Raw genomic sequence first — 72,089 nt, 5'->3', positions numbered from 1 at the left:
TTTATTTTTCATATGGCTTAATTTTTTTAAAATAGAAGTCAGGCAAAATTTCATATTTTATTTTCTTGTATGCTTTCTCAACCTTGGAAATCCAGTTCATTATTCTAAACCAGTTCAAATGGCACATTTTGATGGATGCTTATTCTAGCTTTTTCACTCAAAATAGTCAATTTCTCTCTGTCTCAGAAACATTTCATTTATATCTCTTTTCAAGAATTCACTGTCATATGTTTCCTTTTTAAAAAATATTATGTGTTTATCCCTTTCTCTAGGTTGTAAACCCAGTATCAAATAAATAATATCTTTTCTATTGATCCAATTTTTATTTAAGAAGATACTTTTTATTGTTATTATTGCATATGTCTTCTTAATTATTACTTCTTATTATTATTTTTAAACTTTGCTGAGTTATTATCAAGGAATGTGACTTTACAATTAAAGCCTTTTAATAGATGAAAACTTTTCATCTAATCTTTATGACATACATATTGAATATATATATTTACATAAAATTCAACTCTGTATTTTAAATATATATAAGTTATCCTTTCTCATTTTAGGATTATGGTATTAAATTGACACAACTCTTTTCCTGCCAATTGTACAGTCACAAGAAGAAAAATTTATTATTATTATTATTATCATTTTTTTTTTTTAAGGAAGACATCCTACCCCACATCTGAACAGGCCACAGTGCTGAGCAATGGTCATCAGAAGCTGAGGTCCACTTCCTCCACTGTCCCTTTCCCCAAAATGGCTGAAAATATTTTTAAGTAAATAATTTTTTTAATGAAACTCCAAGTGATTTAAAATTCCAAATGTCATATTTAAAAGGAAACAAAGAATGAAAAAATTAAGAACAAAAAAAGGAGTAGAAACCCAAAGAACTATATGTGAGGTGAAACTTATAAGATGTCAGAGCTTGTCCTCAGAGAGATCCGAAAACACACTCCTTGATGGTCAGGAGCACAGCCTGAGATACAAAACCTAAATGCCTTATTTAGAGCAACAAGAATTGGAACACGCATTAATAACAGATGCTCCCTGTTCTCCTTGTTTATGAACACCAAGGGGGCAGACACAGGCAAGTCATTATTCCAAGAGTCTGCCTGCCTTGGAGCCATGGAGCCAATGTAAGACCAAACGGTAAATACTCTCCAGTTGAATATTTCTCTTAGGTGGAGAAAAGTGATGTCCAATTAAACTTACACACAATTCCATCTGTGTGAAACTCATGTTTCAAATATGAATAATGGAGATGGAAATAGATCATGAATATATAAAGATGCCACAAAAATAAATAACGTATGAAATATGAAAAACCAATTGCAAGGAAATAACATTCTTCAGAAAAAATATGAGATAATATGTGTGCAAATGTATGTATACATATATATTTATATACATCTCTATCTCTATATATATCTACCTATTCATAATGAAGATACAATTTTGAAACAAAATATCCATGAGCTAAAATGACAACAATGAGATGGATCAACTGCATATTTATAATTTTAGACAGAAACAACCTGTAACAATGTGGAATCAGGTCCTTGTTGCCATAAATTATCTACCCTCCAGTAAACAGACTTCACTTTAATGTTACCTATAATTCTGACCTTATTATTTAAAGATGCTCATTCACTCTGACATATGATTTGAGAGAATAATTCTATTTTTATTGTATTTCTGCTTTGAATTAAATGAGCTACATAAATTTCTCTAATAAAAGCAAAAAGACATTTTTGAAATGCTTGATATCAAATTTATAGAAAACTGCTTAACCTTGTTTACATTCTTTCATTATTGATTTTCTTAACATCTTGACATAATGAGGGAATTCAGAAATACAACTGATAAAACTATAAATCTGAGATAGTCTAACACTGCTGTGAAGTATTTTGACAACCTTGCCCCCTGCTACCCCTGAAAAAAGCATAAAAGTGTATTAAACTAAAATAACTATAGCTAATACCCATTAGTTTCAACCTAGTTTCACATAGTATTTAGAAGTTGTCCCAGTTAAATCCATCAAAACACAAACCCTGCTAAGACAGGGAAGTTTTGTCCCTAAGGGCCCTTTCTCATAACTGCAGACCCATCAGATTTTTAAGTCATATGGAAAGTCAATATGGAATCTCCAGGGAAGCTAGTTCTTTCCCAACTTTTCTATATCTCTATTACTATATTCACCTCATTTCAACTCTCATTCAAATTTTAACAACTGCAAGAGTAGGCTTATTTCAGAGCCTCTTGACATACATTTTTACCTGGTAGAAGATTCCAATACCCTTAGGGACCATATCAAAAATGCCCCACTTAAAAAGAATTTGCTAAATTGCATTTATGAACTCAGTCTCTATGCATTCAGCAGCACAGGTCTATAATTTTTCTCGAATGAAGCTTGGCCTTTGAGCATAGTTATACTTTGTATCAAAGTCATATGCAATTATAAAAATGGATGAAAAAAAATCAGGACCCTTTAGGCAGCTGTTCTGATCATAGAGGTCAAAGAAATGTCAGCACACTATTTCTTCTATGCTCTGCCTCCAGTCTGAACTGTATTACAACCACCCAGAAAGATTATTTTCTCTTTTAAAAGCTCTCCAATTATTCTCTATAGAAAGATATGCAAACACTTAATATCTTAATATAATTCTCATGATGTTAAGCAAAAATAGGAGTTTTGGGTAAGAAAATATATGGTTGCTGATTGTACATTTGGATCAGGAAAGCTTTTTACAATGAATAGCAAGAGACCATAATTACTAAAGATGGGGCAAATTAGTTTTACTATCCTGTAAAAGCAGGTAACTAGTATGTGGCAAATTATAATCCATGAATATTTAATTCACCTTAGGTATTCCTCTCCTGTAACATGGCAGAGGGTATATCAAGAAATGACTTTTCTAAAAATGCAAATTCCTCCCTTGAATGCTTAACTCCTTTGTTAATCTTATGAGCAGTTCTTTATTCAGTCTTCAGCTATTATTTAAAAAAAAAAGAAGGAAGAAAAAAGAATAAGAAAAAGAAAATCCTGCTAAGAGAAACCAAGCAAATTTCAGTCATAATAGTTTAGAAATCAAAACTTGTGTAGATATTTCCTGATATTTTTAAATAAAACTGAAAAATAATTACTTCAGTTAAAAAACTCTATTAAAACTTAATATTGACCATAGAAATATAAATTATGAGATTTTGTAAAATGTCAAAATGTTATTTATATGGTAAATTTATAGAAGTTAAATATTTTTGTCCTATCTTAAAATTAGTCATGGTAAACATAATTATATTTTATTATTTTATATTTTATTACTTTTTGTGATAAAATTTTACTGTATATAGATCTAGTCCCTGAATTAGGGTCATATGTAAAGATTCATGGGAAATTTCTTTATGTAAATGATAAAAACAAGAGAAGAAATAAACAAAACAAGACTGATCATAAAGACACTATTTTACTCTTTTTAAAAGATATCCTCTACATAGAAAAACAAAAACAAAAAACAGTTCCCTGAAATAAAGTGCCAAGGGGCATGAACTAAACAACTGAAATATATATAGTAGCTTTAACCACATTTCCTCCTAGTGAATTCAGAACAAAGTGCTATATTTTGTATTCATATCTAAACCACTTAGTGCATTCAAATTAACATTTTTTTTTTTTTTTTTTTTGTGCTACGTGGGCCTCTCACTGTTGTGGCCTCTGCCGTTGCGGAGCACAGGCTCCAGACGCGCAGGCTCAGTGGCCATGGCTCATGGGCCCAGCCTCTCCGTGACATGTGGGATCTTCCCAGACTGGGGCACGAACCCATGTCCCCAGCATCGGCAGGCGGACTCTCAACCACTGCGCCACCAGGGAAGTCCCAAATTAACTAATACATGTCTTCAGTGTGTAACAAATATTGATAGGGTTCATGATGATCATTGTGAGAATGAAAACTACAGTCCATGTGCCTAATAAAATACATGAAACACAATGGGTGTAAAATAAAAATATGAAAAATCTAAATGGATATTCCTATTAATGTTTTTCTATCTGGACTAAAATATCAATTTACCATGTCTTTGTTTTTACTTCAAAAGTAAGTCAAATAGTCATTTCACCACTACAAGGTCTTCTTTTTTTTTTAACATTTTAACTTTATCAGAGTATAGTTGATTCACAATGTTGTGTGAGTTTCAGGCGTACAGCAAAGTGATTTAGTTATACATATACATATATTCATTCTTTTTTTGATCCTTTTTCATACAGGTTATCACATAATATTGAGCAGATTTCCCTGTGCTCTATAGTAGGTACTTGATGGATATTTATCCTTTTAAAATTTTTATATTTATTATTTATTTAAAAAATTTAATTTTATATTGAGGCAGAGTTTTTTTTTTTTAATTGGGGTATAGCTGTTTTACAATGTTGTTTTAGTTTCTACTGTACAGCAAATTGAAGTAGAGCTCTTTGTGCTACCTTTTTTCTGTGGCTGTGTTGGGTCTTCATTGCTGTGCATGAGCTTTCTCTAGTTGCAGCGAGAGGGGGTTACTCTTCATTGCAGTGTGTGGGTTTCTCATTGCAGTGGTTTCTCTTGTTGCATAGCATGGGCTCTAGGCACTTGGGCTTCAGTAATTGTGGCACGCATGCTCAGTAGTTGTGGCTCATGAGCTCTAGAGAGCAGGCTTAGCAGTTGTGGCTCATGGGCTTAGTTGCTCCGTGGCATATGAGATCATCCTGGACCAGGGCTCGAACCCGTGTACCCTGCATTGGCAGGCAGATTCTTAACCACCGCACCATCAGGGAAGCCCACAGCAGGTTCTTATTAGTTATTGATTTTATACATATTAGTGTATATATGTCAATCCCAATCTCCCAATTCATCCCACTCCCAACCCCCACTTTCCCCCCTTGGTGTCCATACATTTGTTTTCTACATCTGTGTCTCAATTCTGCCTTGCAAACCAGAGATAAACCCATGCACTTATGGTCAACTAAACAAAGGGGGCAAGAATATACAATGGAGAAAAGACAGTCTCTTCAATAAGTGGTGCTGGGAAAACCAGACAGCTACATGTAAAAGAATGAAAGTAGAACACTCCCTAACACCATACACAAAAATAAACTCAAAATGGATTAAAAACCTAAATATAAGGCCAAACACTATCAAACTCTTAGAGGAAAACATAGGAAGAACATTCTTTGACATAAATCACAGCAAGATCCTTTTTGACCCACCTCCTAGAGTAATGGGAATAAAATCAAAATAAACAAATGAGACCTAATGAAACTTAAAAGTTTTGCACAGCAAAGGAAACTATAAACAAGATGAAAAGACAACCCTCAGAATGGGAGAAAATGTTTGCAAATGAATCAATGGAAAAAGGATTAATCTCCAAAATTTACAAGCAGCTCATGTAGCTCAATATCAAAAAAACAAACAATCCAAAAATGTGCAGAAGACCTAAACAGACATTTCTCCAATGAAGACATACAGATGGCCAAGAGGCACATGAAAAGATGCTCAACATCACTAATTATTAGAGAAATGCAAATCAAAACTACAATGAGGTATCACCTCACACCGGTTATAATGGCCATCATCAAAAAATCTAGAAACAATAAATGCTGGAGAAGGTGCAGAGAAAAGGGAACCCTCTTGCACTGTTGGTAGGAATGTAAATTGATACAGCCACTATGGAGAACAGTATGGAGGTTCCTTAAAAAAACTAAAAATAGGACTACCATATGACCCAGCAATACCACTGCTTGGCATATACCCAGAGAAAAACATAATTCAAAAAGACACATGCACCCCAACCTTCACTGCAGCTCTATTTACAATAGCCAGGTCATGGGAGCAATATAAATCTCCTTTGACAGATGAATGGATAAAAAATGTGGTACATATATACAATGGACTATTACTTAGCCATAAAAAGGAATAAAATTGGGTCATTTGTTAGAGACGTGGATGTACCTAGAGACTGTTATACAGAGTGAAGTAAGTCAGAAAGAGAAAATAAAATCATATATTAACACGTATATGTGGAATGTAGAAAAATGGTACAGATGAACAAGTCCCAGTTCTTTATGGACCATTACCACAGTTTATTCTGTTTTGTTTAAATTTCTTTTAAACTTTTGTATCTATCTTTAACAAATATTGATTCTTCTATCATTTGTTTATGCCTGTTAAAAACTGAATTTCTCCATGTTTCCTCTGGGTACAAACTGCCTCAAAATACCTTCTTTTGTGTAGAAATATATATGTATTTATATTTATAACTGAAGACATATTTCAGAAGTATTTTAAACATTCAAAATTTCAAATCCATCATTAGTGTATGCCTTTGTAAAATCATTTTCAAAAAAATATTTGGAAGGCTGAAGATGCCTATGATTTCCTTACTTCCTAATAATATAAAGCCTGCACTCATCTTCTGCAAATATTTCATCTGTCCCTCATTCTTTCTTAATTTAATTATGGATATATTCATTGATGTCCAGCATATGAAAGTAAAGATATAATCTTTCAAGTGGAGAGTAGTGGTATAAGAGAAGTATTAGTACATTACTTTCCTCCAGAGTTAGGATAGAATATGTCTTCCTGGGTTGTGGGATTTTTGTCATGATATGAAAATTTCAGTAGAACAAAAGAGAACAAATAAAAATAAAACAAACTTTTTTTTTCTTAAGGATTCTTGAGGAGAATGGTGTTGGTTTAATTCAAAATTTTCCAAGTCATCTTTAGAGAAAGTTAAAAATGAAGAGAAAGTAAAACTAAACATATATCATTACTATAACTGTAAGGCAAAAAATGTCAAAAGCATAAAATTTGCACTGTGACAAGAAGAGAGAGAGAAGAAAAAATGAGTCTTTCCAAAAAAAGAAAATTAAAAATGACATAAGAAATCAAAAGACATTCAATATCTTCCCCATCATTCCACCACCCCAAAAAAGAATTTAGTAAAGAAATTTGATTTATCAAACTGACAGAAGGTGTTGCACATCTAAATTATACTCACAAAAGAATATGTTGATATGATAAAACATTAATATTTAAAACAGGCACTAAACACAGAACTCAAAAAGGAAGAAGCAAAATTAGAATTGATTGAAGTTATTAAATATCAATAAATAGATGACAAAAAGAAAATCATAAAAAAAATGAAGGCTTGGTTTAAAAGTGCCTTAGGAAGAATAGAGTAGAATAAAAACTTTAAAAGGAATATTATAGAAAAGCAGAAAAAACAGCCAAAAGATTGAACCTGAAAAAATAAAATTAAAAACATTTTTTAAACCTCTTAGGTAAAAGATAACTGAAATTATCATCTTTCAGAATAACCAAAACCGCATATTTTAGTATATAATTAAATTATTTGAAAAAGTGTTCAGATATGAATTATTTACTAACATTTTTATAAAAATTTAAAAATAAAAATATTTGAACTAAATTCCCATCTCAATAAACAAAGAAAATAACAAAAACAACAGCAAACCAGAAAGAAAAAGAAGGGAAATATAAAGATAAAATAAAAATCAATGCCATAGAGAATAGAAACCTCCTAAGAAATAATTAATAATTCAATATCCTGAATTTTTTAAAAAAGTAATTAAATAAAGTAGATAAAGACTTTGTTAATTCCATCAAAATGAAGAAAGGAAAAGTACAATTAACAAAATAACATATAATTAAGGGAAATAAGTGTTGAATTAGGATTTTTTTAATTAAAAAGCATTTTTCATATATCATAAAATGGATAATATATTAGAGAAATTGAGTTTACCTGATTAGAAATATAAAGTTCCAAGAAGCAAATATCTCTAGTGGAGATGGAGAACTTTTTAATAAACTATAGCACAAAAACACCAAGCCAAATGATTTAAAATTGGAATTTAAAAAGTCTTCAAATATTTTTTCAGAGTTGTGGTGGGTATATATGTCAAATTGACTAGGCTATGGAGTTCCAGAAATTTGGTCAAAGATTGTTCTGGTTGTTTCTGTGAGGATGTTTTTGGATGAGATTAATATTTAAATGGGGAGATGGAGTAAAGCAGGTTGTCTTCCTTAATGTAGGAGGGCCTTGAAGGCTTAAATAGAACAAAAGGGCTGACCCTCCATAAGTAAGATAATTTTTCTTTCCTGACTGCTCTTGAACCCTGGCAATTTTCCTGCTGAAACATCAGATTTTACTTTATCTGGAACCTGCCAGCTTTTGGACTGGAACTATACCATCAGCTCTCCTGTGTCCCTAGTTTGCTGACTCATCCTGCTGATCTTGGGACTCATCAGCATTCATAATCAGTCGAGCCAATTCTTTATAACAAATCTCTTTCTCTATATTTACACACCCTCTCAGTTCTGTTGCTCTAGAGAACCCTAACTAATATAAGAATACAGAATATTGAAGGATTCAAAGATTATTTTCATGAAGCAAGCATATCTTGGCATGTAACTCTGATAAAAAAGTATACAAAAGGTAAATGACCTCATAATATCATTTATGAATTGAAGGTAAAAACATTAATAAAATGTTAACAAGCAATATTAAAAAAAATCAACATTGCCTAACAAGGACTAGAGCATGAAAATGAATATTGTAACAGGTTATAACATATAGAATATCATAATCCATATGTCCATACTGACAAAAACAAATAAATAAATCACACTTAGAGTAGAATGCTAAGAAATTTACTATAAATGATAGGTTGAGAAAAATTGGCATTTGACAACCATTACAATAATAATAAATTCAGGCAAGGTTCATCAGTTAACACTAAAACTACTAAGTGACAATTTGAAGAATAATATGATATTTACATAGTGTCAAAATCTCTCCCTTCAAGGTGCTTACTAATTACAAAAAGTAAATCAATAACTTTACTGTGAAATCACTTGTCAGATACTACTTAAACTGATCACAGAAGTTAGTATTGCCTGGAAGGGGTGTATGGAGCAGCATATTATTCCTGCTATGGATGATACACTGAAAAAATTAGCATAACTTTTATGGTATTATTGCTAAAATTTCATAATATGATTCTCTTCAGAAGCAAATATACTTTTCCAGTTGAAAGGCATTCTTCAAAACAAATGTCCTGCACTCTTCACAAATGTCAACGTCACGAAAGACAGACTGTGGAAATATTCCAAATTAAATATAACTAAAGTAATGTGACAACTACATGTAACCTGTAACTTTGAATTGGATGTAAAACCAGAAACATTTTTTTTCTTCTGTAAAGAACAGACATTATTGGGCCAATAAGAAAAATGTTAATAAGATTTATAGATTAGAAAATAGTACTAATTTTTGATACTTTCCTGGTTTTGATCATTGGCTTCTGGTTACAGAAGAGGATTTCCCTTGTGTTTAAGAGACATATATTGAAGTACTTAGATGTAAAGTAACATCATATATGTAACTTACTCTCAAGTGATTCAAAGATAATATCTACAAGAAACAGTAAAGCAAACAGAAAACAATGGTAGCATATGGGGAATCTGTATAAAGGGTATACTGAGGATATAAATATTTTCTAAAAATCTGAAGTTATTTCAAAATAAAATGTTTAAAAGTAGAGGTCTCCTTTTAATGGAACTAGATTTTCTATATCTATTTGAAAAATAGTTTAAAATCTTATGATTTATGTCTTCCTGGTGTGATTTTACTATTAGAGAGCTCATTTTTCAGACAATATGGAGTGATTAACATTGAAACAATGGATTTATATGGAATAAATAGAATTGCTATGTTTATATTGAAATTTCATGACATCCATGATGGTTGAAAATAGTGACAACAACCAAACTGTGATTAACTTTTCTTGCAAAACTGAAAGCTATGCAAACCCCCACAATTAAAATTTAGCAGAGTCAGCTTGAAGTGTAATATTAAAATAGAGATATCAAAGATGTGATCTATCCTAGGATTATTTCACTGCTTGGCATTTGTTTCTTCTCAGTTACAAGCATAGCGTGCAAAATGCAGAAAGACAACACAAACCAACACTCTAGACTTTGTTATAATCTCACTGGGACAGGGAAATCAAAATTGTATACATGGTCACCAAGTAAGATAAGACTTCAAAGGAAACATCTTAGATAAAAATGAACTTCAGAAAACCACACCTGATATGGTATTCTGTACTTAACTTCTGTTTGAATGAATTGATGTTTCCAATGTGTACATTTCCAGGGTAAGATGTTGTCAAGAAAAAAAAAAGAAAACGAAAAAGGAAAAAGAAAAGAAAGAGAAAGAAAGAAAGAAAGAAAGAAACTGCTGCTAAGGGGCTAAAAACAATGACAACAATCATTATTTATAAAAGTTAAAAAAATTGAGAACACCTCAAATATTCATCAATAACAGAAGGAATAAATAAAACAGTGTGTATGTATATAGCAGAATATTATACAGCAATGAAATAGAATAAACTACCTGAATTAATAGTGGTGAGTATCATAGAAGAATGAGTGACATAGTGGGAAAATGTGGAATTACCCTCTATAGAATGTTCATAAATAAACAAAATGAACCAATGGTGATAGAAATCAGAATAGTCTGCACCTTTGCAGTGTGCATAATAACTGGGATGGACCACAAGGTGGGGCTTCCAGAGTGTTAGTATGTGTTAGTGCTAGTTTTACATATTAATCTGGATGTTTGTTCTATGGGCATGTTTGCATTGTAAAGCTTAATTGAGTTGTTATTGTATAATAAGATTTTTCATTTTTATATGTTATTATTTTTCAAAGAAAATGTTAAAAACAAATGAAACGAACTACTCTTTCCTTTACAGAATACCGGGGAAAGCAAACATTAATGTTAATTCAATTAATGAGGATTCTGATTAAAATACACTTTTTGTAATATTACCTATTAAGTAAATGGTATTTGATTAGTAATAAAGATATAATATCCAAAAGTGGCCATTCCACTGACAGAGAATAAGAAAAAAGACAAATGATTGAGAAAGAGATTCCCAAGTCAATTTATTTAGATAGATCTGTCAAGTTATATTTTATTCTAAGTGGGAAGGAATGGGATAAACACCAAAATCAAAATGTAGCCTGTGGATATAATATGCTTCCACAGACCAAATGTACTCAGCCTTAACTTGGATTTTGACATATCTACAATTTTTCAAACTTTCATTGAGCTTATATGAGCATTCAGTCTCTCCCTAACATTGTTTGGTGTAGTGGTGATTTCAGATATTGAACAATGTCATCTAGGCATCAACAAATCAGAATGGATTCCAGCCATCCTCAGCTGATACAGCCCCACAGAAGCATTCTGGCTAAATATCAACCTGGCCAGATGTCCTGCTAGTATGTTTGCAAAAATAAATATTTGTCATGTAATCTGAATCTAAAGATCAATAATATTACTATAGAAACCTGAAGAATTATGAATTATTTGTGCAAAATAATCATTAATCCTTGCCTATATGTGTCATATTTGAGTAACATTCAAAGATTATAATCTAAGCATATGTTATCTTTAATTAACATTGCCATAACAAATGACTAAATTAAGGCTTTCTATTTATATTTAATGTCAGATGAGTTTCCCTCTGTAGATTTTTACTTTAAATGTTTCTGTTTCCCAAAAACAGTTCCAATGTCCTTCAATAGAGTGTATTCAAGTGTTGAAAAATCACAGAAAAGTAATATTTCTTGGAGGATATAAACTGGGCCTGTCAGATCATAATCTGTTCATCCAGGTAAATCAACTCACCTAATTATTGACTAATCATCACTTCAGCAATCCTTTTAGCAGTTTCTCAGGACAATTTTTGCTTCTCTCCCATCTGATTATCAGAAGCCCCCCAAAGCTCCCTTTTACTTGTCATGTGAATTCAACCAATTGGACTTGAATGAAATAGCTCACTCAAGTACTTTCCTCTTCTGTCTTTGAGTGAACTCTGCCTTGTCTTAGTGTGCAGATTGGCTCAAACACAGCACTCTTCAAAGAGACATTTATTTTGAATTATATGCAGTACACATTCACTCTATTACCCTTTCTATTGCATCTGTCCTTCTACACTTGTTAGAGCCTAACTGCTCTCCACAAAATTTGAAATCCAGGTTGAGGATTTCTGTAGGAGTAAATCTTTTATAAAATTATGTACAAGGCTTATAACAAAATAGTACTAAAATAAAGTTAGAGCTATAAATTCTCAAATTTTATAAAATAATAAAATTAAACTCAAGTTCCTAAAAGTGTGGTACAAATGTACAGTACATGATGACTTTAAAGCACTATAAAGTGTAAAAGTAGCAATAAATATAATTCTACATTTTAGTGATTCTGACAACAATCTAATATGCTAGTTATTGTAAATATTCAGCCACTAACTGACAACAATCTGGTTTTCACCACCTTATAATTTTGAAGAACCTTGTGAAATTCTTTACATTGCCTGAGTCTCACTAGAAAATCATTACAAGGAAGTCTGAGTTGGTTTACCTTTTTTGTTTTTTTTGATACATTTCTATGAAGCAAGGATATACAATCAGAAGCATTTCCTAAACTATATACCAGAGTAGTGCTGATAGAACTATAGAGTTAATAAAAGATCCTGATATCGAAATATGTCCAACTAGTCATTCTTTCTTTTTTTACATGTATTTATTAGCAGCAACTAAGTTCAAAGAAGTAAGTGTGCTGTTAGGATATACCAGTTTGCAAAGAATGAACTCCTGATTTTAACTATTCTGCAAAATAATTGAAGATGAAAGTATTCAATGTAAGATAAAATAAAGGTAACTAGGAAACAACTTCTTTTTTTAAATATTTTTGAGGGCTTCCCTGGTGGCACAATGGTTGAGAGTCCACCTGCCTATGCAGGGGACACGGGTTCGTGCCCCGGTCCAGGAAGATCCCACATGCCACAGAGTGGCTGGGCCCATGGCCGCTGGGCCTGTGTGTCCGGAGCCTGTGCTCTGCAACGGGAGAGGCCGCAACAGTCAGAGGCCCATGTACCACAAAAAAAGAAAAAAAAATTATATATTTTTTTGAGTCTTTGTTGACTATATATATTCCACATTAATCAATTTATATAAATCAAATTTATTGAGAACTTATCAAGTACTATACAGCAAATGAAGAGGTGAATACTTTTGACTTTAAGGAGATTATTGAAAAACCAAGAAAACATCTGGCAATTACCAAAGCTTTTGAAAACAACTTTAAAACAATTTGCACTATATTGCTAAAAGTAATCATACAATGGCAAGACAGTATCTTATGAGGGTATATATTATTGTCTTATTTTACCAAAGTACAAATGTACAAAAGTGAGTTAAGAGGGTAGAATGTTTTTTTAAAGTTGTTAGATAGCTGGATAACTAGTCATTCATTCAAGCATTTAACTAGTATGTACTTATCACTTCCTATTAGCCTGGTATGGTGTTTGGTACGGCAGATTGACCAATTGAACAGACAGTGCAGCTTTTCCTTTCAAGAACTTGCATTATAAAGTGAAAGACAGACATGAATTAGGTTGTACTGGGCAATAAGCCCAGGGATGGAGATTTCAGCTAATGTGGGATAACCTTTGTGGTGTGGTAAGGTGTATGTGTAAGGAGATGTCAGGTTCCTCCCAAGAAGGTCCAGCTTGCTTTCCTTTATTGTTTTTCTTTTTTTTTCCTTTTTTTTTCCTTTTTTTTCCTTTCACTGTTCTCTACTATGTGGGATGTTCAGATGTACACATATCCGGGAGAGTTCCCTCCACCACTATCTGTCATCATCACCTCTCTTTTCCACTCTGAAAGCCTAAGATGACTGTTTAAAGAAATGTGACAAATGCTCATTCTCTATCTCAGGTTGGGTAGCTATGGATTAACATTAATTATTGAAGAGTAATGAGATACAAGATTCATATGTTTATTTAATGTAAAGAATAGAAAATTAGAAAATTTACCTGGCTTTGTTTCTAAATCTTAAGATTCCTTTAGACCATGAGAGAAATTTGCTTAGTGCTTAAGCCTAGATCAAAATGTATTACATTAAGATTTGGAGCTGACTTTCACCCATTGTAGTATGACTTACATTTATTTAGACTCTGTCTACAGTATGACTGCTGTAACTAATTTAACTAACATTTTATGCTAGTGCTAATTAACCTAATAAGTTTACAACTTCAAGGTATATTGCAACCTGCTATATTCTCTTTGCCTAATGACAAAACAAAAGTTTAAATGGGATAAATAGATAGATGATGGATAGATAGATAGATATAATAATTAAATCATAAGTATATTGTTCATAAGACTTAAGGCATTTTTGGAAAGATCAAGTAAGAGAAAAAAACATACTTTTTGCTTCAATTCCTGACTTTTGAAAGTAAAACTTTTTTTAATGCCAGAACTGTGATTAGAAAATAACAAGAGTGTAGATAAAGTAAGAAAATTAAGTCTCTGAGGAACAGAATGGCAAAGATCTTTGATAATTAGAACCAAAGCCTTTCCTAGTGGCCAGTTCAAATCCAGCTGATTTTAGCAGAGGCCAAAAGTGCTTGATCTGATGGATGTTCAATATAATTCATGAAACAAAGACAAAGGAGTAGCTCTCCCTTGGGTGATCAGCAATAACAATTTCAAATCTACAATAGAAATTGGCAAACTCATTACCCACTTTGAAAAAAGTTGGCAAATATTAAAATAGAAAATGAGAGTGACCCATTGGATATAGCACAAGTTGAGATTCTTAGGAAAGTATTAGCTATTCTGTTCTCTTTTTTTTCCTCCAAGCTAAATTTGGCCTACTAATTATGAAACTAAACTGTATTTTGAGGACCATAAGATAACAAAGAAAATGCAATCTACCTCACCTCTCCAAGTAAAAGACCTCTATTAATTAAAATGCTTTATTCTCAACTTACGGTAAAAAATATCATTAATATTATTTCAGTCAAGATGGTGTTGAATTTCATGCTTTAAAGCCTTTCCTTGGTTCTGAACACATAGCAATGATAGATAAAATAAAACAATGAGATATTACAATAAAAAATATTGAAAAGTCATAGCTTTAAGAACAAATGAAGAAGAAGGAAAAACAAAAAGCAAAAACACAAAGTGGTGAGCCTGGGTGAAAATATATATCCTATTGACTCAGAATTAGCCAAGAAAATTGGGAGTTTGGCTCATATAGGTAATGAGATTAAAGGTGTTCCATTTTTTTTACTTATTATGGTTTTGATTTGACATCCTCCTGCTTTTATATGGAGGTTAACAAAAAAGCTACTACAGAATATTGGTCTTGCATCTTATATGAGAGGAAGTAGAGAACACAGTTGTATATCAGGGGCAAGATATGAACCAAGATTTGGTTACTATATCTCTGATTGCCCTAATAAAATTGTTTGATATTCTGAGATGCCATTGTCTGACATAATACTAGACAGGGACCCAAAGGTGACAGGAAAAAAAATAAAGTCAGAAAATCTAAGATCCCAGAAATAAAGAGAGAGAGAGAAATTCCAAACTCAGTGAAGAAAATTGGTCCTAAGATGGTATCCAATAAATTCAAAACCTAGGAATTTAATTTACTGTTCTCAAAATTAAAATAATTTAAAAAATCTAGAGAGTTAAGTATAAATGTGATAAGATAGTAAAAAGTCAAATAATGTAATATATCCATAAAATAAAATGTCAAAAACGAATGAAATAAATAAAAGATATTTAAGTAGGAAGGATCATTAACCCAAACTCTGAATCAAAAAGATATAGATGGGGGTGACCTTCAAGATAGCAGAGGAGTAAGACGTGGAGATCACCTTCTTCCCCACAAACACATCAAAAATACATCTACGTGTGGAACAACCCTTACGGAACACCTACTGAATGCTGGCAGAAGACCTCAGACTTCCCAAAGAGCAAGAAAATCCCCATGTACCTGGGTAGGGCAAAAGAAAACAGATAGACAAAAGAATAGGGACAGGACCTGCACCTCTGGGAGGGAGCTGTGAAAGAGGAAAAGTTCCCATGCACTAGGAAGCACCTTCACTGGCAGAGACGGGGGGGGGGGGGGGGGGGAATGTATGTAGCCATGGAGGAGAGCGCAGCAACAGGGGTTCAGAGAGCAAAGCAGAGAGATTCCCACATAGAGGATCGGTGCCCACCAGCACTCACCAGCCTGAGAGGCTTGTCTGTTCACCCACAGGGGTAGGTGGGGCCTGGGAGCTGAGGCTCCGGCTTCGGAGATCAGATCCCAGGGAGAGGACTGAGGTTGGCTCCGTGAACACAGGCTGAAAGGGCTATTGTGCCACAGCTAACCAGGAGGGAGTCCAGGAAAAAGTGAATAAGAGGCAAGAGACCATTGTTTCTGGGTGCATGAGGAGAGGGGATTCCTTCCCTATCTGCCCACAGAAGGCAGAGCATCACCTAAACAAGCTCCAGACACAGGCGCAAGCTGCAGCTATCAGCTCGGACAACAGAGACAACATGAACCGTTAATGCTGCTGCTGCAGCAACCAAGAATCCTATGTGCAAGCACAGGTCACTACTCACACTCCACCTTGGGAGCCTCTGCAGCCTGCCACTGCCAGGTTCCCGTGATCCGAGGACAACTTCCCCAGGAGAACACAAGGTGCGCCTCAGACTGTTGCAAAGTCATGCTGGGCTCTGCTGCCGCAGGCTCACACTGCATTCCAATTATAACAACCGTACCCCTCTCTTTGCCCCTGCAAGAGTGAGCCAGAGCCCCCTAATCAGCCACTGCTTTAACCATGTTCTGTCTGAGTGGGGACAGAAGCCTGAGGGCAACCTACATGAAGAGGTGGCCGAAACCAAAGGTGAAGCACAGGAGCTGTGTAAACAAATAAGAGAAAAGAAAATTTCTCAGTGCAGCCTCCAGAGCAGGAGATTAAATCCCCACAATCACCTTGAGGAACACTGCATCTGTGGAATACCTGAATAGACAATGAATCAACCCAAAATTGAAGTGGTGGACTTTGGGAGCAACTGTAGACACGGGGTTTGCTGTCTGCAACTGACTTGTTTCTGATTTTTATGTTTATGTTAGTATAGTTTTTAGCACTTGTTATCATTGGTGGCATTTTTTATCATTGGTGGATTTGTTTATTGGTTTGGTCGCCCTCTCTTTTTATATTATTACATTTTATTTTAATAACTTTTAATCATTTTTCTTTTAATTATTTTATTTTACTTTATTTTAATTTTTTTTCTTTCTTTTTTTCTCCTTTTTCTTCTGAGCCATGTGGCTGATGGGGTCTTGGTCCTCTGGCCTGGGGTCAAGCCTGAGCCTCTGAGGTGGGAAAGCCAAGTTCAGGACATTGGACCACCAGAGACCTCCCAGCCCCATGTAATATCAATTGGTGAGAGCTCGCCCAGAGATCTCTATCTCAAGGCTAAGGCTCGGCTCTGCCCAACTGTCAGCAAGCTCCAGTGCTGGACTCTCCATGCCAAACAACTAGCAAGACAGGAATACAACCCCATCCATTAGCAGAGAGGCTTCCTAATTCATACTAAGTTCACAGACACCACAAAACACACCAGCAGACGCAGCCTTGCCCACCAGAAAGACAGGATCCAGCCCAACCAAACAGCACAGTTACCAGTTCCCTCCTCCAGGAAGCCTACACCCACTGAAACAACCTTACCCACTGTGGGGAGACACCAAAAACCATGGGAACTACAAACCTGCAGCCTATGAAGAGGAGACCCCAAACACAGTTAAGCAAAATGAGAAGACAGAGAAGTATGCAGCAGATGAAAGAGCAAGGTAAAAACCCACCAGACCAAACAAATGAAAAGGAAATAGGCAGTCTACCTGAAAAAGAATTCAGAGTAATGACAGTAAAGATGATCTAAAATCTTGGAAATAGAATGCAAAAATACAAAAAATGCTTAACAATGACCTGGAAGAACTAAAGAGCTAACAAACAATGATGAACAAAACAATAAATGAAATTAAAAACACTCTAGGAGGAATCAATAGCAGAATAACTGAGGCCGAAGAACGGATAAATGACCTGAAAGATAAAATAGTGGAAATAACTGCTGCAGAGCAGAATAAAGGAAAAAAGAAAGAAAAGAATTGAAGACAGTCTCAGAGACTTCTGGGACAACATTAAAAATACCAACATTTGAATTGTAGGTGTCCCAGAAGCAGAGGAGAAAAAGAAATGTTCGGAGAAAATATTTGAAGAGATTATAGTTGAAAACTTCCTTAACATGGGAAAGGAAATAGTCAATCAAGTCCAGGAAGTGCAGAAAGCCCCATACAGGATAAATCCAAGGAGAAACACATCAAGACACATATTAATCAAACTATCAAAAATTAAATACAAAGAAAAAATATTAAAAGCAGTAAGGGAAAAACAACAAATAACACACAAGTGAATCCCTATAAAGTTAACAGCTGATTTTTCAGCAGAAACTCTTCAAGCCAGAAGGGAGTGACAGGACATATTTAAAGTGATGAAAGGGAAAAACCTACAATTAAGATTACTCTAGCCAGCAAGGATCTCATTCAGATTCAACAGAGAAATTAAAATATTTACAGACAAACGAAAGCTAAGAGAATTCAGCACCACCAAACCAGCTTTACAACAAATGCTAAAGGAACTTCTCTAGACAGGAAACACAAAGAAGGAAAAGACCTACAAAAACAAACCCAAAACAATTAAGAAAATGGTAATAAGAATATACATATTGATAACTACCTTAAATGTAAATGGATTAAATGCTCCAACCAAAAGACACAGACTGTCTGACTGCATACATAAACAAGACCTGTATACATGCTGTCTACAAGAGATCCACTTCAGACCTAGGGACACATACACACTGAAAGTGAGGGGATGGAAAAAAGATATTCCATGCAAATGGAAATTAAAAGAAAGCTGGAGTAGGAATTCTCATATCAGATAAAATAATCTTTAAAATAAAGGGTATTGCAAGAGACAAAGAAGGACACCACATAATGATCAAGGGAGCAATCCAAGAAGATATCACAATAGTAAATATCTATGTACCCAACATAGGAGCACCTCAATACATAAGGCAAATGCTAACAGCCATAAAAGGGGAAATCGACAGTAACACAATAATAGAAGGGGACTTTAACACCCCACTTTCACCAATGGACAGATCATCCAAAATGAAAATAAATAAGGAAACGCAAGCTTTAAATGACACATTAAACAAGATGGACTTAATAGATATTTATAGGACATTCCATCCAAAAACAACAGAATACACTTTCTTCTCAAGTGCTCATGGAACATTCTCCAGGATAAACCATATCTTGGCTCACAAATCAAGCCTTGGTAAATTTTTTAAAAATTGATATCGTATCAAGTATCTTTTCCAACCACAACGCTATGAGGCTAGGTATCATTTACAGGAAAAAAAACTGTAAAAAATACAAACACATGGAGGCTAAACAATACACTACTAAATAACCAAGGGATCATTGAAGAAATCAAAGAGGAAATCAAAACACAACTGGAAACAAATGACAATGAAAACATGATGACCCAAAACCTATGGGATGCAGCAAAAGCTGTTGGAATGGAATATTATTCAGCCTTGAAAAGAAACGAAATGAGTTTTTTGTAGTGAGGTAAATGTACATAGATACTGTCATACAGAGTGAAGTAAGTCAGAAAGAGAAATACAAATACTATATGCTAACACATATATATGGAATCTAAAAAAAAAAAAAATGGTTCTGATGAACCTAGGGGCAGGACAGGAATAAAGATGCTGATGTAGAGAATGAACTTGAGGACACGGGGAGGTGGAAGAGTAAGCCGGGATAAAGTGAGAGAGTAGCACTGACATATATACACTAGCAAATATAAAATAGATAGCTAGTGGGAAGCAGCTGCATAGAACAGGGAGATCAGCTCAGTGCTTTGTGACCACCTAGAGGTGTGGGATAGGGAGGGTGTTAGGGAGATGCAAGAAGAGGAGGGGGATAAGAGGGTATATGTATACATATAGCTGATTCACTTTGTTATACAACAGAAACTAACACACCATTGTAAAGCAATTATACTCTAATAAAGATGTTAAAAAATAGATATATACAAAAAAATAACTAATTAAAAATACACACACACACATGCACACACACACACACCTATATGACTGGCTAGGAACAAGCACTACCACAACATGTATTGAATAGTTAGCTTGGCAGTAGTTGAGGAGGAAGTCTTTGGGGTTATAGTGGAGGCAGTGACATTCCAACAAGAAATTAAAGTAAGAAGTTAGTAAATAATTTACCTTTAAGTGTTCTTTTTTTCCTCTAATATTTAATAAATCTGTTAACATAACATTCATTCACTATTGAAAAGGTTTTAAGAAAGTGTAGTCAGGAAAAAGCAATCTAACAGAGTAATTTTAGATATAAAAAATATAAATGTTTAGCATAATAGTAAAATCAGTGTATCCCCAAATTACTATGACAAATACCATTTAAAAGAAAACACACTGTTGGGCTCTTTGGTCTCTTTGATAAGATGAAGATTTTATAAAGATTTCAAAACACCAGAAGTGTGTGTCTTATATGAAAGATTTATTTCCATTATACATTCTAATTGAAAAACAAATGGAGAAAAGAAAGGCATTTTGAAAACAATGAGGTGGATATATTTATAAATGATACACAGTGAAGATCCCAAATGAGCAAAAGATAAAATATGAAAAGAGAAAGATAGAAAGGGAAATGGAAAGTGTAGGGAATAATGAAAACATTCTGTCTCCAAATATTGTTTAGTGTAGTAACAATTAGTTTAGCAATAAAATATTTTGTAAATGTGCTAGTTTGCACTTAGGAATAGGGAAACATATCATTTAAGATTAATTTATTTTCTTGTCATTTAACAGAAAGAAAATAGTGTCCCTTTTAACTAGGAGCTCATTCATTTCAGTGATGGCTTTAATGACAGTTAATCATGACAATGGCAGTGGCTGATTTAACCACTCATGATTAGTTCAGGCTTGTTTTTGTGTATATTTAAAGCAAACGACAGCTTTTTTCCAGAGACTTCAATTCTTTCTGCTCTATTTCCTCTCCTAAGTTAAAACTTAAAATTTAGCTCACACACGTATTCCTCTTACATATCTACATATCAAAGGATGTAGCTATGTAAGGTATTAAGTACATATTTCTGAGTCAAAAAGACATGGTTATTAGTGAATTCTAATATTTTACAAAATAATCTACTTCTACCAACTTATTCCCAGATGTTTCTAACCTCCAACCATATACAGACAAAGAAGAGAGAGTGAGAGGGAGGGATACAGAGAGAAAGAGAAGAGGGAGGGAGAAGTTTAAGTTATATGAAAAATATTGTCTCTAATTAGATATATGATATATGGTGATTGCCTTTCTTAACATGTTTTTTAACATTTAAGAAAATAACAGTGTATCATCAATTAGTCAGTTTAAATAGAAAGCTATAAAACTCTAGAATGATCACAATATTAAAAAGGCAAACAAACCAATAACCAGTGGTAGGAACCTAATGATTCATTAAAGCAATTTCCATATGTACTAATGGAGGAAATATTGACTTTTTAAAATTTGACTTTATTTATGGTTTCTGTAGAAGGATTTTTGAATCTGCAAATTATTTCCATAGTTATTTTCCCAAATTTTGTCCTCATGAAAGTCATCAGAAACCTGATATATCCTATAATTAATAAAATTAACCTTAAATGTTTTAGTTATTATTACTTGAAATATGAAGGAAGAACCTAAGCTCATTCTTCTTTTCAGGGAGACCTATTCTGGAAATATTTTATTTCTGTGGACTTAATTCTTGCTAAGGGAAAAAATTAACTTCTGTATTTAATTTTTATTCTACAAGTTCCTTTCTCTCCCCACCTCCACTCCCAGTGAGAAACTTATATGAACAAGGTTTGGCTTAGGGAAGTCATCTTCTAACTAAAGTGAGAGTGACTGGATGTAGAGTAGCCAAAAGTTTCATTTTACCTTTATAATAAGTATTAGAAATGTACCACATGAAGATGTAATGTTTGGTAAGTGAAAATACAAATATGCAAGTTATGTGTACCCAGACATGAATGGCTAATTGATAAAGGCATTTCTTGATATTTGTCATATTTTCTGAGATCATTCTTTTCAAAATGACTTCTCTGTTTTCATACTCATTCTATCTTTAAAACCTCTGGGAGTGCTAGAAGGATAGAATAACTAGAGTGGCCTTCTCGTATATTTTACATGTGTTGAAAGAATTTTAAGATCTTTGAGAGAAAAATGTGGTTGAACACTCGGATGTCACTTTTAGTTCTTATATACATGTGTAAACAGATCCCTAGAGACTTTCTCTTTATTTTCATTCTCTTCACTGCCAGTTATTCAGCAAATATTTTACTTTGGTTTTCAACCATGCGATTAGCTATCTAAGTAACACACACCTGGAAAACAAAGTACTCTCCTCATTAAATAAAATGTTAGACAGAGTGTTTCTGCATTGTGAGCTCCAAAGGATAAAATGTAATATATTGTCATTACATAAATTTCCTCATGATTTTGACAGTAATAACAATACTCAACATATTAACTGGAGGCAATCAAAAGATAATTTCTAGATACACTAAAAACACTTAAAATGTTTTCTCTTATTTCATAATTTCCAATGCATTTAAAATTTTTGTATCAACTCACAAACTATAATTTAAAACTATTATATTTATATTCTGTATTTCTTATTTTGTTATAAATACTATGTTTTTGATGTCTGTGACATTGTGCTCTGATGGCAAATATTCTTTAATATCTGATATATATATATATATATATATATATATATATATATATATGACAGATATTACATCTAAAGCTAGGAAGCTTAAAACAGGGGTAGCAAAAAAGCATGAAAATATGCAATAAGCATTCACATATACAATCAGTTCAAGAGTGAATAAAAATGTAGAAAAAGAATGGGTATTGAATTGACCATATCTAGCAATAATGTGGATAATCAGAAACAACTGCTATTCACCAGGTAACAGAAAGAAAAGTTGTCTAATTTGACACTGAGTATCAAAGTGGTTTCATAAACATTGAGAGTGAAGATACAACTCAGACATGAAGAGGAAAGAGTTAGAACAAGCAATGAGATTTAGAACACAAAACGGTAAGCTTGAAGATATAGGTCATGTTTGAGTGGGGCTGAGAGGCTGCATACAACTTTGTGCACCATAGTTAGATGCTGGTTTTTGATCCAGAGGGCATTGGGAGAGCACTGAAAAGCCTGAGTAAAGGAACACATGGTTAGACCTGCCAGAATTGAAAGGGGTTTAGATATAGAAGAGAGAACACTGTGGGTTGGTCCTGCTTGAATTGATCAGGAGGAGGAGTCAGGATTTAGCAGCAGAAATAAAATGGGTGAATTAGAGCAAAAATGAGAATACAAAGAAAAAATAAGGTTAAGAGAAATTCTGAATAACATATCCTAGGAGGTAGAGAAAATGAAGGGATATCAGAATTTAAGACACATTCCTTTCAATACATGCATTTGTGTTACCACCTGTATGAGCTGTCCAAGGCAGGATGCTATAGGGCAGAAGCACATAAGATTTTCCATGTCATGCCTAATTTTGATCCCAGTTTTTTTTCTGTTATTTCTTTCTTCATCCAGCAAATTAATTTCTTTCAATCAGAGTTTCCTTATCTGTTAAATGTGAGTGGTTATAATAGTTGACACTACATATCTCAATATGTTTTATAAGATACAACTGCGTTCAATTTTATATATTTTTGCCAATTTAAAAATGATACTACAAATGTTAACAATGGTTACAAAAGACTTTAAATTATTCTAGATCAGAAAAAGTCAGGAGTTTGCTTGTACACATATCTATTTGAGTTTTGATTAATTTATACACATTGTATAGTTTTATATAGTTAATAAAATTGCCACTACTCCATTGAGGCATGGTCATGGAGACTGCTATAAGGAACAAAAATCACAAATCCAAATTCAACCCATAAGAGGTACCATGATTAAAAACTATAGGACCAAGTTTAGAGTGGTTTATGAGCTTATTATTATTATTAATTTGTGTTTATTTTCTTTTAAAAATTCCTTAAAGAAAACCTCAGCACACAGAGGAGGTCTCTGGGTAAAGAGAAAGTGAGAGTTTAGACCCCTTTGTATTTCTGGGTCTGCAGCCCCACATCACTGGGGACAGCATCCTTAGAACGCTCTTTCAATACCATGGAGAGAAACTGCTTCATGGCATTAGAAGAACATCTCAGCAATACTTAGAATTATATTAATCTGAAAGCTATATATTCTTTTCCATTGATCCCCTCTTTATCACATAGATACATTCTATCTCTATGGATGCCATTCATCCATCCATGAATATTTATTGAACCTTATAAATGTTCCCAGTGCAGTATAAATGAACTCTTGCAGATTTATTTCCCACTGTCTTGTCTTATCAGACATCTGAGTCTTCTCTGAGGAAAAAACTTGTCCTGAAATCTTTATGATCAGAGCTTATGACCTCCTCTGTCTCATGTTCCAATGACATACTTCTGGACTACACAACTGTTGTTATCTTAATATTTTCCTAAAAAATAAATTAATAAAACCTGTGTGATCTGCACCTACTATGGTATGTGCCTTTTGTACCTCTTTTTACTTCCACTCAGAGCCAGACTTCTCAAATGGGTCCTTTCCTACCCAACCTATTATTGTGAATGTCCTTCTGAAGGTCATTAATAATTACCAGTTTCCTATTCAGTTCTAATCACAGCTGAAGTTTTTGATGTATTTGTCATTTTCATCCATTCTTTCTCCTTGAAACTTGCCTCCATTAGCTTCCATGCCCCTATATTCTCCTACATTTTTATCTACAATTTTAACAAAAATATTCTCAGTGCCCATTTCAAATTTTCTCTGTACTCCCATAGGAAATTGTTGGTGTTACTCAATTGTCCTTAGTCATATCTGCTCAACTGCACTTTCCCCTGTAGCCATAATATTTTACTTTATATGCCAATATTGAATTTTAAATTAATTTTTGGTAAATTCGTATTTCCATATAAAAATTATCTTCTGATATTTAGGCTCTTCTAACTTTTTATTTGAAATTCCGTTTGTATTTTCTGTATTTCAAATTCAATATACATAAAACTAACCCTTTTCCCAAAACCTTTATTATATTTTAGTTAATACATTCACTTGATGATCTAATTTAAATACCTAGGAAAAAAGTTTTATTCTTCACTCTCACCTACCCTTCTAATTGACACTCAAACTTTCATAATGTTTTGATGTTTCTTTTTCTTAAACACATATGAACTATCACCCTTCCATCCTTAACCTCTCTGTGTCCATGGAAAACTGTCATAGTTTAGGTTCTCATGATCCATCACCAAGAATATTACACCAATCTTAATACATATTTGTTTTATTGAATTGATTTATCTCCTAATTTAGCTTCCTTTCTCTGGTTGTAAATCCTTCTATAAACTGTACTGCTACTATATGATCAAGTTATCCCTCTAAATTTAAACTGTCAGTTGACAGATGTCAATATCCCTGAACAAAATAGCTTAACTATGTCATTCCAAACACTTGGATATGTCTGTCAAGAACTTACAGTTTTTTTTCACATATGCAGTATTTATTCAGTTGAAGGTATTTTATATTAGTTAATTTTCAAGGTTTCTGTTGGAAACAATTTACCAGATTTCAGAACTTTTTCTTATTATTTCACAGTTAAGGGGACAAAAACACTCTCTTATGGTTGAATTCAATAAGGACTTTTAATTTCTATGCCATAGAATCTTTCCCATCCCAAAATGTGTTAACACACACTCTACCTTCTGTGTCTCAGGCACAAGACATGCATTTATTTATTGAATCTACATTTAAGTCATGGGTGAGTCAGTGAATGAGGTAATGTAGGAAACTGGCAAATTAAAAAAAAAAAAAAACATAAGGAAGAATGCCCATAGCCTTGTACCATAAATAAGTATCTTCTGATTATGTCCATTTTAATAATTTGGTTTTTGTATCTGTTTTTGAAGAGCCAGAGAATAGTCATCTGTTTTAACATATTGAGGTATCTATCTTAGAAGGTTCTGACTTTTTGTACAAATTCTTAGTTTTGTATGACATGAAGCTATACCATACTTGATGTACTTGTGGGTTATTACCTTAATGGGCCTATTTCCATTCCATTATAATCATCAACTTAGTCTATAATGAACCAAAATGAGAGTGCAAACAGAGAGTTTGCATGGGTGCATTTATCTTAATCATGAAATTGTTATAACTAAATAACTAAATCATTTAACATGGATGCATTCTTTGCCTCAATGATAACTGAGGAAATATATTTCTGGAGGATTTGATTGTGTAGTAGGTGTGTGTGTAATGGAAGGACTTGACTGGGAAATCTTTTCAAGTTCACAAGTTGTACCCAAAGCTTACAACACTGAGAGTCTGTTAAGAGCCCCACCATTCCCATTATCCTTCTTCCACTCTCAATCTTGAACAATCAGAACTTAATCACAGGGTGGAAAAGTAAGTGTTTTATATAAAAATGATTGGATGGTGATGTTAAAACCATATAACCAACTGAAAAGATCTTTATGCATGCATCTGCAATATAAAGAAATAGACACTATAAAGAAGAAGAGATCAGTAAGACAACTGAATAGAGATTATGGGAGTAAAGATGTATGAGACATGTTGCTGGGGTTAAACCTGAAAAGAACATGGTTATCCACAGATACTAGGAAAATTTTTTTAAATGTCTAATTAGATAGTTAACTTTCAGCTGGTTACAGAATGCTATTTTTTTGGCAGTAGACAAAGTAAGAATTTTAAGCAAACTATTCTTCTTAGGATAGTGACATTATTTATATTGCTAATTTCCAAAACAGAGTTCAGAACCTGACATAAAGTAAGCGCTTTTAAAATGTGAAATGAATTGAAGTTAAATTGACTTTGCATGTTATCAAAATTTCTCAAAGATATGGGAACCCATTGTAGGAAAAACCAGAGCACACACAGATACTTATAATATTTGAAATAACTAAAATTTCCTAGTCAGGGCTCAAAATTATTAATCAACAATATTAATGAGTTAACTTTTAATACGTGTTGCTAACAAAACAAGAAATTATCATAGGTAGTTGCAAAAACCTATTTCCATAATATAATAAATTATTTGAGACCTTCTCTGTAAATTATTTTCTCTCTTTTTAAAATAAATATAAGCATCTTTAATTAATTTCTTTGAGGAGTAGTGATTGGGATGGAGTACAAGGGATGCTTCTATAAGGAATCTCAAGTTCTATTTATTAATATGGGTGGAGATTACACTAGTGTTTTCATGTTGTAAAAAAATATCGAGGGGTAGTCTTTCAAGATGGCAGAGGAGTAAGACGTGGAGATCACCTTCCTCCCCACAAATACATCAAAACTACATCTACATGTGGAACAATTCCTACAGGACACCTACAGAATGCTGGCAGAAGACCTCAGACTTCCCAAAAGGCAAGAAAATCCCCATGTACCTGGGTAGGGCAAAAGCGAAAAAGAAAAAAACAGAGACAAAAGAATAAGGACAGGACCTGCACCTCTGGGAGGAATCTGTGAAGGAGGAAAGCTTTCCACACACTAGGAAGCCCCTTCACTGGTGGAGATGGGGGATGGGCGTGGGGAAGCTTTGGAGTCACAGAGGAGAGTGCAGCAACAGGAATGCAGAAGGCAAAGTGGAGAGATTCCTACACAGAGGGTTGGTACTGACCAGCACTTACCAACATGAGATGCTTGTTTGCTCACCCACTGGGGCAGGTGGGGGCTGAGAGCCAAGGCTCAGGCTTTGGAAGTCAGACCCCAGGGAGAGGACTGGGGTTGGCTGCATGAAGACAGACTGAAAGGGGCTAGTGTGCCACAGCTAGCCCAGAGGGAGTCTGGGAAAATGTCTGGACCTGCCAAAGCGGCAAGAAACCATTATTTCGGGGTGCGTGAGGAGAGGGAATTCCTTCCCCATGTGACCACAGAAGGCAGAGCACTACCTAAGTGAGTTCCAAAGATGGGCACAAACCACAGCTATCAGCTTGGACCCCAGCGACAGGCATGAACTGCCAATGCTGCTGCCGCTGCCACCAAGCATCCTGTGTGCAAGCACAGGTCACTACCCACACGCCCCTGGGAGCTTGTGCAGCATGCCACTGCCAGCATCCTGAGATAAAGGGACAACTTCCTTCGGAGAACACACAGCATGCCTCAGGCTGTTGCAATGTCACACCACCCTCTGCCACCTCATGCTCGCCCCACATTCCAATTATGACTACTGTACCCCTCCCTCTCCACATCCTGAGTGGGCAAGAGAGTCCTAATCAGCTGCGGCTTAATCCCTCCTATCTGGGTGGGGAACAGACTCCTGAGAGTGACATACACACAGAGGCAGGGCCAAAACCAAAGCTGAACACCAGGAGCTGTGCAAACAAAGAAGAGAAAGGGAAATTTCTCTGTGCAGCCTCAGAAGCAGCAGATTAAATCCCCACAATCAACTTGATAAACTATGCATCTGAAGAGAACCTGAATAGACAGCGAATGTTCCCAAAATTGAGGCAATGTGCTTTGGGAGCAGTTGTAGACTTGGAATTTACCTTCTGCAACTAATATTTTTCTGGTTTATGTTTATCTTAGTTTAGTTTTTAGTGCTTATTATCATTGGTGGATGTGTTTATTGGTTTGGTTGCTCTCTTCCTTTATAATTTAATTTTTATTTAATTGTTTTTCGTTTTTATTATTTATTTATTTATTTTTAGGGTTTTTTTTTCCTTTTTCTCTTTTTATGAGTGTGTATGTGTATGCTTCTTTGTGTGATTTTGTCCACACACAGCCACAGATGATTTTACAGATGTTTTGCACTAAACACAGAAGGAACAAATCAACTGTATGTAAATTCTTCTAGAGGAACTAGTAACTGGGGAGCCAAATTATTTAATTAAACCTTAAAAATTAGGAAACTATATGATGACAGTATTGCCTTGATATTAAAACCAGACAAGGACAGATTGACAAGTATAAAAGCATCTAATATATGACTATACATCTGAAATCATAGCCAATTTTTTACCCATAGAGGATCTATATGAATACTTTCTGTAAGCAAAAATTATTTCTAAATTTATATTTAATGCATCTATAAGATAAAATCATGTTTTTAAAATTTTCATCACTATTTTACTATGATTCCTATACTATATTAGGGACTGATTAAAATTCATGGCTGATATAAAGCATACTTACAACTTGAATCCAGAAGAAAGGTAATAAAACTCACACTTGTAGTTAAAATTAAAAGTTAGACAACAGAATCTTGTGACATGCAAAAGTAAATAATCTGGAAAAATTCTGTTTTTAAGACTGTAAAATATTTTCTAGGACCATGGTCATTAGAATCAGCCATACTTGCTGTTGGGTTATATTTTCTTCTGAGTTATATGTATATTTTGGCATGTTATGTAAGCAATTTGAAGGCCCATTTCCACATTGGTGCAATATTGACAATAAGACTTAGGAACTGTTGTGAGGCTAAAAAAGCATAATATAGCAAAGTACCCCAAATCATCTCTCACTAAATGATGATCAATGAATTATAGTTGCTGCTTTAGTGTTATTAATGACTAATAATTATGTAGATTCTTATTACAAAATTAATAAACAGTTTAAATTTTTGTGAATTCAAAGAGAGCAGAATCACCCCAACATTTATATTAAACACAAAATTTCTAATAGTATTACTTTTGAACTTTAAATATGTTCTTTTGACCATTACTAGGACTACCATAAGAGCCTAAATTGTTATTTCATGGGAAATTGTTTTGCATTATACTGTCCTGTTTAATCAATGAACAGCATTTTTTAGTAGTACATAACATAATGGGGTAAATTTAGATTAGAATCAGTGAAAGACAACTGGATCTAGATAGGCATACAGATGGCATAACAAAGATACAGGCGGCATTGGAGAAACAGGATGTGTTTCCTATAATCTGGATGTGTATCCTGAAAAATGAAATGGGATTTGAGTCATTTTGATGACTCCTATGCTTTAGGCATCCAACTGGAGGAAAGTGTCTCCAACAGAGGATTAGATCACTAGCATAGCTGAACCTGATATGACAGGCCTCAGAGGTCAGGCAGGAGACACATTGCCAACGTCAAAGAAACTGCAGTTGAAAGCTCCTAGGTGGTTTCAACCTAGTGAGGCTTTTTTTATTTTGATTTATTTGTTTTCTCAAATTAGAAAATTGTATACTCACCAGTTGGATAAATTTCCATGCAGACAAGGTTTGGACAGGATATGGTCCTTTTGGAAAAAATAAAATAAAATAAAATAAAATCATAGGATACATGGTTTGCAGGCAAAGTATTTGCCGGATTAGGATCTCCTCTCTCCCCTGTGTGTACAGCTGGGAGATTCCCAGAGACAGGGGATCATTGAAGAATTAACAAAAATGTCTTGTGAAAGAACATGTCCTATCCTTTTATTTATTTATTTATTTATTTATTTTAACATCTTTGGTGTCTTAGTTTCTGCTTTATAACAAAGTGAATCAGTTATACATATACATATGTCCCCATAACTCTACCCTCTTGCATCTCCCTCCCTCCCACCCTCCCTATCCCACCCCTCTAGGTGGTCACAAAGCACTGAGCTGATCTCCCTGTGTCGTGTGGCTTCTTCCCACTAGCTATCTATTTTACATTTGGTAGTGTATATATATCCATGCCACTCTCTCACTTCGTGCCAGCTTACCCTTTCCCCTCCCCGTATCCTCAAGTCCATTCTCTAGCAGGTCTGCATCTTTATCCTGTCTCTATCCCGTCAGGTTCTTCTCACTGTTTTGTTTTGTTTTGTTTTTTTTAGATTCCATATATATGTGTTAGCATACACTATTTGTTTTTCTCTTTCTGACTTACTTCACTCTGGATGACAATCTCTAGGTCCATCCACCGCACTACAAATAACTCAATTTTGTTCCTTTGTATGGTTGAGTAATATTCCATTGTATGTATGTGCCACATCTTCCTTATCCATTCATCTGTTGATGGACACTTAGGTGATTTCCATGTCCTGGATATTGTAAATAGAGCTGCAATGAATATTTGGTACATGACTCTTTTTGAATGATGGTTTTCTAAGGGTATATTGCCAGTAGTGGGATTGCTGGGTCATATGGTAGTACTAGTTTGAGTTTTTCAAGGAACCTCCATACTGTTCTCCATAGTGGCTGTATCAATTTACATTCCCACTGACAGTGCAAAAGGGTTCCCTTTTCTCCACACCTTCTCCAGCATTAATTGTTTCTAGATTTTTTTGATGACAGCCATTCTGACTCGTGTGAGATGATATCTCATTGTAGTTCTGATTTGCATTTCTCTAATGATTAATGATGTTGAGCATGCTTTCATGTGTTTGTTGGCAATCTGTATGTCTTCTTTGGAGAAATGTCTATTTAGGTCTTCTGCCTATTTTCGAATTGGGTTGTTTGTTTTTTTGATATTGAGCTACCTGTGTTGCTTGTATGTTTTGGAGATTAATCCTTTGTCAGTTGCTTCATTTGCAAATATTTTCTCCCATTCTGAGGGGTGTCTTTTCGTCATGTTTATGGTTTCCTTTGCTGTACAAAAGCTTTGAAGTTTCATTAGGTCCCATTTTTAATTTTTGTTTTTATTTCCATTTCTCTAGGAAGTGGGTCAAAAAGGATCTTGCTGTGATTTATGCCATAGAGTGGTCTGCCTATGTTTTCCTCTAAGACTTTGATGGTGTCTGGCCTTTTTAGGTTTTTAATCCATTTTGAGTTTATTTTTGTGTATGGTATTAGGGAGTGTTCTCATTTCATTCTTTTATGTGTAGCTGTCCAGTTTTCCCAGCACCATTTATTGAAGAGGCTGTCCTTTCTCCACTGTATATTCTTGCCTCCTTTATCAAAGATAAGGTCACCATATGTGCGTGGGTTTATCTCTGGGCTTTCTATCCTGTTCCCTTGATCTATATTTCTGTTTTTGTGCCAGTACCATACTGTCCTGATTACTGTAGCTTTTTAGTATAGTCTGAAGTCAGCGAGCCTGATTCTTCCAGCTCTGTTTCTCTTTCTCAAAATTGCTTTGGCTATTCAGCGTCTTTTGTGTTTCCATGCAAATTGTGAATTTTTTTTTTCTAGTTCTGTGAAAAATGACATTTGTAGTTTGATAGGGATTGCATCGAATCTCTAGATTGCTTTGGGTAGTAGACTCTTTTTCACAATGTTGATTCTTCCAATCCAAGAACATGGTATATCTCTCCATCTTTTTGTATCATCTTTAATTTCTTTCAACAGTGTCATATAATTTTCTGCATACAGGTCTTTTGTCTCGTTAGGTAGGTTTATTCCTAGATATTTTATTCTTTTTGTTGCAATGGTAAATGGGAGTGTTTTCTTAATTTCACTTTCAGATTTTTTCGTCATTAGTGTATAGGAATGCAACAGATTTCTGTGCATTAATTTTGTATCTTGCTACTTTACCAAATTCATTGATTAGCTCTAGCAGTTTTCTGGTAGCATCTTTAGGATTCTCTATGTATAGTATCATGTCATCTGCAAACAGTGCCAGTTTTACTTTTTCCTTTGCTATTTGGATTCCTTTTATTTCTTTTTCTTTGCTGTGGCTAAAACTTCCAAAACTATGTTAAATAATAGTGGTGAGAGTAGGCAACCTTGTCTTGTTCCTGATCTTAGTGGAAATGGTTTCAGTTTTTAACCATTGAGGGTGAGGTTGGCTGTGGGTTTGTCATATATGGCCTTTATTATGTTGAGGAAAGTTCCCTGTATGCCTACTTTCTGGAGGGTTTTTATCATAAATGAGTGTTGAATTTTGTCAAAAGCTTTCTCTGCATCTATTGGGATGATCACATGGTTTTTCTCCTTCAATTTGTTAATATGGAGTATCACGTTGATTGATTTGCATATATTGAAGAATCCTTGCATTCCTGGGATAAACCCCACTTGATCATAGTGTATGATCCTTTTAATGTGTTCTTGAATTTTGTTTGCTAGTATTGTGTTGAGGAGTTTTTCATCTACATTCATTAGTGATATTGGTCAGTAGTTTTCTTTCTTTGTGACATCTTTGTCAGGTTTTGGTATCAGAGTGATGGTGGCCTCTTAGAATGAATTTGGGCGTGTTCCTCCTCACTTTGGAAAAGTTTGAGAAGGAGAGTTGTTAGCTCCTCTGTAAATGTTTGATAAAATTCTTCTGTGAAGCCGTCTTGTCCTGGGCTTTTGTTTGATGGAAGATTTTTAATCACAGTTTCAATTTCAGTGCTTGTGATTGGTCTGTTCATATTTTCTATTTCTTCCCGTTTCAGTCTCAGAATGTTGTTCATTTCTGAGAATTTGTCCATTTCTTCCAGGTTGTCCATTTTATTGGCATAGAGTTGCTTTTAGTAATCTCTAATGATCCTTTTTATTTCTGCAGTGTCAGTTATTACTTCTCCTTTTTCATTTCTAATTCTATTGATTTGAATCTTCTCCCTTTTTTCTCTGGATAATGGTTTATCAATTTTGTTTATCTTCTCAAAGAACCAGCTTTCAGATTTATTGATCATTGCTATCATTTCCTTCATTTCTTTTTCATTTATTTCTGATCTGATATTTATGATTTCTTTCCTTCTGCTAAGTTTGGGGTTTTTTGTTCTTCTTTCTCTAATTGCTTTAGGTGCAAGGTTAGGTTGTTTATTTGAGATGTTCCTTGTTTCTTAAGGTAGGCTTGTACTGCTATAAACTTCTCTCTTCTCTGCTTTTGCTGAATCCCATAGGTTTTAGGTCGTTTTGTTTTCATTGCCGTTTGTTTCTAGGTATTTTTTGATTTCCTCTTTGATTTCTTCAGTGATCTCTTTGTTATCAAGTAGTGTGTTGTTTAGCTTCCATATGTTTGTATTTCTTACAGATTTTTTTTGTAATTGATATCTAGTCTCATAGCATTGTGATTGGAAAAGATACTTGATACAATTTCAATTTTCTTAAATTTACCAATTCTTTATTTGTGAGCCAAGATATGATCTGCCCTGGAGAATGTTCCATGAGCACTTGAGAAAAATGTGTATTCTGTTTTTTTGGGTGGAATGTCCTATAAATTTCAATTAAGTCCATCTTGTTTAATGTATCATTTAAAGCTTGTGTTTCCTTATTTATTTTCATTTTGGATGATCTGTCCATTGGTGAAAGTGGGGCGTTAAAGTCCCCTACTATGATTATGTTACTGTCGATTTCCCCTTTTATGGCTGTTAGTATTTGCCTTATGTATTGAGGTGCTCCTATGTTGGGTGCATAAATATTTACAATTGTTATACCTTCTTCTTGGATCGATCCCTTGATCATTATGTAGTGTCCTTCTTTGTCTCTTGTAATAGTCTTTGTTTTAAAGTCTATTTTGTCTGATAGGAGAATTGTTATTCCAGTTTTCTTTTGATTTCCATTTGCATGGAATATCTTTTTCCATCCCCTTACTTTCAGTCTGCATGTGTCCCTAGGTCTGAAGTGGGTCTCTTGTAGACAACACATATACGGGTTTTGTTTTTGTATCCATTCAGCCAGTCTATGTCTTTTGGTTGAAACATTTAATCCAAATACATTTAAGGTAATTATTGGTTTGTATCTTCCTATTACCATTTTCTTAATTGTTTTGGGTTTAATATTTTAGGTCTGTTCCTTCTCTTGTGTTTCCTGCCTAGAGAAGTTCCTTTAGCATTTGTTGTAAAGCTGGTTTTGTGGTGCTGAATTCTCTTAGGTTTTGCTTGTCTGTAAAGGTTTTAATTTCTCTTTCAAATCTGAATGAGATCCTTGCTGGGTAGAGTAATCTTGGTTGTAGGTTTTTCTCCTTCATCACTTTAAATATGTCCTGCCACTTCCTACTGGCTTGCAAAGTTTCTGATGAAAGATCAGCTGTTAACCTTACGGGGATTCCCTTCTGTTTATTTGTTGTTTTTCCCTTGCTGCCTTTAATATTTCTTCTTTGTATTTAACATTTGATAGTTTGATTAATATTTGTCTTGGCGTGTTCCTCCTTGGATATTTCCTGTATGGGACTCTCTGTGCTTCCTGGACTTGATTAAATATTTCCTTTCCCATATTAAGGAAAATTTCAGCTATAATCTCATTAAATATTTTCTTAGTCCCTTTCTTTTTCTCTTCTTCTTCTGGTGCCCTTATAATGTGAATGTTGGTGCATTTAATATTGTCCCAGAGGTCTCTGAGACTGTCCTCAGTTTTTTTCTTTCTTTTTTCTTTATTCTGCTCTGCAGTAGTTATTTCCACTATTTTATCTTCCAGGTCACTTATCTGTTCTTCCGCCTCAGTTATTCTGCTCTTGATCCCTCCTAGAGAATTTTTAATTTCATTTACTGTGTTGTTCATCATTGTTTGTTTGCTCTTTAGATCTTCTAGATCCTTGTTAAAAGTTTCTTGTATTTATTCTATTTCCAAGATTTTGGATCATCTTTACTGTCATTATTCTGAATTCTTTTCCAGGTAAACTGCCTACTTCCTCTTCGTTTGTTATGCCTGGTAGGCTTTTGCCTTGCTCCTTCATCTGCTGTGTGTTTTTCTGTCTTTTCATTTTGCTTAACTTTCTGTTTTTGCGGTCTCCTTTTTGCATGCTGCAGGTTCGTCATTTCCATTGTTTTTAGTGTCTGCCTCCAGTGGCTAAGGTTGGTTCAGTGAGTTGTATAGGCTTCCTGGTGGAGGGGCTAGTGCCTGTGTTCTGGTGGATGAGGCTGGATCTTGTCTTTCTGGTTGGCAGGACGACATCTGGTGGTGTGTTTTGGGGGGTCTGTGGCCTTATTATGATTTTAGGCAGCTTCTCTGCTAATGGGTGGGGTTGTGTTCCTGTTTTGCTAGTTGTTTGGCATAGGTTGTCCAGCACTGTGGCTTGCTGGTCGTTGAGTGAAGCTGGGTGCTGGTGTTAAGATGGAGGTCTCTGGGAGATTTCCGCCATTTAATATTATGTGGAGCTGGGAGGTCTCTTGTGGACCAGTATCCTGAATTTGGCTCTCCCACCTCAGAGGCACAGCACTGACTCCTGGCTGCAGCACCAAGAGCCTTTCATCCACATGGCTCAGAATAAAAGGGAGAAAAAAATAGAAAGAAGGAAAGAAAGAAAGAAGATAAAATAAAATAAAGTTATTAAAATAAAAAATAATTATTAAGAAAAAAATTTTTTAAGTAAAATAAAAAACAAAAACAGACAGACAGAACCCTAGGACAAATGGTAAAAGCAAAGCTATACAGACAAAATCCCACACAGAAGCATACACATACACACTCACAAAAAGAGAAAAAGGGGAAAAAATATATATATATATATCTTTGTTCCCAAAGTCCACATCCTCAATTTGGGATGATTCGTTGTCTATTCAGGTATTCCACAGATGCAGGGTATATCAAGTTGATTGTGGAGATTTAATCTGCTGCTTCTGAGGCTGCTGGAAGAAATTTCCCTTTCTCTTCTTTGTTTGCATAGCTCCTGGGGTTCAACTTTGCATTTGGACCTGCCTCTGCGTGTAGGTCGCCTGAGGGCAACTCTTCTTCGCTCAGACTGGACAGGGTTAAAGGAGCAGCTGTTTAGGGGGCTCTGGCTCACTCAGGCCGGGGGCAGGGAGGGGTACAGATGCGGGGCGAGCCTGCAGCGGCAGAGGCCTGTGTGATATTGCACCAGCCTGAGGTGCGCCGTACGTTCTCCCGGGGAAGTTGTCCCTGGATCACGGGACCCTGGCAGTAGCAGGCTGCACAGGGTTCCAGGAGGGGAGGTATGGATAGTGACCTGTGCTGGCACCCAGGTTTCTTGGTGGCTGCAGCAGCAGCCTTAGCGTCTCATGCCCGTCTCTGGGGTCTGCGCTGATAGCCGCCACTCATGCCCATCTCTGGAGCTCCTTTAAGCAGCGCTCTTAATCCCTCTCCTCGCGCACCAGGAAACAAAGAGGGAAGAAAAAGTCTCTTGCCTCTTCGGCAGCTCCAGACGTTTTCCCGGACTCCCTCCCAGCTAGCCATGGCACACTAGCACTCTTCAGGCTGTGTTCATGCCACCAACCCCAACCCTGGGGTCCGACCGAAGCCAGAGCCTCAGCACCCAGACCCCGCCCGCCCCGGCGGGTGAGCAGACAAGCCTCTCGGGCTGGTGAGTGCTGGATAGCACCGATCATCTGTGTGGGAGTCTCCCCACTTTGCTCTCCGCACCCCTGTGGCTATGCTGTCCTCCGTGGCTCCGAAGCTCCCTGCTCCGCCACCCGCAGTCTCCGCCCGCCAAGGGGCTTCTTAGTGTGTGGAAACCTTTCCTCCTTCACAGTTCCCTGTCACTGGTGCAGGTCCCGTCCCTATTCTTTGTCTCTGTTTTTTCTTTTGCCCTACCCAGGTACGCGGGGAGTTTCTTGCCTTTTGGGAGGTCTGAGGTCTTCTGCTAGCATTCAGTAGGTGTTCTGTAGGAGATGTTCCACATGTAGATGTATTTCTGGTGTATTTGTGGGGAGGAAGGTGATCTCCGCGTCTTACTCTTCCACCATGTTGAAGCTCCTCCTGTCCTATCTTGAAGTCTGGTAATCCCAGGAGGTATCAAAGCCAGATTATAACAACAACAAATGCAAAAATTCTTTTATTTCTTTTATGTCCTCTCCCTCTCCCTCAGTTCACCCTTGGCAAGACTGAAAAGGGCAAATACTGAGGGTAGGATGTGTCAGAATTTAAAACAGAAAAGAAATCAAACACACAGCCCCTTCCCATTCTCCATAGTGACTCAGGGTCTAAGGTACATCCAGCTGGGAGTGGAGCTTTGAATTGAGTAGAAGTTCCTATAGTAGTTTGAATTTGACATTTAATTTTAAAAAATAAAATGATTTAAAAATTGTAAAATTATATGATTTTTCCCAAGATTTTATCCAGGGTAAGAAAGAATGTACAATTTTGCTGTGGGCTATGGAACAATAAAATAAATATGTATTATATATCATCATACAGAGCACAACATATAACATATTGAGTGGCTAATAAGTATCCAGAATAGGAGAACTTCAGTAGAGGTAAGAGAAAGTGCAAAATTTTGGAGTAGAAATCAGCATATTTCCAGAAACAACAACTGCATTTTAAATATAGTATGATATAATCAAATATAAAATTACCCAATATATATACAAATATGTATTATGGAAAAAAAATATGCATAGAGATATGCATTCAAGGGGACATCTCTGAGACTGTGCCATTTGAGCTGAGTCATGTGGGGAGAGTGCATTGAGTGCAAAATGGGTGGAAAAACATTCCAGGCAGAAAGAATAAATGTGTAAAAGTGAAAGCAGCATGACACGTTTGATGAAAGTGAGCAGAAGAATGAATTAAGAAAGGAAGGATGGAGTATTTAAAGACAGGTTGATAAATAGATTGGGACCACACCAAAAAATGCTTTGTATACCATAACAGTATTTGATTTCAGGTATGCATGAGAAGTTTAGTAAAGAAATGGTAATAATATGATTTGAGTACTTGAGAAATAGCTCTTAAAAACAAAATAAAACCCACAAAAATCTATTGTTTTAGTTTCCTATTTCTGCTGTAACAAATTACCATGAATTTAGTGACTTAACACACAGTCATATTTTCTTGTGCCTGTCAGAAATCCAAAGTGGGTCACACTGGCCAAAATCAAGGCATCAGCAATGTATCTCAAGGCTTTAGGTGAGAATCTGTTTGCCTTTTCCATCTTCTGGAGGCTGCCCACATATTTTGGCCCATAGTCCTCTTTATTCACCTTCAAAGCCAGCAATAGCTGCCTGCATCTCTCTCAGGATATCAATTCACTGGTGTTTACTTTTGTGTCTCCATCTTCCTCATTCTTAGGTTATAGCAATTAGGACTTGGACACCTTTTGGAGGACATTATTCTGCTTCCACAGTTATTATTCAAGAAATGATTAAGAAAATTTTGGTGCTTAAAAGCAGTGGAATAAATAATAATAGTTGTAAATAATAACAGCAATGATGATAACAGTAATAACAATACTGTTGGTGAGTATGGGTTAATATGTAAATTTCTCTGTGCTTCACAAGTCCAGAGAGATATTATTGAATGAATAATTTGTGGAAGATTAAACAAACCACTATCAAATCCCTTTGGGAGAAAACTGGAAGTTTGGTGTGGGTGGATTCTATACTTTTTAAAAATCATCTTATATTGTTTGAAATTTTTGGTGTGTATATATAGCAAATTTTCAATTAAAGATACTGTATTTACTTAATTTTTAGAAGAATTTTTTTTAATGCATTTGTTCTAATCAATTGAGGAGTAAAAGCATGGAAGTTATTTGGTGTGAGATTTCAGTAGACATAATTTAGAGTAGCTTCCTGGGTACACCATCTTTACTGGCCATGACTGTGGTCTGCCTCCACATGTTCTTATGATAAAAGACTCACCTGCCTTGTTGGTCAATGGATTGGTCATGTTATACATCCTGAGCATTATCAGTCAGAATATGTCAGTTCCTTAGACCTATGATTGGTCAATGGGCCTGTGATAGGTGAAGAGGATCTCCCTTGTTAATGCCTAACCTTTATGTGAGAAGAGAAGCTGTTTTTAATTTCTGCTCATGAAACTGCTAAGAAAAAAACTTAAAAGAGCTGGCAACCACTTCCATTGGCATATTTCCAGTCATAACTAAAAAGTAAAATCTAATGCTAATATAATGGAGAAACTAAATAGGAAATCCTAAATATACTCTCTATGCTAGTCCAGTGATTCACAAGGCCAGAGACATCATTGACCTTCTTTGGTTAATTCATATGGGCCAATAGATTCCCTTTGATAATTTAGCTAGTTCAGGTTATACTTCTACCTTCATAATGAAAAGAGCTTAGAAAATAATATTTTATCAAGGAGTTTTAAATAACTCCATTTTTGACAGCAATGAAAATACTTTCCTCCTACTTACTATTTGATAATATAGTCTCTGAATGTGGTTGTACCTCAGACCTTGACCTCAGACTACCAGAGAGCAACTCAAAATATGACTCAGAATATCTCCCTGAACTATTCTTATCATCCTTCCTCTCCTACACAAATTTGTTTTGATTTCTACACAAACAAATTTTTAAAACTCACAAATTATTTTTTAGAATATCACAAAGCCAAAATAAGTAATGATCCAGTTTCACAAGCCAAGCATTGTGTTACTCACTTATGTTGTACTGCAGTTTTTCAGGTATAAAAAAACAAAGAGTCAGAAGGAGATTATATATAATGAACAACAAATGTAAGTTTATTTTTTTTCGATATTCATTCAACAGCAGAGAAAATTGTGCTACAAAATGGAGGAAATGGTAAAATTTGAAATGGCCAGGTATGTTCTTCAATTATGATTAACCATTCAAGATTCATTCAAAAATGTGAATTAAATATGCTGCAAAAGTAAAAACATAAATAGTTGTCAACAAAAGCAACAACAAATGACTTTTCCATTTGGAAGAGCCAATATTTTTTTTGAGAGTGTAAAAAGTGGTCTTTTATGTCACAAAATGCCATCATCACTATCATCCCATAAATCTTATTAAAAAAACACTTGCACTTAAGAGCAAGATGAACTGATTTATAATTCAGAGAACAATCATTGGAACAATTTTACTTTAAAATTTTGGACCCAAATGATTAAAGATGATAAATTTAAAAATCTATGAGTAATGAATAAGACTAGCCTCTCTCTCTCTCTCTCTCTCTCTGGCAATTATGAAAGCTTTATGTGTTTAAATAGAAAGAATCTCACAGAATAACTCTTGTAAATTGTTTTTTCTTTTCTCCTCAAAAAATAGATAATCTTATATTTTGAACAACAAATACTAAAGCTACATTTAAAAAATAGAGTTACCAGAATTCCAGTTTCAGTCGCTTATGACGGGATGTTAATACAAATCTTTGACTACACAGGGCTCATATACCTCCTCTATTCTACATTTCTATGAAGTAACTTCTATGAAGTTACTCCAACTTGGAATAAACATTTCAGGACTCAAAGATGGTTAGAAATGAACTGGTACTACTTTTTCTTTCTCTTTTTCCACCATCAACCTATCTTTACTTTATTTTTTTTTTTCCATTACTGAAAGGCTCTTTAGATAAGAACATCTCTGACTTCTGGTTCTTCAGTGTGTGATATTCCTATAACCTCAGGGAGTTTGGAGGATTTAGTTAGCAGGAATTAGCTATCGTTTTAGTCAAATGTACTCTTCAAGTGACTACTGCATGTAAAAACCTGCAAAAATAATATTTTGCATTTACATAGGTATTGATGAGGCTCAGGGCAGGTGACCCAAAATATGACAAGGTGGCATATTGATTGTTTTGACTTAACAGTACTGGAGAAACAGCCACATGGAAACTCTGACCCTCTTCTCTGTTTCCCTGAAAGCAGGAAATATATCTCCTTTCTTGCACCAGGAGGTAGAGAGACATTCTTATACAAGAGATAGGGAATTAAGGGCCAAAGAGGTGTGTAAACAAACTCTGCTTGGTTTCTTCTCTAATAAGTACCCAAGCCTGTTTCTTTGTCTCATTAGTTCTTCATAAACGTATTGTTTCATTGTCTAAAAGGTATAAAAACAGCCTACTTTGGTCGTTTCTTGGGTTCAACATTATGAGACCTCTGTGAGTATGAAATTATTATTTTTTCCTCCTGCTAATCTGCCTTGTGTCAATTTAATTATTAAAACCAGACAAAAGAACCAAGAGTAGTAGAGAGAAAATTTCCCCTCCTTGACAGTACCCTGACATCATTTGCCAAATACTTATATGTCATTAATTTACCCATCTCTGTGAAATGGGTGCTACTGATAAATTGCATCATTGACATTTGAAAGATGAATAAATGAATTTTACATAAATAGAGTGACTTGTCTAAGACACTAAAAATGTAACAACAAAACCAGAATGAGAACTCATTTCCCCAACTTTCGATCCCAATTCAGCTCAATTAATTCTGTTCAATGATACCCAAGCTCAAGTAAAATCATCAAAGTCCAGCTTCCCCTACCATAGATTTCTCTGTCTTTTCCAGAAGCTCAGCCCAGCATTTCTATCTGACAGTTTTTATTACCTCCTCTGACTCCCTCTCAGCTTTTTTCCCTCACAGGTATTTCCCCACTAAATCTCTAATCCATCTAATCCTGTTTTGGAATATGCTTCTTATAGGACTCACACTAACATAAGCTCTTTTCTATAACCCCTCAGAAGAATATAAACAGCACGATTCCTTCCTGATAGTTAAATATGTTATATGATATGAATAAATAATTTATACCAATAGCCAACAAAATGCACAAACAAGTGTAAGTTCAATATAGTATATATTTCCTTTATCCTTCAGCATCAAGCCCATATGATTAATAGTAATGTAATTTGTACAAATACTTTATTTGTGCATGGAAATATATCAGACTATTCATTCCAAATCTTGAACCTTCTAATTCCATGTTTCTGAATTAATTTTAATAAAATCACTACAGAAATGCACAAAGATAGACTTATAAGGATGAACACAGGAGTTATTTTTAATGAGAAAAAATTATTTCCTTGAAGATTATTTAAAATAATGGAAAAATGCTAATCAAATATTGATAAATCAAAAAAGCAATGTATACATTATATTTTTTCTGCAGAAAAATACATAAGAACATTTATGCACAAAATGAATGGAATTATGTATCAATAAAATAAAACATAACCCAGTTTTCTGTTTATCTCCTTGTTGGTAAAAACATGGGTGGATTTAATCTTTTACTTCTGCATTTCTGTATTTTCTATAGTAAATATGCATTAATTTTATAGTCAAAGAACATGCATATACTATGAAAAACCATGATAGACATACACTTTCCTAAATATAACAGGGAAAATGAAGAAAGGAATATGAAACATTATTCATCACTCACACCTCCATTCTTCAAAGTTGAAGTAAGTTTTAAGAATATTTTTTCAAATTGTGTTGTAAATTACTTGTGAATATACATTGTCTGCCATTTTGTAAAACTGAATAATTGATATACACTATCCGTGCAGTAATTTAATTCAAAATGCTGAAATATCAACAATCACATCATGGTTTTGCATCCATAAGTTTGCACAGCTTAATATCCACACTCACATGGAAAACAAGTGTGTATTCATGCTTCCATGAAGTCTTCAAATGAACTGTGCAATCTCTCAAAAAATTAAAAATAAAATTAATATGCAGTTTTCTAATATTTAAAAATCTCATCCTCTGCTTTTTTCAAAGTTTTATTCAGTGAGATAACTCTTTGGAAATGTGACTCATCTCCCATATAGAGAAATAGATTTCCTGAATCATTTATTTATTCATTTATTTACAAATATGTGTTGCCTATGTTCATTTTGCTGATCACTAAGCTAGTAACAGTATTGGAATTAATTAATCTTTAGATTAATCATTATCATACTCTCCACAAGTTTAGAATACGTGGTCATTCAAAAATAAATATATGTTAATATTTTATTAGTGTTAGATGCTGACAGTGAAATAGCAATTAAAAATCAGGAACTTTCCTATGGAATTCAGAGATAAAAATTCAGAGATAAAAATGTGTAAATGAATGACTGATAAGACCTTGAGATATTCAAATTAATATGTTAGGAGTTTAGAGGGGAAGGAGGTTGTCTCATGGTATAAGTAACATTTAAGCTGGCCTTAGATACCATTTTCTGTACTTGCCCCCTGCCCCCAGCATTACATTTATTTTTCTGTTAGAGCACTCAACATTCTATGATGTAATTATCTAATATTTTCCTTTGTGGAGGTTTCTCTGATCATAAATAATTCCTCTCATCTCTACATTTGTATTGATTATCCCCTCATTTCTCCACTCACTTATAGATCTTTCAATGAGCCCTCTGTAATATTCTAAATATTGATAACACATTCCTGGACATCTTTTGTTTTTTCCCTGAATATTATTCATACTTCATGTAACTAAAACCTTCATACTCCCTGTTTTTTTATTACTGATATTGGTGACTTGTATTTTTTCCTCTTTTTTCCTTGATTACTCTTGTTATGGTTTTATAATTTTAGTAATATTTTTAGAGAACTAACATTTAGTTTTGATCATTTTCTTTATTGTACAATCAATTTACATTAATCGAGTTCACCTATTGCACGTTTAACTTCTATCCATTATTTTTTAATTGTTTCCTTCCTTTCACTTTATGGAGTTTGTTTTTAAGTGAAACCTCAGATATTCTGTTTTCAGCTTTTCTAATCTATTCATTTAAAACTCTAAAAGTTCTCTTTTTTTCATGCTGTAAGCCTCATCCCACAAATCTTGATATGCCTCCCTTCAATATCATTCAGTTCAAAATATTTCCACTGATATTCAAAATATAATTTTGATATTTTCAATGTAATATTCTTGTTCCCTGGTTTCTTAAAAAACATACTGGTAAATTCCAAGTGGAAAGAGATTATTATTTTTGTGGTTTTTGCATTTATTGTCATTGATTTACCTTTATTGTCATTGAGTGCTCAATTCCTTTTGAGCTATTGAATGCTCTCTAAATAATGCTCATCCATTGATAATCATCAAATCTTGTTTAATATACCAGACTTGAACCAATTTTGGTAAATATGCCATGTTCATTTGAAAATAATTTGTACCCTCTTTTTATGAGATAATTCTTCTTATCAAATCTTTAGAGAGGTGTGCTAAAAATTTCTAAATGTTGGCAAGGTGTTACTGCTCTGAATATGTTGGCTAACTTTTGCTTTATACTTTAAAGGTATATTATATATATATATATATATATATATATATATATACATTTATTTATCTCCCTCACAAGAATATACATATATGTGTAGGTAGGTATGTATATATCACATTTTGATTCTGAGAAGGTTTCTCATCATAATGTCAAATTGTCTTTGTTAATATAACTAACTTAGATTGACTTTGGTTAGGGTTTGAATATTTATTATTTATTATTATTATTTTATCTTGCAATATCTTTATTGTTACAATGTATCTCATGTAGTTGAATATATTTAAGTTTTTTTTCAAATCTGCCAACCTTAGTCTTCTATATTCATTGTAAAATACAAATATAGTCATAATGTTAATGACCATTTTCTTCTTTTTAATTTTCAATTTAACTCACCTTTTTTATACTCCTTAGTCTCTCCTTTTTTGACTTCCTTGTGCTAATAAAATTAGCTGATTTTTCTGTTTTATCCTCTATCATCTAATTAGTGTCACATTCTTTTATTGGTTTTCCTAGATAATAATATGTATAATTAAATAATGACAATTTAATATAGAAGTTAGCAATTCAAGGTATGTTATCTTTTTTCCAGTCTTTTCACATGCATGCTATATATGAAGATGGTTTAATATTTTTTTCCTCTGATTTCTTTACATACTTTCTATGACTCACTTTCATTTCTTATTAACTCTATTTCTGACTTTATGTAATCTATTGCCAAAACCCATGAAACTGATGAAAAGTGGTCATATAATGAGCAGTGGTCATATAATTGGCAGACTCTTCTGATTAATAGAATGCATAATTAAAGAGAAAGAGAGACTCAATTATTCTAGATTTTGAGTATCTGATAGTGTTTTTGCCACTGGGCTAGTTTTTCTTTTTTCTTCCTTTCTTTTTTTTTGCTTAATCAAGACTTCTTAATGGGAGTTGCTTGAGAAAGGATATGGGCCTTATTTAGTTGATATGTGGTACAAAAACAGTGTTTCTTCATAACATGAGAGGTTCCAAATCACTAGTGTCTCAAGCAATTAAAATTGGGAGACTAGAGCTCCCTGCTGGTCTAGTGTTTAGGATTCAGTGTTTTCACTGCTGTGGCCTGGGTTCAATCCCTGGTCAGGGAACTGAGATCCTGCCAGCCACGTGGCATGGCCAAAACAAAGAAACAAACAAACAAACAAACTGGGAGACTCAGTGAGCAAGAGTGTGCCATCCGAGAACAATATGTCTTCAGGCTTGCATTTTGTCTAATATTTCCTATTTGTCACTCTTGTACAAAATGCTGCTAAAAGTAACAGTCAGCATAACTAAACGAATCTTCTGATTTTTCCAAACATTTTCTTAAGAACTACAGGCTCAATGGTCCACCTCCTAAAACACAGCAAGTAACAGTTTTATTAAATGTTTTGTCATGACATAAGAAATCACAAGTTTTCCAAATACTTAACTTCTATTATTTTTAGAGGCACTCTGCTTTAAGTTTCTTTATTATTTAAGATACAAACTATGATTCTGTAGAAAAAAGGTAGCCCAAAATATAAGAGCCAAAGCTAAACAGAAGTAGTTCTTCTCTCATATGACAGTCCAGTATAGATATGTGAACCAGAGTATCTCTACCCACAAAACTATCCACGGCACACTTTCCTTCTATATTACTGAATTTTTCAACATGGTAAAATATGGTCCAAAATTTTCTGTGTTCTATTTCTTCTAAGTAAGTCAGAAAGATGCAAAGTTGATGGTAAATAATAGCCTTTTAAAAAATTATGAAATCTGTATATAACACCTCTATTCATATTCTAACAATAAGACTTTTTTACATCACTGTACATATCTCATGCAATAACGAAAAATATAATCTCTAGATAAGTGGTCAGCTGTACTACACAAACTCAATTTTTTATTAAAAAAAAGATGAAAATGGATGATTTAGGAGTTATGCAGTTTCTGCATGACTAAAAAGCTCATCACTTAATTTGAAAAACAAAAGATAGATTCACAAAGACAAAACCAAAGGAATAGACTCTGCCCTTTTGTAAGAGGTTCAACAAAATCACATTGCAAGGGCATGAATGAATGAGGGGAAGTACTTTGGATTACTTTTACAATTTACTTCATGCAACAATTATTTTCTATTGAACAAAATTTACTTCAAAATCTCTTATTTTCCTAAAGTAATCACCATATTAAGATATAAAAAATAATGATTTACTAGTGTTGTTGTATAAGTATAAACTATTAGTGGAATTAAAACTTAATGTTAATATAATGGTGCATTCCTAATGTAGGAATAGTTTTTAACTTTGTAGAAAACATCAGAAATGTATTAACCAGTCTAAATGACTACTTAATTTCAGAATTATATGTTAACATGTGAAATATATTTATACATTTTGAAGTATTTGTCTGAAATTTATTTAGATTACATATATTTTTTCTCATTAAATGATTATTTATTATACTCCCACTTATAAATAGAATCCTAAATATCTATTGTTTTTCCTTCATGTCCTTTAAAGTTTCATTATATCAAATAAATAGAGTCAAGACTAATACAATTAACAGGATTGTTTCTACTTCATTAGCCTCGTGGATATTTAGTGATGTTAAACAATTAACTTTTAAATTAAGCATTTATTTCTTAAACAATTTATAATTTGCATTATCCCCAAATATAATCATTTTAAAGTGTTTTGGTAGAAGTTTTATCTTAATGTCTGCATTTTCCTTAAAAATTCTTGCCAAATTTATAAAACTAAAATCTTCACTTCCTAAAGAAACTGAACATGCTGATGTTGGGGAAGACTTTTGGTTTTGTTTGCCATCTGGTTACCTTGGAAAGAATACTCTTGGAAATAACTGCATTGCTGAGTTTGAAAATGGACCATGGAAACCAGGAAAGAAAAATTCATCTGTATGACAACAAATTACTGAAAACGTAGGCACAGTGGGTGGGAGAAAGCCAGGAATATACATGTGTTCATTTATAATTTCTATTTTTTAGTGTAAAATGTTGAGATAATTATTATCTATATATCTATATTATCTATAATATAATAGTATAAATATTATTATAATATTTATAATTGAAGGAAAGCCTGTCTTCTGTAATATCTTAGCCTGCAGCAGAGGAGTAATAATATATTTATTATGATGATTAGAATCTTCCAGCACCAAGAAAGAACTTGGTCTTCAGAATGCTGTAATCAAGATTTCACATTATTTTTGCATTATCTTGAATATAATCATTTTAGGAAATATTGAAAATGCACAGACAAAATGTGAATTTCATAAAGAAATTCAGTTGCCTGCTTAACTTTTTGAGTTTACAATTTGGATATGTAATATTATAGTCTATTCAATTGCACTTATAAATCCCAGATTTTAATAAAACTAAAGGTGTCCAGTGTGGTCAACAAAATTCTAAAGGTGTCCCTATCTCCAAGTTATTCAATAAAACACTGATATAGGTAGAGTTATGAAAGGCTTTGCAGAGAGAGTGAAGGTTGCTATATAGCTAACCTTAAAATAGGGATATTATACTGGATTATCCTGATGGACCCAATGTAATCACATGAGCTCTTAAAAGTGGAAGAGAAATGCAAATGAGTGAGTCTGAGAGATATGGCAGAAGAGGGAAGCAGCAAGACAGATGAGTCAGAAAGGGTCTTCAGAGACATTTGGAGGCTCAGAAGTACTTAACCTTTGTTTTGGAAATGAAAGAAAAGGGCAACAAGCCAAAGATTTCAGGAGACCTCTTGAAGTTGAGAATGACTACCAATCTATAGCCCACAAAGAACCAGTAAGTTCAGCCCTACAATAACAGTATAGCATTGAACTCAGCCAACAACCTGGATGAGCAATGAAACTATTCTCCCCTGGAGCCTCCAGAAAAGAACATGATGATTTAGGCATTGAAGTACCCAGAGCAGATAACCCAGCAGAGCCCACTAATTTTCTGACATACAAACTCAGTGATAATAAATTTGTATTATTTTAAGTTTACAGTAATTTGTTATGGCCTTAATAGAAAATCCAGATAACTTCTTTGGAATTTTAGGCAACACAATTAACGGATTATTATGCTCTTCATTGCTAATTTATCCATTTTTTATGCATCATTATGTTTATTAATTCAGATAGAAAAATAGATATGGAGAGAGTGAGGGAGAGAGGGAGAGAATCTTTCTAGCATTTATCACACTTGTAATTAAATACATATTTGTGTGCTAATTTCTTTTATTTTATATTTATGGACACTGCTTGATAGAATGCTCCATAATAAGAAATTTTGTCTTTTATTGTTCACCACTATATATGAAGGACCAAGCCAAGATCTGGAAATTGAAATTGTTTGCTGATTGACATAATGAATTAATGAATCAGAGGGTAGAGCCAAGATGATGGTGTGGGAAGATGTGGAGTTAGTGTGTTCCCACAACTAGGGAACCTGCCATCTGTTGGTGGGGGACTCTGACGTGTAAGGAGATGGGAGGAACCCCAGAGTGAACTGGTAAGATGTAGGGGGACTGAGGGGGGAGAAATGGAGGCCAGACAGGATTGCCACACCTGAGGCTGGGGAAGATCAGGAGAAGCAGTTGGGAGGGACTCTCTGGGAAGAGCAGGAGAAGAACAGAGGGTGATTGCCTGGCCCACTCGGGCACGGAGAACCTGCTGAACTCCCAGGCCAATCTGCAGGCCTCCAAAAGCCCTCCAGGTCATGTGGGTCCTTGGGGGCACAGAAAGGAGGCTGAGAGGAGAACAGGAGAGGCAGGCAGGAGGGGCCCTCTGGAAGGAGTGGGTGAGGAGAGGATGGTAATTGCCCTGCCCACTTGGGCATGGGGAGCCTGCTGAGCTCCCAGGCCAATCCACTGTCCTCCAAATCCCCCTCCAGGCCACATGGGTCCTTGGGGACATAGGAGGGAGGCCAGGGAGATCGGGAGAGGCAGGCAGGAGGTGTCCTCCCAGACCCCAGACTGGAGGAGCAGGAGTGGAGAGGAGGGCATTTGCCCCACCCACTGGAGGACAGGAAGGCTGCTGGGCTCCCAGGTGAGGTCCCCTGCCCTCTGAGACCAGAGGTGGGGGGCACGCCTGGGCCCTTCTGTTCTTTGAGCTTAAGCCACAGCCCCCACAGCCCCCAGGGCCTTTTCCAGGCCATGGGTCCTGATCATGGGCCCCACCTGCCACCCAAACCTTGCTCTTGCTTAGGCCCCCCACAGCCAAGGCATTTCCCCCCACCACCAGTTTTTATCCTTTCCCTCCTCCTCTTTTTTTTTTTTTTTTGTTTTTTTTTGTGGTACGCGGGCCTCACACCGTTGTGGCCTCTCCCATTGCGGAACACAGGCTCTGGATGCGCAGGCTCAGCGGCCATGGCTCATGGGCCCAGCTGCTCCGCGGCATGTGGGATCTTCCTGGACCAGGACACGAACCTGTGTCCCCTGCATCGGCAGGCAGACTCTCAGCCACTGCGCCACCAGGGAAGCCCCTTCCTCCTCTTTTTTACTATTATGATACTGATATACCTTCCAGTTGTTGATTCATCAATTTTTTATTTTCACATTCTTTCTAACATATCTATTAGTTTCCTAGTCTAATTTTATTTTTTATTTTGTTATTGTTCTCTTGTCCTTTTTTCTTTTTTTTTTTTTGTCACACCATGCAGCTTGAGGGACCTTGGTTCATGAGCCCAGGGTTGCACGGAAGCTCCTGCAGTGGGAGTTCTAAGTCTGAGCCACTGGACTAACAGAAAACCTCAGACCCCAGGGAATATTCATTGGAGTGAGTTCTCACAGAGGTCCTCATCTCAGCACCAAGACCCATCTCTACCCAATAGCCTACAGACTCTAGTGTTGGAAGCCTCATATCAAACAACCAATAAAACAGAAACACAATCCCACTCATAAAAAAAAAAAAAAAGAGAAAGCAAAAAATATGTCACAGATGAAGGAGCAAGGTAAAACCCACAAGACCAAATAAATGAAGAGGAAATAGGAAATCTACCTCAAAAAAAATTCAGAGTAATGATAGTAAAGATGATTCAGAATCTCAGAAAAAGAATAGAGGCACAGATTGAGAAAAAAGAAGAAATGTTTAACAAAGATCTAAAAGAACAAAAAAACAAACAGATGAACAACACAGTAACTGAAATGAAAAATACACTAGAAGGAATCAATAACAGAATAACTGAGGCACAAGAACAAATAAGTGAGCTGGAATACAAAATGATGGAAATAACAGCCAAGGAGCAAAATAAAGAAAAAAGAATGAAAAGAATTGAAGGCAATCTCAGAGACATCTGGGACAACAGTAAATGCACCAACATTTGAATTATAGGGGTCCCAGAAGAAGAAGAGAAAAATAAAGGGTCTGAGAATATATTTGAAGAGATTATGGTTGAAAACTTCTTTAACATGGGAAAGGAAATAGTCACCCATGTCCAGGAAGCACAGAGAATCCCATACAGGATAAACCCTAGGAAAAACAGACCAAGACACATAGTAATCAAACTTACAAAAATTAAATTCAAAGAAAAAATATTAAAAGCAGCAAGGGAAAAAATAATAACATACAAAGAAATCCCCATAAAGTTATCAGCTGATTTTACAGTGGAAACACTTCAAGCCAGAAGGGAGTGGCAGGATATACTTAAAGTGATGAAAGAGTAAACCTACAACCAAGATTACTCTACCCAGCAAGGATCTCATTCAGATTGGAGGCAGAAGTCAAAAGCTTTTCAGACAAGCAAAAGCTAAGAGAATTCAGTACCACCAAACCAGATTTACAACAGATGCTAAAGAAACTTCTCTAAGCAGAAAAGAGAAGAGAAGGAAAAGATCCACAAAAACAAACCCAAAACAAGTAAGAAAATGGTAATAGGAACATACATATTGATAATAACCTTGAATGTAAATGGATTACATGCCCCAACCAAAAGACACAGACTGGCTAAATTGATACAAAAACAAGACCCATATATATGCTGTCTACAAGAGACCCACTTCAGACCTAGGGACACATACAGACTGAAAGTGAAGGGATGGAAAAAGATATTCCATGCAAATGGAAATCAAAAGAAAGCTGGAGTAGCAATACTCATATCAGATAAAATAGACATTAAAATAAAGACTGTAACAAGAGATAAGTAGGAACCCTACAAAATGATCAAAGGATCAATCCAAGAAGAAGATATAACATTTATAAATGTTTATGCACCCAACATAGGAGTACCTCAATACATAAGGCAAATTCTTACAACCATGAAAGGGGAAATTGACAGTAACACAATAATAGTAGGGGACTTTAACACCCCACTTACACCAATGGACAGATCATCCAAACAGAAAATAAATAAGGAAACACAAGCTTTATATGACACAATAAACCAGATATATCTAATTGATATTTATAGAACATTCCACCCAAAAGTGGCAGAATATACTTTATTCTCAAGTGTACACAGAACATTCTCCAGGATAGATCTCATCTTGGGTCACAAATCAAGCCTTGGAAAACTTAAGAAAATTGAAATCATATAAAGCATCTTTTCTGACCACAACACTATGAGATTAGAAATCAATTACAGGAATAAAAGTGTAAAAAACATAAATACATGGAGGCTAAAGAGTGTGCAACTAAATAAGAGATCACCGAAGAAATCAAAGAGAAATAAAAAAATAAATAGAAACAAAAGACAATGAAAACACAATGACCCAAAACCTATGTGACATAACAAAAGCAGTTCTAAGAGGGGAGTTGATAGCAATTCAATCTCACCTCAGGAAACAAGAAAAATTTCAAATAAACAAAGTAACCCTACACTTAAAACAACTAGAGAAAGAAGAACAAAGAAAATCCGAAGTCAGTAGAGGGAAAGAAATCATAAAGATCAGAGCAGAAATAAATGAAATAGAAAGAAAGAACAGAGATCAATAAAACTAAAAGCTGGTTCTTTGAGAAGATAAACAAAATTGATAAACCTTTAGCCAGACCCATCAAGAAAAAAAGGGAGAGGATGCAAATCAATAAAATTAGAAATGAAAAAGGAGAAATCACAACTGACACTGCAGAAATACAAAAAATTATGAGACTATGACAAACAACTCTATTCCAATAAAATGGACAACCACCAATGGTTGTTCGTGGGCAAATTCTTGGAAATGTACAATTTTCCAAGACTGAACCAGGAAGAATTAGAAAATATAAACAGATCTATCACAAGTAATGAAATTGAAACCACAATTAACAATCTTCCAACAAACAAAAGTCCAGGACCAGATGGCTTCACAGGAAAATTCTATCAAACATTTAGAGAAGAGCTAACACTGATCTTTCTCAAACTCTTCCAAAAAATTGCAGAGGGAGAAACACTCCTAAATTCATTCTATGAAGCCACCATCACCCTTTTAGCAAAACCAGAAAAAGATATCACAAAAAAAGAAAATTATAGCCCCGTATCACTGATGAACACTGATGCAAAAATCCTGAACAAACTACTAGCAAAGAGAATCCCACAGCACATTAAAAGGATCATCCACCATAATCAAGTGGGATTTATCCCAGGTATGCAAGGATACTTCAATAAACACAAATCAAACAATGTGATACACCACATTAACAAATTAAGGACTAAAAACCATATGATCATCTCAATAGATGCAGAAAAAATCTTTTGACAAAATTCAACACCCATTTATTTTAAAATCTCTCCAGAAAATGGGCATAGAGGGAACCTACCTCAACATAATAAAGGCCATATATGACAAACCCACAGCAAGCATCATACTCAATGTTGAAAAATGGAAAGCATTTCCACTAAGATTGAACAGGAAGAAGACAATGCTCTCACCACTATTATTCAACATAGTTTTCAAAATCCTAACCACAGCAATCAGAGAAGAAAAATAAATAAAAGAAATACAAATTGGAAAATAAGAATTAAAACTCACTGTTTGACAATGACATGATTCTATACATAGAAAATCCTAAAGGTACCACCAGAAACCTTCTAGAGCTCACCAATGAATTTGGTAAGGTTGCAGCATACAAAATTAATATATAGAAATCTCTGGCATTCCTATAGACCAACAATGAAAAATAAGAAAGAGAAATTAAGGAAACACTCCCATTAACCATGGCAACAAAAAGAGTAAAATAACTAGGAACAAACCTGCCTAAGGAAGTGAAAGATTTTTACTCAGAAAACTATAAAACACTGATGAAAGAAATCAAAGATGACATAAACAGATGGAGAAATATACCATGTTCTTGGATTGGAAGAATCAATATTGTGAAAATGACTATACTACCTAAAACAATCTACAAATTCAGTGTAATCCCTATCAATCTACCAATGGCATTCTTCACAGGATTAGAACAAAAAATCTTACAATTCATATGGAAACACAAAAGACCCCAAATAGCCAAAGCGATCTTGAGAAAGAAAAACGTAATTGGAGGAATCAGGTTCCCTGACTTCAAACTATACCACAAATCTACAATAATCAAGACAGTATGATACCAGCACAAAACAGAAATATAGATCAGTGGTACAGGATAGAATGCCCACAGATAAACCCATGGACCTATGGTCACCTTATCTTTGATAAAGGGGGCAAGAATAGACAATGGAGAAAAGACAGCCTCTTCAATAAGTGGTGCTGGGAAAACTAGACAGCTATGTGTAAAAGAATGAAATACTACCTAACACCATACAGGAAAATGAACTCCAAATGCATTAAAGACTTAAATGTAAGACCAGACACTAAAAACTTTTAGAGGAAAAGATAGGAAAAACACTCTTTGACATAAACCACAGCAAGATCTTTTTTGAGCCACCTCCTAGAGTAACAGAAATAAAAACAAATATAAACAAATGGGATTTAATTAAACTTAAAAGCATGGGCACAGCAAAGGAAACCATAAACAACACAAAAATACAACCCTCAGAATGGGAGAAAATATTTGTAAATGAAACAACAGACAAAGGATTAATTTCCAAAATATACAAACAGCTCATGGAGCTCAATATCAAATAAACAAACAATCCAGTTAAAAAATGGGTGGAAGACCTAAATAGACATTTCACCAAGGAAGATATACAGATGGCCAAGAGGCATATGAAAAGATGCTCAACATCACTAATTATTAGAGAAATGCAAATCAAAACTACAGTGAGGTATCACCTCATACTGGTCAGAATGGTCATTATCAAAAAACTCTAAACAATAAATGCTGGAAAGGGTGTGGTGAAACATTCTTCACTATTGGTGGGAATGTAAATTGATACAACCACTATGGAAAACAGTGTGGCAGTTCCTTAAAAAACTAAAAATACAACTACCATATGACCAAGCAATCCCACTACTGGGCATATACCCTGAGAAAACCATAATTCAAAAGGAGTCATGTACCAAAATGTTCACTGCATCTCTATTTACAATAGCCAGGAGATGGAAACAACCTAAGTGTCTATCATCAGATGAATGGATAAAGAAGATGTGGCACATATATACCATGGAATATTACTCAGCCATAAAAGGAAACGAAATTGAGCTATTTGTAATAAGGTGGATGGACTTAGAGTGTGTCATACAGAGTGAAGTCAGAAAGAGTAAAACAAATACCGTATGCTAACACATATATATGGAATCTAAGAAAAAAAAAAAAAAAGGTCATGAAGAACCTAGGGGTAAGATGGGAATAAAGACACAGACCTACTAGAGAATGGACTTGAGGATATGGGAAGGGGAAGGGTAAGCTGTGACAATGCGAGAGAGTGGCATGGACATATATACACTACCAAACGCAAAATAGATAGCTAGCGGGAAGCAGCCACATGGCACAGGGAGATCAGCTCGGTGGTTTGTGACCACCTAGAGGGTTGGGATAGGGAGGGTGGGCGGGAGGGAGACACAAGAGGGAAGAGATATGGGAACATATGTACATGTATAACTAATTCACTTTGTTATAAAGCAGAAACTAACACACCATTGTAAAGCAATTATACTCCAATAAAGACGTAAAAAAAAAAAAAAAGAGAGACATGCACCAGAATGTTCACTGCAGCACTATCTACAATAGCCAGGACATGGAACCAACCTAAATGTCCATCAACAGATGAATAAAGATGTGACACATATATACAACAGAATATTACTCAGCCATAAAAAGAAACAAAAGTGAGTTATTTGTAGTGAGGTGTATGGACCCAGAGTCTGCCATACAGAGTGAAGGAAGTCAGATAGAGAAAAACAAATACTGTATGCTAACACATATGTATGGAATATATATATATATATATATATATATATATATATATATATATAAATGGTACTGATGAACCTAGTTGCAGGGCAGGAATAAATAGGTAGATATAGAGAAAGGACTTGATGTCATGGGGTGGGAGGGCGAAGCTGGGGTGAAGTGAAAGTAGCAGCGACATACATACACTACAGAATGTAAAATAGTTGGCTGGTGGGAAGCAGCAGCAGAGCACAGGGAGATCAGCTCAGTGCTTTGCTATGACCTTGAGGAGTGGGATAGGGAGGGTGGGAGGGAGGCTCAAGAGGGAGCGGATATGGGGACATGTGTATGCATATGGCTGATTCGCTTTGTTGTGCAACAGAAGCTAACACGGTGTTGTGAAGCAATTATACTCCAATAAAGATCTATTAGAAAATGAATTAATGAATAATTGGTGGAAACATACTTTAAAAAATTATAGAGAGTACATTTCCTGCACTCAAGAAATTTACAATTGTGTTAGAGACTATATACCAAAATAAATATGAGGAAAAAAGATATCTGTAAGTTCTATGAATATAGAGAAAACAATAAAGCCATAAGATTTTGGAGAAGGTAGTGACTATACCTGGTAAGTATGATAAGAAAAGGTGTTTCAAGTGATGGTTAACATCCCCCTAATCAAACAGTATAGGATGGATAGGATATTGATAGTCAGACTTGTTACTGACAGTGACAGAACAGTAGAAAGTTCATAAATGAACTTTTGAATATGTTTTAAGAGTATTGTTTATAATTGTCGTTGGGAGTATGAATGGTTTTATATCTTAAGGGTCTTTAATCAGATGACATGGACTTTTGAACAAAAACCTATCCAAAAAATTCTTATAGTCTAGAGGTAGGTAGAGGACAGTATAGACATCTAATATAATCTAAAATAAAATATTTCATATCAGTCAAAGAACAGAAGTGTGTTCTGAAGTATCTCTACAAGTAGGAGAAACCTATCATGGTATACTCCATAGGAATATGGGGACAAGTTTAGGCAGAAAGTTAGTGGTTCTTGAAAGTGAAGCTTCCATTCGTTCATTGGCTTTTGATTCTTTCAAGATTTTAATAATATTTCTTTTCTTTTAATTTGCTGATGAAAAATTTTTAATTATATTTTAACAGTATATTTATTCTTACATATTTTAAATACTTGTATAAGGCACAGCATGGAGCCAATGATGTCATATAATACATGGCTAATTGATCATTATTTGCCTTTTCTGTTTTTCTTGCTAATGCAGATACTTCTTAATGCAGTCTCCATTTTCATCCTGATCTTAACCATCTCTTTAATCCAGCCTCATTTTCAGGAGAGAGTTGGTTTCTAAAAGATAGTGTCCAATAATTATGAACAGTGTTCTATAATTTTCTATATAACTACTTCTGTAAAATAATTGAAATCTAATTTTATAGTTGCAACAGTTGCTAGAGTTTATGGCCACATATTTGGAATTTTGTACAGTAATACTTTGTTAGCTTACCTATTCATTTAATTACATTTCACTTTTCCTTAAATAGATTGCACACTCCCTGAAACTCTAGAACATGTTTTATTTTTCTGTATATGCAGAGAGGTAGATACATCTTGACTATTTCCTTTCAGACACTCATAGATAGTTCCTGTTTTGCTGTTAAGTGCCTATGGATGTGTCAAATCCCATTCACCCCATTGGTAAGAGATAGATTCTTATCCTATGATTATGGAGATGGCCAAATACATGACATCAGATACTAGGCAGATAAGATTGATATTTTTAGTCACATATACTCACAGCCCCAGGGACAAGAACACTACATTGCTACGAAGCGCCCCACCAAGGTTGCACTTGGGAACAGAGTTAAAAATCAAGGGCAAGAGAGTGTTGAGAGAGTCAGGGATCTCTGGTTCCCATGGGTGGATACGATTAGCTTGTTTGTATAATTCCATGGGCAGGCAGGGAGCTGAAGCCCACTTCTCAGTGATAAGCATGACCAGTGTTTGATTCCCATGGATAGGAATTTTGTTTGGCTAGAGGACTTAGCTGTGGAAACAGAGCAGGAAGGGGAGCTTGTGGTTAGACTGTTCCAGGTCCACCTGATGTTCCCTACATATCAAGGTGCAAATTATATTTGGTCTTACTTTTAGGACTTATATCACTGGGTGTCAGCAAATGACCTTTTGGGCTGTGGAAATTACTCATTGTGATAAGCTGTTGATTTCTATCCTATATATATCATGCCAAGGCACGTTCTTCATTGGTGCCCTCAGACAACTGAGAGAGCACAAGCAGAAAACCCAGTTGTGTTTCCCTCACATGCTATTTTAAGAAAGACATAGATTCCTTCTCCAATGTAAACTCTTGGAGATTGTCCAGACATAAGGATATCAAAATTGGATCTCCTAGGAGAGAGCTTCAGCATTAAATGCTGTTACACTACTCACTAAACCTGATATTTAAAAGACTCCACAGTTTGGCTAAAACTTAACATTTTAGCCTTGTTTCTCACCTTCATGAAACCTCTATAATCTATTCAAATTTCTTCCTTTGTTATCTCCCAAACACATTTTGATCTTTCCTGACCTTAGGTCAAATATGATTAGGCTTCCATCATTAGTTAAAATTCTTACAGTATGAATGATCTCTCTGGTCCTTATTTTTCTTGTCTATGAAACAGAGAAATAATATTATACACTTTTTTTCCTGTTGTGAAAATTAAATAAAAGAGTAGATCTAAATTACTCATCACAGGGTTATACATATCATAAATGTTTGATAAATGTTATGAATATATGAATATCATTTCTGTCAATACGGTCTTGATTTATAGAAAAAGCTTGAGGGAGGATTAATTATGGCATTGTCATTGCTTACTTACAGTAACATTTTATCACTAAAACATAAATTTTTCATATAGTCACATAATGGAAAATTTAACAACCATTAAAAATTGTATGAAATTTAAATGCATAAAATGTCTCTTGATAACATTAGCACTAAAAATTGTTAATTTATATTATAGAAGAAAAAGTAAAATAAAAAGTTTACCAAAGAGAATGTGATGAAAACCCCAGGTTAAGGGTTGTCTACATAGAAAAATAAAACCTGAAAAGATATACAATAAAATGTTTTTCTTTATATAACTAGATTATGCCAGTTTTGCTTATTTTCCATTTTCTAATTTTACAAAATATACCATCATATTATTCTAATACATTCTTGAAGCCTTACCAGATCATCTTACTTTCTGCACATGGCACTTTCCTTTGAATTGTGAAAGATTTTTGTTGTCTGTTTCAGCCACACATCAATTATCCATATGGTCTTCAGTTTTGTCTGTGTTGTAGAGATGTCATGATCATCCATGACAATATAACATACTAAAAATATGACTTAAAAATAGTTATTACACTATATTATTATGTGGCTTCAGAATCTAGGTGGTATTTTTGCTGGGCAATTCTGGGTGTCACCTGGTTACATGACAGAATTCAGAGAGCAGTTGGGATGAGCTGGAGGATCCAAGACAGCTTGCTCATATGTATGTCTGACATGATATTACAGATGGCTGGGAGACTGGGTTCAGCTGTCCCCATCACCCATGTAGTATCAGGGGCTTTTCATGTCATCTCTTAGCAGGATATTCATATTTCTAACATGCTGGGTTAGGGAATCCCTGAGATCAAACTGGAAGTTACCAGTCCTCTTAAAATTCTGACCTCTAACTGCCATAACATTATTTCCACCATCCTCTGTTGATTGCACACTCACAGATCAGTCTAAATTCAAAAAGAAGGAAAATAACTCTCACCTCTCAGTGGAAGGAGAATATATTATTTTTGGCCTAATCTCTAATTTTCCAGAGGAAGGTAAATGAAAATTTTATTATAATTCTGATAAAATTTTGGTATTTTTTTAGTGCTTTATATTATATGTGTGCTTTAATGTGGATTAGTTCATTATCTCTTTAGATATTTAAATATTTACAACAAACTCAAAAAAGTTACTACTACTATATCACCAGTTTGTAGTGTTTGAGATGTTCTGATAAATAGTACCATTTTCCTTTCCAAAGTTCTACACTGATCGAGACACAAAGGATCAGTATATGAAGACTAGAAAACAACAGCTTTATAACTGGAAAATATGATATTGAAGAATAAGGCTCATATCTGGGCATTACTAGGCTTCATAAACTTAGTCAAACTGACTCATGCAAGGAGCGACAGCCATTCCCTGTAAGGCAGAAAGCAGAGCAGAGCATATATTGTCTGTTTTCTAGCCTGCTTTCAAGAGATCTAAGAGAATTAGGATAGGTTTCACATGCCAATTTTCTCATTTCTCTTCCCCAGGAAAGGATTATGTACCTTGATGAAATGATGCCAAAGAATGAAAAGGAGTGAGCATAAGGCAACCATACCCAGAAACATGAAAAATTTGCCAATGAGAATACCAAGAATTAAAGAAGTTAAAAGATGTTTGCAAGACTTCAAAGGTAGAGAGTTGCAGATTGAGACCTTGAATCTAGACCTTCTAAGCCCAGTTCTGCAAGGTATTTGCAGAAATGAATTTCTGTTGCTTACAAGCCACCAGTCTATGGTGTTTTATCACCCCAAACGGACTAAGATAGTCTTTCTTAATGCAATCACTTAATTTATCTTGGTGGCATGTGCCAATCTATAAAGTGATTGCAAAAATGTGTAGACTGCTAGTCGCTACGTATTGGAACACTTAGGGCAATGCTCCCCCAGTGTGTGTCTGTGACAACATTTGCTCAAAACAATGCCAAAAAGGGGATTTAGGTAGAAAATTCTAAGTTATTTCTAAATTTTCCTCATTATTTTAACAGATGTTTTAGTGATCAAACTTTCTCCAATAGAAAATTTGCAATGGCAGCTCCATGAAGTTTGAAATTGAACTCAGAATAGTTTTAGAATTTAAACTAGTTTCATCTTTAGTGCTTTAAATGCCATGGACTTTTATGACTTTACTCATATGTTTACCTGCATAAGGATTCCAGCCACAAATATTGGAAATATAAAAAATGATATTTATAATAGGGGTTGAAGTTTATCTGTTTTTAAACTTTGTCCATAATTTTTAAAAAGGAGTCATGTTCCGTTTATGCTATTTTATTTTCAGATTCGTCCCTTGCTACATGAATATTTTATATCTGTATGTTTATCTATATCTATACACACACAAGGAAGTGGAGATAGAGTAGAAGGGAAAAATAAGCAGGAAAAAGTGTCTCAAAGCCAAGCGTTTAAATGTTTAAGTTTGGGGGAATTCCCTGGCAGTCCAGTGGTTAGGACTTGGCACTTTCACTGCCAGGGCCGAGGTTCAATCTCTGGGGAGCTAAGATCCCTCAGGCAGTGTGGGGAAAAAAAAATTTTAAGTTTGTATTAGAAGAGAGTGAAACTATTGAACAACATCTAAGTCGATGGTTTGAAGGTAGCCAGCATCCTAAAGGCCACTGTGTTGGAATTATGTAGTCTGTAAATATGACACATCACAAATATTGGGTCAACATTTTTTGTAAAACTTTTCATCATTCTTTTAAAAATAGATATCCAAGTAGGTGATATATAACATCACTAGGTATTGACGAGGAAAGAGCTGGGGTCCAGTGGACACCAGAGATTAGTCAATGAGATATTTATAGTATTTATTATAAGTCTAAGTTTTACAAATCTGTGCCATCTTTGACAATCTGATTGCTGTTTTCTAAACATATTACACTTGATGTTCTTTGGTGTGTGTGTGTGTGTGTGTGTTAAGGAGAAAGCAAGCAATATGCCATCTAGAGGGAATAGTTGGAAGGAAAATCCTCTATCAAGATTATTTGTGTCTTGGGATCTCTTAACTGCTGATGGAGATTTCAGTTTCAGTGCTGTGAAGGCATTGTGTATACACAGGCAAAATCATTGTCCGATTTTTCTCTCATTGATACAACTTTTCAATTTAGGGCATCACAGATGGAGCAGGACAGCAACCAGAAAGAACCAGAAGTGGGAACAAGTTTTGAGGGGAGGGCATGTACTGAGAATTGAAACTACAGAACTAGACTCCTATTCTCAAGTCTAGCTCAAGGTAGAGTTAAAACCTGGACATACATGAGAATGAAACTGGGAATCACAGCAAGGGCTGGAGCAAATTAAGATAGTTTAAGTTACTATTTTCAATTTCCCCAGGCTCATGTTTATTGATTAGCAAATGGATTGTGCCCAAGTGGATAGGACGGCACAAGCACAAGGTAATGGATATTCAGTGTTAGCAAAGTCAAAACTATAACTCCTTGAAGAGAAACTTTGAAGGATATATTCCATGCATAATAGGTTACATTTCTGCTCTCCACCAACCCAAGATGCAGACAAAGTTCTACCCAGGAGCAGCACTATGTTGTTCCTCAGCATGTGAGCGAGTAGATTGGATCTACTTAGACACTTAGACTTGAAAGGACAAAAACTGCCTAGTGCCTTATATCCTTTTTGGTGTTTTATTTTCCATTAAAAAATTATCTTAAAGCAAGTAATATTGTGTTCAGGTAAGACTTTGAGGGAAAGATACTTTAGACTCAGGAAAACAGAGAGTTTTTTTAGAGTAGAAAGAGGATAGACCTTGAAATCTGAGGCTTATTTTACTGGTTATGCATGAAATTGGGAAAGTTATTTAATGCTTAAGATCTACAGATTGTACATATTAGGATTAATAAAGCTTTATTGGCCTTTTTAAGTATAATTCAAGCAAGAAGTGCATACAGTGAAATCAGTAAATGTCAGTTTACTCTCTGATTTATTTTGTTTTCTGATGCTCAAGTTAGCCTCCAGGAAGCCCAGCTCTTCAGAGTAGCCTGCGCTGACTGGTGCTCCCTGCAGGTCATCTCTGCATTTTTTGGAAGTCAGTGGAAAGAAGCAGACATCACCACTTGATGTGTTCTTGAAGTGATATAGAATTGGGAATATAAGTGATTCAATATAAATAACCACAGTATAAAGTGAAAGAAGAGACCCTAATTTACTCCTAAAATTACCTTCGTATGTGTAAATATAATTATTGTGCTTCATTGGATGATTCTAATTTTTAAATAAAATGAAATGAAATTAGGGCAATGAAAGTCTCGTGTTGTCATTTACCATTACAGAACTGTTAAATATGAATCTTTCCTGTCAACCGTTCACTCAAATAGAGAGAAGGAAAGGGAGAGAGAGAGTGGGATCAAGAGAAAAAAATATTTTTAGACAGTATTATAAATCTTCAGTATAAGAATAACTTTTTTATAATGGCCTACGGAAATTTGTTCATTTAGAAGGTACTTAAAACGTGCACAATACTATAAATTGTAGCCAAGTATATGTTTCTCCTTGCTAATGATTATAGCTACCATTTATGGAATGCTTATTACATGGCAGGCAGAGCACAAAGAATTTTATATTTTCACACAATTCCCCCTACAAACCTCCCTGAAAAAGGTATTTTAATATTTCTAGTACTCAAGTGAGAAACATAAAACTTAGAGCACATGTGTAACTTATATAGCTTAAGGTCATATATCTATTAATACTAGATCCTAATTTCTATCTGAATGACCTAGAAGCCATTACTTTTTTTTAAGAAAAGGCTTTATTTCTTGAAAGGATTTATGATGATACATGAGATGCACAGATGATGGCTTTATGATGATACATGAAAGAGAGAGAGATGCATGTGTAACTTACTAATGATTTATGACATAAACAACTTTTTGTCATTTATTCATGGTATTTATTTATGGCATGAGGGCAAAGGCTTTTGTCAATTATCCCCCTCACCACATATTTCATCCAAAATCAACTATTTGCTACCTCCCTTTTACAGGCCAGATTTTGAAGAGAATTCTTCCCTTTCAAATATCACATGTCAGATTCCTACATATAATTTAAAAATCATTCCGTAAAATAAATCTTTCATAAATCTTCCCTGCGATTTTTGAGATGACCAGCACATAATCCTTTAAGTGTATATAGAATTTTAAAAATATTGCTATATTACCCATCTTAGCTTCCATCATGACTTTATGTACTGCTCATCTCCCTTACTCTTCCAAATGCTTTTTGTTGGAAGAGTTTGTGCTGTATTAATCATTTAAAAAGTATGTATATACAGTTTTGACTCCCCTATCTTGCACACAGTAGATTATTCAGTAAAGACAGGTGTTGTGGTGGTAAACACAAGCATAGTTCACGAAAGCTTTGAACCTAAGTTTTCACGCATGGCAAGATTGCAAACAGATTCTTTAAAGTTGGGTGTAATCCCACAAATTGATCTGATCAATGAATGTGAGGAGAAGATACATGTCATTTTCTAGGTAGAAGGCAGCACATGGTCTGCCATGCCCACTTCCATCTGTCAGGGCTCCAGGCTTATGGCCCTTGTTTAGATAAGAATAAAACAAAACAAACAAACAAAAAAAGATAACTGCTCTCATAGACCACATTGCTAACTTTTCCAATATTAATGAGACTGGAATCAGACGTGGCTCTCTATCACCTTTACACTTTGACAAGACAATACCTGGCCACCTTCTCTGAATGTGCTGTGACAAGAGAAACATTTTGAGGCACATCAGCTTTATGTTTTCCACCTGAAAACCAACTTACAAGATGCTTTGGAGTCAAAAGTCTGGGGTGTATTTATTTCATCCTTTTTATACATAATTTGATTTATTTGTAGTCTTCAAGTTCTATTTTTTTTTCCTGTCCTGATTTGCAATTTTCAACATACTGTGTGCAGCTAGGACTTGTTATGACAAAAAGATGTTTAAATATGGAATTGTTTTAGTAGCTCACTTATGTCTTTGTAGCTCAGTTTAATCTTGTCAGACATAATGTAGATAATTATAGCAGCAAAAATACAAATTAATTACATATCTTCTTGATTTCTGATGTTGTGCTACCCTACAATGCAATGAGGTTTTGATGTCACACTTAAAAATCCTTAATGAATAATCCTCAGTTCCATTTACACAAAGCTAAAGAAATAAAAACCATGTTTTATTATTCTTTAGATGTTTAATTTTAAAGCAATTTTAAAATAAGTATTAAGCTAGTTGTAATAAAAATATCACAGACTTGGAATACAAATGTAATCATGTTAACATACACAACAGGTTAGGAATCGTGAATCTGGTTTATATGACACATTTATCCTACTATTCTAGCACTTTGAAAGATGCCATTATATAAAATAATTTAAATTGAAATTCACTTTTAAAATAACTATGACATAGTTTTAAGTAAATTAACTACTAGTGTGTTCAAGAATATGGATTTTTTTGTTTTGCATTTTCTCATCATAGTATAAAATGGAATCCATATGGCACAATGATTTATAGGAGGGGTTGGCCAATTCATTGCCTTTTCTTTTAATTAAAGTTTTATTGGAACTTGGGCATGCCCATTAATTTACATATTGTCTATATGTACATTCAGAATTGATTCACAGTTAAACCTAACTGTTAACACTAACCCTAACACTAACCCTACACTTGACCAAGGGTTAGAGTTGAGTAGGGCAGAGTTGAGTAGTTTATGACAGAGACCATATAGTCCAAAAGCATAAACTATTTATTACCCAGTCCTTTACACAAAAAGTTTGTTGACCTCGCATTTAGAATATGAGCATCGAGTCAAGAAACATAATTCTGTCATTTTATAGCTTATAACAGCCAGATTACATAGCTTTTTTTAAAACTTCATTTTTAAATTTTCATCTATAGTTTTATCTCTAAATTTTAAATTTATAATCTAAAGATTATAATACTACTTGTATCAAGCTAATCTGATGTTTAAATGGAAGAAGGTATATACATTGTTTAGTCTGGTGTCTGGTCCAGAGAAATTCCTTAATAAAGATCACATTGTTATTATTGATTCTGTTTTTGTTCTTGTTATGTATGACCTTTCTTTGTAGGACTGCCTGAGCAACATCCACTTGTATATACATTATTAGACTGTCAATGTTTACATAATGTAAATTATGAAATTATTAATGTAGTTCCAACATAGTCAAAGAGACTCTCTTAGTGTGTTATTATATGTACTAGAGTGTCATAGAAGTATATTTTAAAAATCTATATTTCTAAGGTTAAAACATTTACAAGAGATTCTCTGAGCACACTTAGAGTTGACATGTTCAGCACCTGTAGAATGTAGGTCATATATAGGTTGTGACTTTGAAGACATAAAGATCAATTTGGTAATGCATATTCATTCAAATCTCCATGAAAGGATTAAATAAATGAATGAGTTTCCTAATGAAGTTAGGCTTCCTCCTTCCTCCCTACAAAGTATAACCTAAGTATAAACTGAAAGCATGTAGAAAAGAGAAGTCTCTAATGCCAAATAAGTGTGAGTCTCTAATGCCATTTTTAAACAATTTTATGGCTTGACAAAGGGCCTTATACATTCATTTATTCTTCTAAAGAATTAAGTTTATCCTGCACATCATTCTTTGCACGTATGTCCAAAGGGTTTGCTGCACTGAGGTGCTCTGGTTTATGGTTTCCTTCTCCTGCTGTCAGTGAGTAGTATATGCACAGGTCATCTCTAGGGATAGGATGCAAAGGACTAAGCTCACAGTGGACACAGGGGCAGACCTAGAGGAACATCACTGTGGCATGCTGCATGGATAGAGGTAAATGCAACATTATGGATATTTTTCACATAGCTAAATTTTGAAATCCATAGCTAAACCTAGGCAGTTTATAGACAATGGATGCTGAATTTTTTCAAAAGTTGGAACACTATAACCTTTTGATCTTTCCGTCTTTAGGTCATTTACATATAAGTAACGTCTTCACTTCTTGAAATTGCCTGAACAATTTCTTTCTTCTTGGCAAAATTTCCATTACCCCAGATAAAACAATGATAGTCTGTCATTTCTCTATTAATATTTCCACTAAACTATTTATCTAAACTGCTTTGAAAATGCAGTGACCTGGAATCTTTCTTGTTATGGAATTTGTCTTTGCATTTGTTAAGACTAGTTGTTAAACAACCTAGAATTATGTTAAAATGTGTGAGAATATAAAAGTATGGATGGATTGGAAGTTTGATTGTATATCTTAAAGTTGATTTTTTTCTGCATGCTAAACATATTTTCATAGGTCTGCCTAAGAAATCAAGAGAACTCACTATTCAGCCTACCTCACCAAACATTATTAAGCACCACATGAGAAAGTCAAGTATTCCCAGGGACCCTTTTTTAAATTCAGATAGTGCTCCATACTTAGTTAAGTTTCTATAAATCAATAAGCACCTTACATGATTATTAGCACATCTGGATGTTGGCTATTAGAGTTTTACAGGCACTCTAGAAGTAGCATTGCTTAATATTCATATTTGGTGTTCATATAAAGCACAGGGTATTTTCAAGCAATTTACAAGCTGTCAGGGTTCGGGAGCCACTGATCAAAATTTATTGAAAATTGAAGAACAGGAGAAGGTAAGAGAGAAAGAACTAAATGGAGAAATGTGGCTTGTAGCCAAGAAATAAATTCTTACATAGTATTTGCTGCTCATGTGCTCTAGAAAATTAGGTAGATTGTAGATTATTGAATACATTTTCCAGAAACTATAGTAATAGAGAAACCAAGGAGATAGAAATTCTCCAGGAGGCTGAGGGCGTTGATTATCATCTGGTTACTCATTCATTACCTTTAACCTGTCGCTCTAAGTTTGAAACTATGCTTTAAAAGAGTTGGGGATTAGAGAAAAAAGAGCAAGGAAATCAGAAGAAATCTATTGCTGAAGACAAGGTAGAGATGATACTGGCATGAATGAGGTTAACCACACACACTTGCACACATAATTAGACCCTACAACTGGGAGGTTTTGAGATGAAGGAGGGGCCTATTAATGATAAGGTCAGAACATCAGGCATAAACTGGGGCTGGCCCTATGCCCCTGCAGAGAACAATCCCCCTGTATAAATTATGAGCACGTTCTCTAACCTACTAATAGCACTAAAAAAACTCAACCAAATCATTCACAGTTTTGCATAAAACCACCTTACAGACTCATTTATTTTGAGGTAATTCATCACAGCATTTTTTTAAAATTAAATTTTGTTTCATATCAAATGTAACCATTTAGAGCCATACCTCAGTGTTAACATGGGATTCACAGAAAGCTTTCTCTCTGCCCCCTAAGTGTTCTTGTCCTTACTTTTGTCTCTGTTCATGTATAGTTTAATTTGTGCCACAGGAAAGACATGCTCTGATTCGCAATGATTTCAATAACTTACCTGTAGGCAAATTTTTAAAAGGAAATACCTGCAGACACCTGCCAGGAGGTACGTTTATGGTGAGGCACAGCCACATTCATTTGACATTACTGTTTTGCGGGTTATATTTCCAGTTGATGTGCTTCAGATTTTTTTTTTTCAGGTCTACTTGTCTGTACTTTTCAAACTGAAAAACATTTACTTGTTTTGAACCAGATTCCTGACCCTTTTAGGTTCACACATTTTTTTTTCCATTTCATCACTATTTATTTTCTTTTTACATAACTCTACTATAGATAATGTTATGTCACTGTCACTCTCTTCTGCTGTTCCTTTTACTTCATGTAAAATGAGTTTTCAAGAAGATGATAGACATTAGCCTCAACTGAATGTTTTCTCACAAACACATTTTCATGTATAGTTTTGTTTCAATTATCATGTTCAAAGCTCTGCTTAACTCAAAAAATAAAATATCTTTTAAACCAAGTAACAAATTTATATTGAATATGTAAGTAGCCATCTGGATTTGGGTAATAATTCTGTAATAAGTTGTTACCTACATCTGCTGCATTAAGAAGTGGTGTGGTTAAATTAACTTATACAGAGACTGGTCCTCTTGCCTAAGCACGAACATTGTGGTTGACTGGGATGCGGTTCCTACCATTACAAACGCTATCTAGTTAGTTGGGTCTTTTAAATAGAAAGTTTAGACAAAAGAGTATTATTTGGGAACAATTCAAACCACATACAATGGTTTGCCATCCCCTGAATGGGCCATGTTGTTTTACATCACCATGGGATTCTCTCTGCCTGAAGGGATGTATGCTACTTCCTCAACTTCATTAACTCCTTGCCAGCTTCATGACTCAACCTAGATGGTACTTATTATAAAGCGAGTTTCTTCAAACTTGGTTTGTTCATTTTCCCTTCTCTCTTTGGTGGAAGACTCTTCCCTTCTCTTTTTTTCTAAACCCCATATGAAACACTTCTTTCAGTGTAAGAAAGTTCAGGCTTTAGGGCAATGACCCTAGCCCTTAACCTCACAAAATGAAACAAAATTTTCTCCGTGGTGCTTACTCCTTCATCTCTTCTGAGCATCCTTTAACCCCAATAAAGTGGTCTGTCTTAAGTACTGTCTCTGTAATTTTGCTTTTAACTCTTTATTGCACACATTGCTCTAGACAGTATTAACTTTTATAAAAAAAAAAAACACTATTGATTCATTTCTGAACTCAGAGATTACATGAAAAGCTAGCAAGCATTTTCCAGTACAACTCACAATCCTTGCTTATGTGTATGTATTTTAGTATCTTGCCAATCTTCCTGCATACTATTGTGCAAATACAATGGTTGCTCATTAACTCTTATAAGACCAACATTATTTCTTCCACAGTTATCGATAATTTAACCTTCCAGTTATGGAAGTATGTACCTCATGTTGAGGTATCCTCTAATTTGCCCTTACACATCATTTTTTCCCCTTTAGCCCCTGGTAAGATGTTCAATGATGTTAGGAAAAGACAAATTCCATCATAACAAACTTCAAGAACCAGTGTAAACCTCATCTGAGAATTAAACAAATTAGCCAATGAGTGAGGTTTGGTAATTTTTTTGTGTATAGGATTTGTCTCATGACAATAATGAAATGGTACCTTAACATGATAATGTTGTTACAGTGAACACTAGGGAGAAAATAGGCAAGTAAAACCCACCCACTTTGTAAAAACTCAACCTGGTGGAGTAATTAGTTAATCCAAGTACCAGTTAAAGCTATGGAAGAATAATTGATCCTGCGGCATCTGTAGTCAGGCTGAATGTATTTAACTTAAATGTGTGAATAGTACTGTAGTCCCAGGCCATTTCTGCCCAGTCAAATAAGTGGTACATGATGGAAATTGGTTTAGCTAATTCAAGACCATACTGGCCATATTACCTGAAAATTAACATGTAGGCTTTAGTCAGTTAATTAAAAAATTAAATACATAAACAACATCAGTTTGAGGATCTAAACAAAGTACTACCGTAGACTCAGAGAACATTATACTGTCTACATTTTGCCAGCTCTAATAAGCTGTCACAGACTGTAATTTTCAGTGTCCCTTATAAAAGCAGAGCAAGTCCAAGTTTCGCAGAGTACAAAATCATGCTAACTCTGTACATTAAAGATTTTGCTAGGGAAAAAATTATCAAGAACATAATAGTAATTAACTAGGATCAAAGTTACAGATTATTACATATCATGTTTTACAACAACCTTAAAAGGCAGTTACTGTTATTATTTCTATTTAAAGATACAGGAAACTAAAGAACAGAGGATGCTTGCAGTTTGCAAAGGGTGTCAGTCATTGGTAGAAGCAAGATTTGTGCTATAGGTATTGTAGCTACAGAGAACATGCTCTTAAGACATAGGTTATAGCTCCCCTTTTCCACTTATGTGCCCCAATTTCCTCCTGCTCCAGACTTATATATTTTGATGCAGGGGGAACTGTGTCAACAAGATAAAGGACTTTATTCGTGATTTAGGGCAATAAAAGGATAAACTACGCTACTTTTCATTGATGGAAGGAAGTTTCTCCTCAACCAATACTCATTTCTGTATTTCTAGCTGGGTATCATCATCAGAACTGAGAAAGCTGGGGCTACCTTAAAATTTGCTGTGTCTTCCATTAAGTCAAATGCATTAATCCTCATACTCTAAGGAAAGAAATACTAACCTGCTCTCTTAAAATCCCTTTCAAAAGCAAAGAGGAATCAATAAAATCTAGAATACTAATATGGTTGATGATATTAGAGATGAATGAAGCTTTCTGAGGAAATAATATGTAAAGTGCATTTTTTCATAATTTTTTCTTTTGCCTTAAATTTCTGAACTGGAAAACAAAGATAATGTATGCAAGTGAAATGTATGTATGTGCTTTCTATTGGATAATACATATCACACTATGTTCAGGGATAAGGCACTTAAAATATCAAATTATAAAATCTCTATTTTAAGTGAGTTAGTTTACTTTATTCTAAATTGAGCCAATATTTTATTCAAAATTAAACCAATGGTCTCTGAACTTGGTGCCTCAACTTTCACAATATATTTTCCTATGTAACCACAAAACGTAAAATTTTGTACAAAATCACACATACAAATTTTAAATAAGTATTCCTTGGAAAGACATTTAGCATCAATTTCATTCATATATATATTATAGAATGGCAGTGAATCATGCCTAGGGCATGGGTAATAGCATAATGGCATTCAGAAACCTCTGCCAAAATTCTGTTGATCTGCTACTCCACATTCTTTCCTGAATGTTTATTAAATTACATTGGTTTATTTCTTTCACTCACAATAATATTTCATAATACCAACTGATCTTTTTCCAATGGACTAATTTAGGCAAGTCAGTTCCTTGATCCTTACCCTTTTGTTCAGAGTTATGGTTAAACCTGCAAAGGATGTTGTTTGTTCTAATAGGTACTGTATAAGTCACCTTAGGTTTTAAAAAAGAAAGATATAATATAAATCTTACATATGTGTCTTGTTCCCAATTGGGACTTCCAATGAGCAGAAAACTCAAGGCTGAATCCTCAAAGACTTTTTTTTCCTACACTGCTCCCAATGATTCACTGTACCTGTACAGGTGGAAGTAAAACCTATCAGGTTCCCAATGAAACTGGATGAGTTTTAGAACACATTCTATGACTGCTCACTTAAGACATGCGTTA

Source organism: Monodon monoceros, unplaced genomic scaffold, assembly GCF_005190385.1.
Source record: "Monodon monoceros isolate NGI ecotype Baffin Bay Population unplaced genomic scaffold, NGI_Narwhal_1 Super_Scaffold_20, whole genome shotgun sequence".
Classification (NCBI taxonomy): domain Eukaryota; kingdom Metazoa; phylum Chordata; class Mammalia; order Artiodactyla; family Monodontidae; genus Monodon; species Monodon monoceros.
The sequence above is the reverse complement of the archived record's forward strand: the minus strand, read 5'-3'. Positions refer to the sequence as shown.